The following is a 72,089-nucleotide window of genomic DNA, read 5'->3' as shown; positions in this document are numbered from 1 at the left end:
ACCTGTCCCTGGGTGAACTGTGCTGAAGAAAAACGCTTTCCCCTTCATCCAAAAGAGAAGCATTATGTAACTCCTTCTCACTGATTGCACAGATGCATTCAAAAAGCCCTGTATAATTCATTCATCTTCTCATATGCATAGCTCAGCACTGACATGACATGGCATTTTTGCAAGTGGTCTGGAAGTTACTGTGGTTTAATTGTCTTGGTGGTCAGGCTGAATTTTGAGGTGCCAGAAACCTTAACCTGGTTTCAGATCAGCACAGTGAGCAGTGGTGTTAAGTAGCTATGCTTTTTAAGGTCCTACTCTATTGTTCCATTGCTCTTTTTACTGTCATTAGCTGAATGTTAGCCACTTGGAAATACGTCCACTGTATGCATTTGGACTGCTTTTAAAGCAGCCTAATTCTTGGTGTTTCTGTGTTTACTGTTTACCTTCTAGTGGAGGTACCTTTCCCTGTGCCCCATCACTTTCTGCCATTCTCCTTGGAGCTCCTGGGGCCCTTCAGGGAATCATGGCGCAGGCAGAGTGGGCAGGAGGGAGGGAAGAGCAAATGCCAGGCTGTAGTTACTGTGTGGGTACATCTGTGCTGGGGATTGGCTAGCATACTCTCAGGCAGAGGTTTTGGTCTCTTTTCCCTCTATTAGCCCAAATTCACTTAAGGTCATTACTTCAGTAATACCACTAGTGACAGCATATGCAGAAATGTTTTGCAGACCACTAGCAGCAGAATTGTGGTTCCATACGTTTCAGCTCCTGGCCACTTACTGAATGCGTCTTGCTCTGCTGCAGCTTTACTGCTTTCCAATTGAGACAGATTATTTCTGTGAACAGCAGTCACGCCTTGGATCTGCAGTGCAGACATACCTCTAGTGTGAGAAGCATTAGAGTTGTTAGCATTTCCATGCACTTCATGAATTAACATTACATTCTAGAAGAGCCTCTTGGGATAAAGAGAGAGAGCTTATAAAAGGAAATTGACTTTCATGGCATTTGCCATCCCCACAATGATCCTTCCCATACTCAGAACTGGATCCTCATGAGATGAAAAAGCTTGTATTTTTAAAATAAAAACATACCTGTCTTGCACACACACAAAAAAGTATTTTCTCCTTTTTCTAAAAAATATTCTGTTCTTTTATACTTGCAAGTCTTTTTCTTAACCATGTTTTCTGTTGGTTAATGGCCTAGTGTATAGTATGTTCAATAATTTAAGACTGAGCTAAAAATGGGGTTGGTCTACTTTCTCAGAATACCCTCTGGGAATATGCAAAAGAGAATTGGCGAAGCAGTTGTTTCATGCCACAGCTGTATATTTAACAGCTTTCTGTCCCACTCAAGTAGTATCTGGCATTCTCACAGCTGAGGTAATGGAGGAAGCTGCAACTCTTCTGTGCATCAGTGAGTCCTGGGAGGTGATTAACACAGCAGCCTGGAACTTACCTCCTTCCTTATGTAGACTATGCCTGACGAAAGTGCTCAGCCTTCAACACACACAATCATCTGTTTACTCAGGTCTTGACTAAAAAGTCAACTAATTAATCAATTGATGATGGCCTTGCACACACATCCTTTTTTGACTTTGTGTGCATGAAGGTGAATCCGGTTGATACCACGCTCATTTTTCCTCTCATTTTACAGAGGTTGCTATATGATTTGCCTCGTTTCTGTAACACATCTGGACAGGCTGAAGATAGCAGAGGCATTGTCACAGCAAGCTTCCTCCAGCTGATCACTTCTCCAGTAATAATACTTACACTCCACATCTCATTCGGGGAACCAATAAGTGACTTTAATTTATTTTTTGCCTTCTTGGCACCAGTCTTTTCCTTCAATCTGCTATGGGCTGGCTCAGTGGAAATGACAGAGCAAAACACCCCTAGCAGCACAAACAAGGTGCAAGATGCAGGATGTAAAAGGCAGTGAAGATCAAGAAGACTCTGGGTCTAGCCTGATGTTTACCATGTCAGTGATGTCATGTTCACCTACTTCCTTGACAAGACCTGGGCTGGCATTTCAGCCACTCACATGTGAACACCAGAACAAGAGAAAATGAAGGTCTGGTCTCCTAAACAGCTGGGCAAAGTTGCAAGAGGGCACTTAATCAGTAGATGAGTCAGTTACTGAAAGCAAAATTTTGGGGTGTTGGAGCCCATGACAGATTACACTGAGGTTCTGACTCCTATAGGACCTATATATTCAGTGCCATCTAGAGAATAATGTCAGACCAGCTCAGCTCTTTTGAAGACTCTTCAGCAAACAGCACATACATATACAACATTTTTGTGAGTCAGGCAGCCTTGTGCTATGCAGAAAATAGGCAGAACAGACGCAGTACAGGGGGATGATCTTTGGCAATGTGAGCCCAGTGCACAGTTTCATGGTAGCAATCCAAAATACACAAAGAGCTTCCATAACCCTAAGGTTAAAGAAATACAGAGAAATGCTGAGACATTTTAGTATATTTTCTCCCCAGGTGCTCACATACTCCTTGTAGAATTGCAAGTGGGTAAAATATTTGCAGGTGGAAGGCAGCCTGACCCTTTTCTAAGTTTGCCAATAGAGTACTGGCAGGAAAAGCATTTTGCAGTGCTAAGCAACTGAACTCAGAAGGCCTAGTTCTCTTCCACTAGTAGGTAATGTGATATTATAAATTTTGCTAATTATTTTTTTATTATCGTTGTTAATAAGTAATACTGTAAAGACATGATTGCAGGTGGCGCACACTGCATCTAAGCTTTTAAACTATTACGTATGCCACAGACACTCCATCTCATATATCTTATTCAGCACCTTAGGTTTGCCTGATGATGCATCATTCTATTTTATCTCAGTCTTGTGCTACTTTTTAAAGCTTTAGAAAACTTACAAAGTACTCCTGCATTTCACCAATGGGAACAAATGCAAGAAACCTGTCATAAAATATAGTAAGATTAATAATCACACAAATTTGCCAGAGAGGCAACTGAGAAGTCTCCAAAGATGGCCCAAAGTGAATTTCCTCATGCCACGGGAAGAAAACAACCACCACAGCATGAAAAATCAGAGGTTCACCGAACCCAGCAGCTGAATGGGGCTGCGTGAGGAAGAGTCAGCTCGCAGCAGCATTTTCCCAGTATTCACTCCCAGACTGCAATGTTTTCATGCTCAAGGACTTAACCAGAGATGGTTTTTTTCCCTTCCCATTTAATTAAACCCACTGGGTTTGTCTCCCATGAGCTTTTGCAGTCACACCTTAAACCCATTAAAAAACATCCCATAGCTGTGACCTCCACAGCTTTATTCATAAGACAGGTTGTCCTGGGTTCAGCTGTAACAGTTATTTTTCTCCTTCTTAGCACCTGGTACAGTCTGTGTTTTAGTGTTTTAGCTTTAGTCTGAGAACAATGCTGGTAACACACCGATGTTTTAGTTGCTGCTAAGCAGCGCTTACCCTGATCAAGGACTTCTCAGTTCACCAGCAAATGCTCTGACCACACAACCCAAGTCTTGGAAAGCAAATGCAGGGACTGTGAGAACGAAGACCTTAGGCCCACTGTAGGAGAGGATCAGGTTCGAGACCATCTTAAGAACCTGAACGTGCACAAGTCCATGGGACCTGATGAAATCCATCCACGGGTCCTGAAGGAGCTGGCGAATGAAGTTGCTAAGCCACTGTCCATCATATTCGAAAAATCCTGGCAGTCAGGTGAAGTTCCCGATGACTGGAAGAAGGGTAATATAACCCCCATTTTCAAGAAGGGGAAGGTGGAAGACCCGGGGAACTACAGACCAGTCAGCCTCACCTCTGTGCCTGGCAAAATCTTGGAACAGTTTCTCCTGGAAAACATGCTAAGGCACATGAAAAACAACGAGGTGGTTGGTGACAGCCAACATGGCTTCACTAAGGGGAAATCCTGCCTGACCAATTTGGTGGCCTTCTATGATGGAGCCACGGAACTGATGGACAGCGGCAGAGCAGTTGATGTCATCTACCTGGACTTGTGCAAAGCATTCGACACTGTCCCACATGACATCCTTGTCTCTAAATTGGAGAGACATCAATTTGATAGATGGACCACTCGGTGGATAAAAAACTGGCTCGATGGCCGCACGCAAAGAGTTGTGGTAAATGGCTCGATGTCCAGTTGGAAACCTGTAATGAGTGGTGTCCCTCAGGGATCGGTGTTGGGACCGGTCCTGTTCAACATCTTTGTCGGTGACATGGACAGTGGGATTGAGTGCGCCCTCAGCAAGTTTGCCGATGACACCAAGCTGTGTGGCTCGGTTGATACGCTGGAGGGAAGGGATGCCATCCAGAGGGACCTTGACACGCTTGTGAGGTGGGCCGATGCCAACCTTATGAAGTTTAACCAAGCCAAGTGCAAGGTCCTACATCTGGGTCGGGGCAATCCCAGGCACTGCTACAGACTGGGCAGAGAAGAGATTCAGAGCAGCCCTGCAGAAAAGGACTTGGGGGTGTTGGTTGACGAGAAGCTTAACATGAGCCGGCAGTGTACGCTTGCAGCCCAGAAAGCCAACCGTATCCTGGGCTGCATCAAAAGAAGCGTGACCAGCAGGTCGAAGGAGGTGATCCTGCCCCTCTACTCTGCTCTTGTGAGACCTCACTTGGAGTACTGTGTACAGTTCTGGTGTCCTCAACATAAAAAGGACATGGAGCTGTTGGAGCAAGTCCAGAGGAGGGCCACGAGGATGATAAGAGGGCTGGAGCACCTCCCATATGAAGACAGGCTGAGAAAGTTGGGGCTGTTCAGCCTGGAGAAGAGAAGGCTGCGTGGTGACCTCATAGCAGCCTTCCAGTATCTGAAGGGGGTCTACAAGGATGCTGGGGAGGGACTCTTCCTTAGGGACTGTAGTGGTAGGACAAGGGGTAATGGGTTCAAACTTAAACAGAGGAAGTTTAGATTAGATATAAGGAAGAAGTTCTTTACAGTGAGGGTGGTGAAGCACTGGAATGGGTTGCCCAGGGAGGTTGTGGATGCTCCATCCCTGGCGGTGTTCAAGGCCAGGTTGGACAGAGCCTTGAGCCACATGGTTTAGGGCAAGGTGTCCCTGCCCATGGCAGGGGGGTTGGAACTAGATGATCTTAAGGTCCTTTCCAACCCTTACGATTCTATGATTCTATGATTCTATGATTCTATGATTCTCATGCTCTGCCAGTGAGGAGGGGCACAAGAAGCCAGGAGGAAGCAGAGGCAGGACACCTGACCCAAACTAGCCAGAGGGGTATTCCATACCACAGCAAGTCATGCGCAGTATATAAACTGGGGGGAGTCACACTGAAGGCCCAGATGGCTGCTGAGGTCAGGCTGGGTATCAGTCGGCAGCTGGTGAGCAATTGTATTGTGCATCACTGCTGTTCGTTGGGGTTTTTTTTCCCTTCCTTTTTTGGCTTTATATTCTCTCCCCTTGTTATTTCCCTTATCATTATTATTATTGGTGGTATTAATAGTAGTTTTGTATTATACTTTAGTTATTGGACTGTTCTTATCTCAACCTGTGGGGTTTACATTCTTTTGATTCTCCACCCCATCCCACCGGGAGTGTGGGGGAAGAAAGAAGGAGTGAGCAAGCAGCTGAGTGGTTCTGAGTTACCGGCTGGGTTTGAACCACAACACAGTTGAAAAAAATTCGAAGTGAATTTTTCATGACACAGGTGAAAAAAAATCAGTTTTATGCCGCCTGTTTCATGGCTTCTTTTGACAGAACTAGAACCTGCTTTCACATCATCCACAATGATACAGGCTCTGTTAGAGTGTCCCCACTCACCTCTTTTTCAGGGTGAAGCACTGGATATGCCTTAGTCATTCACGAGCCTAGCAGAAAGAAAGTTTCTCCTTTTCCAACAAGAGGGTAAAATTGAAAATGCTAGGCAAACTCAGTATTTCCTCAGTCTTGCTTTAAAAGGACAAACTCTAGAACGCAGCTTCTTTCTGTAAAGCTTTAGCTAAACAGTGCCAGATGGGATTGCACTTCCTGAGGTGTTAACAAGGACAAGACCTGTCCTCTTCAACAGCAGAGGCCCTGCTGCCTTCAGACAGTAATGATTTAGTCTGTGCTATCGATCTAGAAGTGCCAGTTGCCACATGGGTACAAGCCGTTTTATCCCAGGGATACAAATAACAATCTGAGCACATGGGGAAGAGAGTGCTCTTGGTCTAGAACCAGCTCATTTACAAGCTTAATCTTTAACATTGGCCCAGCTCACAGAGAGCCGCAGTGTATCCTGACACTTAGATGTTGTTCCTTCTTATGCTCTTCTTCAGTGCTCTTAGCTGTTGTAGGATTCAGCTTTGACCTTGTACTGTCACCCAAGGTGATGGCGAGTCTTGCAGTGATGTAGCTGTTAGAAAACATGCACCTTAGTTAACTTACAGTACTGAGTTACCTTGAGTAAAGACAGAACAAATGTGGCCTCTGGGCAAAACTGAGCTCATAAATGTGGCCATTTAAAAGTGCTTCTTTGTCAAATAAATTATCCTCTACAAGCCAGGAAACAAACCAGGCTGCTAATAAAAATTGCTATCAGTATTCAGCTACCCTGCATCTTGTGAGAGAGAATAAACTAGGGCCTTGTGAAAGTCTACAGCTAAACCAGTAAAATTTCAGGCACAAAATCCATAGCACATTCTCCAGAAATTTTAGTAGAAGTACTTTGTGTCTCATAAGAAAATATAGCTGTAATATAAATGTTGACTACAAATTCACTGTGCTTTCTTGATGGGTCTGTACATTTACACATTGCATACTTCTAATATTATTTCTTTGGACAAAGGCGAGGTGAGAGTGAGGCAGTTTTGCTGATGGTGTGCATTTTTGACTTGGTGCATTTGCAGAGGGATGTGTGCACCCATTACTTTTGTTCATACCTCCATTTTTAGGTCTGGAAGCTATAAAGAGTTAAATAAAACTGTGCACTTCATAGTTTGTTATTATGTATCCCACAAAATACTTCATCTAATCCTTTAAGAGATCCCATGTTTTGGAGATGGGAGACAGTATACTGCCCTACCAGGCAGCATTTCAAACACTGCACCATTTCTGCATGTGCAGTGACTGTCCAGATGCATCCATCTTTGATGGCAGGAAGACAATGTGTATAGACCTTGGCATGACCAAAGGGCAGTTTCTTCCCGTGTGAAAGGCCAGCTACTCACTACATGGCTGCTTTGGCGTAGAGCATGGGATGAAGGCCATGCCAAGCTGGAAATCTCTCCTGCACTGGCAGTTTTCTGTTTTCACGTTGTTGAAGGCTGCAACAAGTGTGGGTGTGTACAGAAAGGGTCCACTACAGGGCTTTCTTTGGGGATGGAGCCAGCAGCTGTTGTAGACATCAAGGTTCTTCAGTCGCCAAGGAGATAAGCAGATTAAGGGCGCTAGCGCAGGCTGGAAAGACGTACGGACGTCTTTAAATCCTTTTTTAGGATTTAAAAAGGCCTGAAAGGTTTTCTCAGTGTAGGCGGCTTCCTCTGCCTCGCCTTGAGCGGGAGGCAGCGACAACCACGGCGTTCTACCACCACCCCGTGGGGAGCAGGGAGAAAGCCCGCACCGGGCACCGCCTCCCCAGGCACCGGTCCCGCAGAACCGGGGTTCATCACCCCGCCGGCGGCAAGCATAGCTCCCACTAACATCAGCTGGGCATACACGCTTCCACTCTGAACAACGCGGGTCATATTTAAAAGCGCGTTTCCCATCTCTCTTTCTCGTTTGCAGTAGCTGACGATGCAAATTTTGATTGCTGGTTTGTTTAAATGTACATATTCATAGAAAATATAACTGGCCTTTCGAACTTCACATGGTGAATTGGTCAGGAGCCAGATTTCTGAGATTTTCAGTTATTGAGCGTGGAATTCTGCTACCAGTTTTTCATTCTCTAGCCTCTTCCTGGTCTAAGCTGTAAAAATGGGAAGCTAGTTCAACAGCCACATCTGGAAGCCAACAAATGTGTACTGTATGCCAACATATTTTCACTGGTGGTTAGGGACCTCGTAACAGCTAGGTGGTTCCATTTTTGCCCTAGTAAACCGTGTAAATCAGCGATAAGCTCGGGGCTTCCTTTACACAGCTGCCACAATACTAAGTCTGCACAAAACACTGCCCCTCCACTGAAACGCCTCTATTTGAAAGCAAGAGAGGTAATGCCTTGCCAGTGCAGGCATTGCACTGGTCTGTATGTAAAGCCTGGAAGCCGCAGTAATAAAAGCAATGTATTAGTAGACTTCTCTTGGCTTCTTAAGATGAAGCTAACAAATATACAACTGTCCAGATGTCCTGGCAGCATATGGGGAACATAAGGGAAAAGAAAATGGTCATATCACATCGGATCAAAGGTCTATCCGGTTTAGTGATTTGTTCCAAGTGTAACGAATAGCAGATGCTTCTGGAAGACTATAACAAAGCAAGCATGTACTCCTATTTTTCTGGGTTGCTCACTCATACTTCACACACAGATTTGGGGCTTACTGACCTCTGAACTTGATGGGTTGCATTGGCATTTTGTAGCACTCTGAACTTTAGCTTCTCTTCCCTGAAATGAGTAAACTTTTAATATGCATTGCAGCCTGAGTCAAGGAGTTCCAGTTTGATTGTATCCTGTTTGCTTTGAAGCCCTTAGTTCCTGTTTCCATTTGATGCTCCCTCTGCTGCATTATTAAAAATGACATTAAACAATCTCCTTCTCCAGCCACATATGATGTTACATATTTCTTTTATACTCCTCTTTTCCTTCCCGTTGTGGAGTGAAGCACCTAAGCAAAGAGATTTCCACATAAGGAAACCATCATACCTAGGATCACCCTTGCTGCACTTTGTTTTACTTTTCCTATCTCTCCTTTCTTTAGGTGGGGATGCAACCAGACCAGAAATTTCATTAGGATTGTGATTGGATGAATGAACTGTATGGAACAAATGGAATCCATTCCCTTATGGGGCGGGTGTGCTGGGCTAAAAAATAGGCATCTAAGGGGCAATCCAGTACTCCAGATATTAAACCACATCCTTGGAAAAGTTAAAATGTGGAAGGTGTGAAAGTGGCTTAAAGCTTCCAATTTACGTAAGTATAGAGAAATACAGAATACAGGTGGGCTTTTTACAATGATTTCTATGCTGAAATATGAAGATAAAACACAAAAAAACCCTATTTGGTGGGATGCTATCTTTATGTCTCAAGCCTGGATTGTGTCACCACTTCACATGTAGCAGGTTGGCACACCTATAAAGCTCATTTGTACACACAGGCCCACCACATCCAACAAAAAATAACTATACACAGTGAAACATGCAGGAGTTATTTATTTGTTATACAGATAAGTCCACAGCTTCTTTCTTCTCATGGCATATTTTTGGCTTTAAATGGAACACCATGAATCTGAGATAAGTTTTTCTGTGCACAGATTGAAACCATTTCCCTCTATGTGTTACCTGTTTCCAAAGAGGGTTCTTTGTCTTCTTGGCAAGTACCAAGGCACCTAGCATTATCACACTTTGAAAACTGAAACTACTAGCATAGTTTCACTTACATTTACTCATTTGTGTCCTTTTATTTAATAAAAGAAACACCAGCTAAAACGGCAATACTCTATTCTGTAAAAGTAAACCTCTGCCATGTAGGGAAAAATGGAATTCCCTTGGATTGTAACTTGAGAGGCAGCTTGCTCATCTTACTTTTGGCTTCAGGAACCTGCTTAATATTGTCAATGTGTAAGTGGTGTATTACATAATTGAACGTTTTGAAAGCAATGTGCCACCCCTGCTCTGTTACCATCTGCAAGGGAAGGACCTCATTCCTACAGTTATATGTGCAAAGCTGGGGACTTTAAGGAAGGTTGTTACAAAACATCCAGATAGCAAGACCTCCCTTCTCTCCTCCCCCTTTAGAAACATTTGATATTAGAAAATACTAGCTTTCTCTCTTAAGTCCTATTGAACTATTCCCTGCAGGATTATGCAAAACAGTCCACCAAGAGCTGCCACTCAGAGAAGAAACATTTGAGCTCAGGGTTAATAAGGGAATGTATTTGAAGTAAAGCATTAAAGGCTTGAAGTAGCAGACGTGACTCTTCTAACTATAGGATTTGAGACAGCGTGGAAGAAAACAGGCACCTAACATCACCGGGAAAACAGATAAAAACTAGACAACAGATAAAACCTGCATCATGAAAACATGATCAGAAACCTGCATCAGAAACATGGTACCATCCAGAAAAAGCTATTTCATAGAAGTAGGTTGGAGAGATGAGTTAGACAATAAAACAACTTTAATATCATGTGCAAGGTTAAGACCAGCTCACATCTAATATCCAGAGTCATAATTTCAACTACCAGCAATTTCACAATAAGGATAATAAATTCTTGGTATTCCCATCTTGCAAAAAAGTCAATGTAATTTAAAATTAAAAAATAAGGGTGGAGGAGTGGTTTTGCCAAGCAGATATAGCATCAAAAAAGAACAGAGATATGAATGGAAAACTGATATTCCTGTATATTTTTGGCTCAGAGTCTTTTCACTGAACCCCTTGAATGAAATAAGTTTACTTTTAAGAGACCATGCTGCCAAAGAGCTGTAAGCTCTAGTGCGGCTAAGGGAGCACAAGCAGAGAACAGAAGGCACACACTGTGTGGGGAGAACCAGAAGGTGGTACTTCTGCCAGCATTTGTAACATTTGAGACTGGCTGCTGGCCTGGGAATGGAAATTGATTTTGCAAGCTCTGTGGCGCAGGGAAAAAATGAGTTGAAACTGATCTCTTCTGAAACTGTAAGTTAATCTCTTATGTCCAGGATCAGACTCCTTAAGTCTAAAATGCATCTATCTTAGTCACATGGAAACATGGGGGAATTAATAAAGATGATGTAATGCTTATACAACAATAAAACACATAGGCAGTCAAGGTGTGAGAACTCTGGCCCTCATTCCATTAACTATATAAATGTATTCAATCCAATTGATAAATAAGTTAAATGCATTTACGGTGATAACACTTGCACGCTTAGCCATCTGTGTTGAACAGTGATTTTCAAAGAATGTAACATCTTATACTGATACGGACCACTTTGTGTGAAGGTGCTATCAGTCGAGGCCAGGCATATACTTCCCTTTTTTTGATTCATAATGAATGATGTTAAGAGACTTATTTCTCAAGCTCTGGATAAAAGGAATGTCAAAACAAGATCAGGTATCAGTGCAATTGTGCTATGTGACTTGCCTGCTCCATTTATTATCCAGTGTTTAGAGAAGACTCATAGTATTTGAGGGGGGAAGAGAAAGGGAGACAAAGGAGCATTTAAGTTGTCTGAGTCTACAGCCAAACAAATGTACATCCTGACTGATTTAAAAGGTAATGTAGTTGGGAGCTTTTCACTCAGCACCTGGCAAAAGATAAACCAGAATAAGACATTAAAGAAAGTTCATTATTAACTATTCAAAACTCTGCTCCCTTCTCCACGCTGTATTCCTCCAGGACTTTTTGTGTAATAAATGTCCTAATTTTTGTCTTCAAGGGGCTCCTGAAATGTGATTCTGCTTGTCTGAGACACAAACAGAATCTCCAGGGGCCTGTGAATGGCAGGCTGAACTTTCATATATTATGGGAGCCCCACATTGCTGTATTGCTGTTACTGGCTCTGCAAGACAGTCAACACCAGAGCAGGCTGTTCCGGACAAAAGGAGAAGGCGGCATAAGAAGCTGAGCTGTTAATGCCAGCTAAGACACTCCAGTGCTACATTTGCTGCGTGAGAACTGAGCAAGGCAGAGGTATCTGCTTCAAACGTGGCTGTCTCCAGAATAGCTAGGCACCGACGCCCGGAGCGTTGTTAATACAGCAGTGCTATCTCCACCCATGCAGCCTGGGGGATGCAAGCACGCTGATTACAACGTGCCCCTTTTGGAAAGCCTCATAAAGCAGGTCTGTGCTGCCCAGAGGTATGCAGGCCAGGCTAGACTAAAGTGCAAAGGTTAACAGTTTTGCTGATTAGAGCAGCTGTAATCAAGTTAAGGACCTCGCTTGTTACTCACTTAAGGCTGTGCTTGACTTCAATCACATGCTAGTCAGTGTGTGACTTTCTTCTTATCTCTGCCCGAGGAAGGGTAAAAAGCTCCTGTTACCAGGACTTGTGAATATTTTCCTGCTGTGGGCCATCCGAGTGTTATAGGGCCACCAGACCACGTCTGCCAGAGCACCTTCAGATAACTCTCATTAGATGTCTGCAGGGAAAGTGTCAAGACTAACACAAACATACGCAAAATGGGCTTTCACAGGGGATACGTGATACAGCAGTGGGGAGTGGCCAGGGTGGCTGGAAGGAAGGCTGTTAAAATCTCTAATAAGCAATGGCTTCTTCAGGAAAGACATAGAAGTGCAGTCACAGAATCCTTTGGTGCTATTACAGCCATGAAGCCTAAACTAAGAGTTCGTTTCTTACGTGGAAGTAACAAAAGAAGGAGATATAACACATTGTCCCAGTTATGCCTACCACTGTCAGCTCCTGAAAATCTCACTGTTCATGCAACTAGGACCAAACCGCCAGATATTTTTTATTGCTGATATGGTTACTAATAATGCTTTCAACTTTGAGATTTTTAAAAAGAACAAAAATCTGCTACATTGTCTTCACAATGTCCTGTTTTACTGTCAACTGGATTTTAGTTGAAAAAGTCATATTTTTAAAATAAAAGTAAGGGGGTTAAAATTGTGATTTTGCCGCTATCTTGTATATCACTTCTATTCTGTGCATGCCTTTGTCTTATGCATAGAGAGAATTAAGCTTCCTTTACCTAAGCTTAAACAGAGGCATCCCTGGAAACAAGATCTCACTCTCTCTCTCCAGTTTTAAGACACTCTAAACCCAGAGATTAAAGAGAAATCTTGGATTTAAATGAAAATGGAAACAAACATTTATATACATACACACAGGTAGAGAAATACATGTCTTTGCCCACAAATACATGCTACATGTTAATAAGATAGTAAGATATGTATATTTCACATTGCTTGGAAACTATTATTTCAGTGGCACAATATTCTTTTTTTTCTTTTAGGTACTTTTTAATGATTATTCTCACTCTTTCAAATTTTGCTTTGGCATCAAGGCACTCATGATCTAACCGGCTTTCTGCTATACGAGCAAATAAATTCTTAAAAGACATTTATTCCCACAACAACAGGAATAGTCCATTCATGGCTTATTTACCTATATCATTTCATGCCAATTGCTTAGAACACCAAACGTATTTCACTATACCTAGCTATGTTGTCTTTTGTTCTCAGTGGTGATTTCCTGAGTGAAAGCTGAAACTGACTGAGAGCTGCTCCTTCTTGAAGACACCAGCTTCACATCAGGTGATGACAGCTCTGAAAGATGTACATGAAACCTTGGGAAAGGGAAGATGGAAGTCATCAGGTAACTTTAGCTGGCAGACCTGGAAAGGTAGTAGCACATGTAGAACTTCATCTGTTTCAAACTAGTTTTAGAAAATATCCACAGCAGATCTTGCCTTGCAAGGGACTTTTTTGGTGATCTGCATGTTACTAATGCCTATGATGGTTTTATGATACAGCTTATTCTTCAAGAGCACTGTTCACTGTTGTAATAGGCAATTAGCTTACACTGCCAATAGTATTTAAGCAGACCATCAGTAAAGTAATGACTGTCTAATCAGGAAATTCAAAATACTCCTTTACAAGAATGTTGATCCCTTACGTTATCTTCTTGCAAAGGCCAGCAATGCAAGGGAAACTGGGAAACTAGCTCCAAGTTTTATTGTGATTCTGGTCATTCTAAGAGTAATTTCCTTCTCTTTCAGGAATATAATGAGGCATATATTATGGGAGCAGAAGATTCTGTGTTCTGGTCAATAACATAGGGCACAGAGGTCAATGGCATTCAAGCAAGCCTGCCTGAAAGCCCCTATAAATATACAAAGATGAGTGAGGAAGATTTAGAGACTGGATGTGTTCTGACTGTGCAAGAGGAAAGATAAAATGCTACTCTGTAAAGCGGAACAGAATATTAAGTCCATAAAAACCTCAAAGGCTATACAGTCTCCTCAATGGGGGAAGAATTTTGCCTGCCACGATTTTATTTTGCTGCAAGGACACATAAAAGGGCACTTGAAATTAATGGTTAGAACACAACCGATCCACCAAGGCAAAAGCAAAAGCTTTCTTTTAGCCTCCTATTCTGCCCCCATTTGTCTTTTGTCACCACCTATTTTGAGGCAACACCTTTAGAAGATGCAGTTTGTCACTGACACAGTGATGAAAACTCCCACCATCCCTCCTTTCCAGATGTTTATTGCTTTCTGCTTCCAAATCAAAGTTGGCACAGGCAAGAAATATGCATATTTTCACTCTGCTTAGGAGCTGAAGTACTACTTTGTGAGCTATGAATCCAGTTTAGGTTACTCCCTATATTTCATAAAAACTGTTCCTGTCAGAAAACTCTTTGGGACTCTCTTCTGTAGCAATACAATAAGGCAGGCCATGAAACATCTTGAATAACTCAGCTGTATATGCTAGGAATAAAATATCTCTCTTTTTGCTATACATGGAATAATACTGGATATTTAAAATATTTAAATTTGTATATATAATAATATATATGTTCAAGCAGTGCAATGAAACAGAAATGTTTTGCATGCAAGAAGATGGGTAGCCTCTTTTTTACTTTACAGTGCTTTGGAGCATGCCCAACCCACTTTTCATTCATATATCCTGAAGTACTAGCCAATGCAATAGTTTTGTTGCCATTTTTCACAGCGAAACTGAGTCCAAGAGAGAATTACGAGATGTTCCAAAACCTGACCCATACACAATACACAGAATAGGAAATTGAACTGTGGTTTTCAGGTTCCTAAACAATTTAATCCCACTGGATATTGCCCCATTTTTTGATAATTTCCATTTTCCTGTCAAACCTGTGATCTTTAAAAAAATACTTAAATCAGTACCAGCTCATACGCCAGTTTTGCAATCTTATGAAAAAGCCCTTTTACAATCAATAACAGTCAAAGAAGTATCCAACAAATCTGCTTAGTATCTTTTTTAGGATCCAGCCTTAGCATTGCAAGAAAGTGCACTGCACTGTACTGTATTTTCTATGTTTTTTTCAGGTATCTGGTAAATGTAAAGTTTCTATCATCTTCAGCAATAACAGGAACATGTTCCTACCAGGGAGTGTCTAAAACATTTTATATTTACTAAATCTATTGACTTGTCATTTTTAATTTGCTTCTTTTGTTTATTTTTCAACCCACACAAGGACCAATGCTTGTTGCTTCCTGATCAGCTGCATAACCTTTTAAAATGTTTGGGATTGCTCTCTGACAAGGTAAACCATGGGCTGCAGACAAGCAGGAAGAGTGAGGGAATGGTGGGTGTGAAAGGGCAAACCACAGAATGACAGATGGAGAATGTGAGACATACTTTAAAGAATCCATAGTTTTTAGAATCTTGCTGGGAGACATAGCTGAGAAGTTTCCAAGCAAAGAGGAAGTGTGTTTGCACATGGTACTCATCTGCTCTATGTTAAGACAGTTCTTACAGACCTTGTGTGGGGAAAAATGACTGTTTTGAAGTGGTCAGTTGCTTGGTTTTGGTTTTTGTTTGGGTTGGGGTTTTTTGGGGGGGTTGGGGGTTTTTTGGTTTGGGGGATTGTTTTGTATTTTTGTGGGGTTTTTTTTTCCCCTGGCTCTGTGACTGTGCACAGGGCACAGCGCGAGGCTGTTTGGATACCACTGGCTCCCCATACAACTTTGAACCTACGTTTGGAGCACTGATGGAAGGAAGCTATGTCAAAACTGAAAATATTTGCTATCTTAACAAAATTTCTTGTTTTAAATGAAGGGAAAAGTAGGGATGCAGACCAAGGGAAGGCCTCTTTTTCCAGCCCTGGAGAGTAACAGTTGATGTACATAGTACATATACATCTAACTACAATCAGCAAGCCAGAGGACTTTCTGTTGGCAGGCCATAATGTGTCAGGGGGTTAGAACCAAGAGCAAAAACAAGGAGTCAGAAGGAACAGTAGTGTAAGCAGTAGAGAGATGGATTTTCACATTTGCTACATTTTATGAATAAACTATTTTAGAATAAATGTCCTAGATGCAAATACATGTATCATAAGGAAAATACAGACAGAATGACACAGCACATCTTAGTTCAGTTTCCCTGAGCTTTTGCAATACAAGTTACAGATGTGAATTTGAGATCAATATTTAGGATGTAAAAAAGAACCACATTTTGGAGAAAGCTGAATGCCCTTTCCCCCAGCTACATTTCTTTGACTTAAAGAACCAGAACACCAAAAGCTTTTTTTCAGTAGAGTATGCATTTGTCAGAAACAAACAGGAAGGACAGTAAATTGCAAAGCAATGTTGTGAGAGATTGAACTGAAGTCAGACTCCACTGTCCATTGTCTCAAAAACTGGTATGAGAAGCTGAGGTCCACTATCTTGATGATGTGTGTGAGGAGCTGAGATGGGACTCCACCATCCATTGCCTGAGAGATGAGGGGAAGGAGCTGAGATAAGACTCCACCGTCCATTATCTCAAGGATTGGTGTGAGGAATTGCTGCCCATTATCTCAAGGATTGAAGTTGAAGAGCTGGCTGCAAGACCAGCAAAACTGGATGCATGTGGTCCCCCAGGAATGTGCAGTACGTGATATTAAGAACTGAGGTGCTCTCCCCAACACACAATAAAAGGGGAAAAAGGTAATCACCGTTGTGGCCAGCCACCTCCGATGGCAGCTACAGACCCTGGAGGACACCCACCACCGAAGATGACAACTGCAGACCCTTGGGATGCCACTGGATCCACAGTGGTGACTATCTCTCTCTGCACTCTGACTGCTTGCTTAATTTCTATCTTTTTTCCGATCTGTCCTATCACTATCTTTTTTATAATAATTATCTTTTTATAATTAACAAACTGATCAATTATGGTACTTGATCTTGCTTGTGTCTTAATTTCACTCTGGGGTTCACAGACGAAATATTTCCATCGCTGGGTTTTTCTCCAGTCAGACCCAGACAAAGATCAGAACAATTTTACTTCAAATTTCTCTGAATCAGTGACAATATTTTTTTCTTTTTTAAAAGGAAAGAAGGAAGGAAAGTTTTTCATCAAAAATAAAAATACAGAGAGCAAGGCACAGCAGTATTTCTATGAGCTTGAGTTGTCAGAAAATCATAAAATCATAGAACAGTTTGGGTTGGAAAGGACCAACCCCCCTGCCATGGGCAGGGACATCTCCCACTGGATGAGGTTGTTCAAGGACCTGTCCAACTTGGTCTTAAGCAGTGCCTGATTTCAAGGGGTAGACAGACAGGTAGGTGGAAAGAAACACTCTTGCAGACAATGCGTTATTTTATTATTTATTCTTTTGCATTAACTATCCTGATAGGTGCTAAATTACACCTTAATCTATTTCTTTCAAGTCTGTGAAGTGAGTATATGGGGTGACATGCTAGAAAGCTGGACACAATGGATTTGAGCTCTACGAAATGAAATTTGTTCTCTCCAACCTTGGACCTTCATACAGTGCCAAGGTGGACTTAAGCAATTTTAGAACAGGTTTGCTAGCATAGTTTGACTGGATAACTTGTAATGTCCAGGCTTTATGAATGTTAAGTTCTTCCATGATATTATCACCTGATTATGAAATTTCTCATCTAAAAAATTATGCCTCTTTAAAGGTAGCAGGAGCTTATGTTAGGACATTCACTGCAGATTCTCCTATCTGCAGTGTTGGTGGGTCACTGTAGCTTGTGCTATCCCTTACACAAAATCTATTTGCTAATCTAAAATAAATCTAAATTCTAAAATTAACCTAAATTCTGGAATGAGTCTAAATTAACCCCATGAACAATTTCTGGTGATCCATCCAGCCTACCTGTAAAAAATGTTTTGTCACACCTCCTCAAGTCTAAATTATTTCTGAACCTACTATGAATAATCTGGATGTTGAATAATTAAATGTAAAAATGGCTTTTTGCTTCGACATGCATCTTTCCAATGTTGCTGCATAACAAACTGAAAAATGCAGTTTTCTAGAATGCAACAAAATTATGTCAAGATTTGAGGCTTGGTATTAGGGACATTCTTTCAGGAAATTACTTTTCAGCACTGGAAAAAACATCAAGAAGTGAACAGTTCACCCCCTCTGGGAAATGTGACAGTAAGGTGTGTAACCAAACAGAATGCAGTTTATCAGTCCACTGTAGGACACGTATTTAAAGTGCTCCACGTTGCTTTTTTGTTCATTTGTTTCCCTTTCACTGTAACTCAGCATAATACTCATTTCAAATCAGTGTTTCAAATTCAGAAATAGAAAAAACTAAGTATAATTTCTAATGCAAGTCTGGAAAGAAAGTGAAAGGCAGTCAGCAGTGTCAGTCTGTCTGTGTCTATCTGTAACTGTGGCCCAAGACCTCTAAACACATGGGCATTTTTCCACAACTAGTGAAACTTCATATAAGATGGCATCAGTGATGGACTTTTTTAGCCTGAGCAATATCAACATCAGGATTAGTGGCTGCAAATGTAAGGGACGCCATAAAAATCCCACAGCTCTACACAGCCCTGAACCGACATGCAATTATTGTTCAGGCACCTCATGCTGCATCACAATATCTGAATGCTTCATTATCTGTCTTTGATAAATTATCTCTTGAAGTTGGGCATGAAATCATTTTCATTTAATAGTGCTGGCTCTGAATATTGTAAGCATTGTTGTTAGAATTGATACTAAGCATTGCCATAGCTTTGTATTTTTGAGAAAGTATTTTGTATTCTCTGCTAGAAAAATCCCAGGAGGCTGGAAAATTTCCAAATACTTCACTATGATGACTGTATGCACACCATGCAACCATGCACTTACATATGATGCCTACTTTGTTGATAAACAGATAAAAGCTAAAACAGTCAAGATATTGTCTGTCAGAATAAGCCCAAGCAAATACTTGTGTCGCTGAATTTTTAACAGATGAGAAAATCCAGCCAGGGTGACTTAACAGTTGAGCAAATATAGCGAAGACATTGGGCCTGAGAGACCAGTTCATGGTTTTGGACACAAAACAGCAAAAAGCAGGACCTCACCCAGCTGTGCACCAGGATGCACTAGCAGGGTTAAAACCAGATCTCCACTTGCCCAGCTGATTTTCACGATGGTTTGACCTGGTATAGCATGATAACAAAGCAAAACCTAGTACAAACCTTCCTGTATCAAGACAGATAGGTGTTAGATATCTCAAAAAACCTCTGACTTTAAAAGATGCAAGCACACATGCAAAACAAACTGGCAATGGCATGCTGCACAGAGCACTAACAGGTGCTGCACAGAATGCTAATAGGTGCCTTTGCTGCTGGTTTTTGAAGACTGAACAAACACCAAACGGGGTTTGATGTTCTCCCCAGACCACCGCTGAAGTGAACTGAAACTGGAAACGGTTACATTCTCCTGTGTCATTGTATTTGGACTTCTCTTTTGTTCCCAACTTATTGTGGCTTGCATTTTCTTTCAAAAGTTAGCTATGCAAAGCTACACTTCAGCGACCTTAGCATGAGGTTCTGTGTATGTAGTATAAGAAACTGGGTAGACAAGGTTCCCACTGTTTCCAGGCTCTTCATCGCATTGTGTTGCACAAAAACCCGAGCAAATATTGCCTCCTTTTACCAGCAGAGGACGGTACCTCATCTCCTTAAATGAGACGTGCTGCCATTGCAATCGCTAAGATTCCCCCTGCAAACGAGTGATACTTGCTCTGCTTTCTAGAGGTTCATGAGAAAGAAATGAATCAATATTATCTTGTATCACTTCTGCTGCATTCAGTCACGTACAATTTGGATGTGAGAGAGCTGCTGGACTGCCCATCACCTCGATATCTAGAGCCCCCAAAACTCCCATAGTGCGACTGTGGGATCATGTGTGGTGACACAGGATTTTGGCCCATAAAGTTACTTACTTTATTTATTCGTAGAGAGTTTTTTATATTCCATGAAAGGTGTTCCTTTGTGAATTTAGTTCATGAAGGGATACTAGGTGGTATGGAGGCTGATCTTTCTCTCTCTGTGCAGAGGTGGTATGGACCATAAAGTCTATGGTTTAGGGTCCAGTTCTGAAGATGCACTTGCATGCACCACCATGGGAGCTGAGATCTTGACATCAATAGGACAAATTACATTCATGAAAAGTTACTGGGCAGTATTATGTTGTGCATGTATACATCACTTTTTCCAGCTGTTTTGTTCTCAAATGGTCATTCCCAGCCTGCCATAGCTATGGGGCTCATATTTATGTATTTCATAGAATCATAGAATAAGCTAGGTTGGAAAAGACCTTTAAGATCATCAAGTCCAACCATTACTCTGGGACTGCCAAGTCCCTCACCAAATCATGTCACTGAGGGCCTCATTTGCACAGTTTTTGAACACTTCCAGGGACGATTCCACCACCTCCCCGGGCAGCCTGTTCTAATGCCTGACCACTCTTTTGGTAAAGAAATTTTTCCTAATATCCAATCTAAACCTCCCTCGGTGCAGCTTGAGGCCGTTAACTCATGTCCTTTCTCTTGTTACCTGGGAAAAGCCACCAGCCACCTCCTCGCTCATCCTTCTTTCAGGTAGTGACAGAGAGTGATAAGGTCCTGCCTGAGCCTTCTCTTTCCAGGCTAAACAGATCCCTCAGCCATTCCTCATAAGACTTATTCTCTAGACCATTCACCAGCTTTGTTGCCCTTCTCTGGACCCACTCCAGCACCAAAATGTCTTTCTTGTAGCGAGGGGCCCAGAACTGAACACAGGATTTGAGGTGCAGCCTCACCAGTGCCCAGTACAGAGGGATGATCACTGCCCTGGCTCTGCTGGCCACACTATTGGTGATACAGGCCAGGATGTCATTGGCCTTGTTGGCTGCCTGGGCACAAGCTCACTCATGTTCAGCTCTGTCAATCAGCATCCCCAGGTCTTTTTCCACTGAGCAGCTTTCCAGCCACTCTTCCTCAAGCCTGGAGCGTTGCATGGGGTTGTTATGGCCCAAGTGCAGGACCTGGCAGTGAGTCTAGTTGAACCTCATACCACTGGGCACAGCCCACTGATCCAGCCTGTCCAGATCCAGGTCCTCTGAGACCTGCCCACTAGACCAGGACTGCTGGTAGATGATGGAGAGTGGCTTAGCAAGCTCCTCTGCCAGCTCCTTCAGCACTCTTGGGTTGAACCCATCTGGCCCCATAGACTTGTGTACGCCTAAGTGGAGCAGGGTGTCACTAACCATTTCCTCTTGGATTATGGGGACTTCAGTCAGCTCTCCATCTCTGCCATCCAGCTCAGGGGGCTGAGTACCTTCAGGATGGCTAGTCTGACTAGTAAAGACTGAGGCAACAGCAGCATTCAGTACCTCAGCCTTTTCCTCAAGCTTGGTCACTAGGTTTCCCTTGTATCCAGTAAAGGATGGAGGTTCTCCTTCGCCCTCCTTTAATTGCTAATATATTTGTAAAAATGCTTTTTAGTATCTTTTACTGCAGTGGACAGATTAAGTTCTAGCCATGCCTTCACTTTTCTAATTTTCTCCCTGCATAACCTAACAACATCATTTTACTCCTCATGGGTTGACAGTCCTTTCTTCCACAGGTGATAAATTCTCTTTACCCTCTCCCCCAGATTTTCATGGGCCAGCAAGAGCTCACCAGGCTCTGATGGAACCATGATGCTTTCCTTTTTCCATTTTTCCCTTCTTAGCACATACGTGACCAATGTACTCTCATTCTCACCTGGGAGCTGGCTCAGGCAGAGCTAAAGGTAGGATTCACCTCACATCAGCTGTTCAAAAGTTAGGGTTGTCCTACTTCAGTGAAATTGACACTGGTGTTTTCAAGTGGTAATTCACCCTAATGATAGGAAGCATTTGCACTGTAGAATTCCCTTCTGAAGCTGCTTTCCACTCACTCTCCCTTGAAAATCAAGCCAAGAGTGCTTACTCAGACCAGACATCTCACTTTCAAGCACATAAAATAGGCAGCATTAATTCTACCATAACTGCCTCATCCAACATCTCATAGGAAGTTTGTCATGCCTCAAACAGTTAGCCTGTGGTTTCTTGAGTCCCAGCCCAGAGATTTAATCACTGAGCTACCCCAAACCTTTCTTTAGTAATTGCCTGTTATATACAAATTGCCTTAGACAATCAAGATAAAATTATATAGTACAGGAATATATTACAAACCATGGGCAAGGAAAGCTGCTGAGATAGATGCATTTCAAATAATTTTATAAACCCAGAGCTCCGTCGGATTCTTTCTTTCCACGTTACTATTATCAATGGTACTAGGACTTATTTCTGAATAAAGAATGCAGATTGGGCCTCTGCAATAGCATAAAATGAAATTTGCATTTGTACATACTTTCAGTGTGTTTATAAAAGCTACTGAATTTATCTGCCAGAGTTTCTCTTTACCTATACATCAAATAAAACCAGAAATAATGTTTTTGTTTCCACAGTTTTCATTCACTTCAGTGCTGGTCTGAGAACACCTAAGTCCATACAGGGTCTCTTTAGTCACCGGAAACTAGAAATAAAGGTATCGATTAGTGAGAATTGTAGTGGGGATTTTTGTGACAAACATATTTTTCCACGGGGAATAGGACTGACATCAAAGAGTTTTCATGTAGGAAACTTTGTAGGCATCAAAACACAACTTTTCTGAAGTGGATTCAAACCTAGAAATAAAAAGATGCATGGCACTATTGCCAGTCTCCTTAGCTTGCAATTTCCCTCTAAAAAACAGTTCAGCACAATACCCCATCACAATTTGTTGTGATTTAATTTTATAATATAAGTTATATTAATAATTTATATCAATATATTAATATATTAGTATATTAATTTATATAAATGTATAATGTAATTTTATTTATTTTAATTTTACAATATAATTGCTAATAAACAGAGCTGTAGAATGTGTGGGTTTTGACAACTAGCATTGCAGTTATTAACTATGGAAACTATTTTAATGAGCACAGTTTAAATAATATTAAGTGAGGCAGTCACCATCTTCTTTCTAAAACTCTATGTCATTACAAGTGGTTCGGTAGCTGAGTATAAGCAGAATACTTTCTATGGGGTGTCTAGTACCCTCACTGTAAAACCGTAAAAGGACATGATAGAATTTGTCCCTCTTCTGTAATAAAACCAAATTAAACCAGCCATGGATAGAATCTAAGCATGAACAATCATACCAAAAGGAAAACTGAAGGATGGTGGGTGGTGAGAACAAGTAGAAGTCCAGCTCCTCACATACTTCATGGAACTGAAGTGCCTTATAGACAGTGATATAATGAGAGATGTGGCACCTCATCAGTCACTGTTCAAATTTGGGATGGAGAGACTTCTATATTTCTCACACTGGGACTTTTCAAATAAGCTTTTAGATGAAAAAACCCCACCACATTCCAACCCTGACTGAGCTGCCTGAGATAACTGAGCTGTATTTGTGAAACACACAATTTTCCTACTTGAATCAAGTTAGTGTTGCTGAGGGTGGTACAATGTGAGCTGTGTTCAGCTTGACTAATAAAGGCCAACTAGAAGGCGAAGGGGGCATTTATAGGGTTGATTAAAAAACCACAAAGATACCATCCTCTCTTTAAAACTAAAGCAAGTACCACCTTTGTGTAGTAGAATATCAGGCCACCTAAAAAATGGGGCCATTCCAGGCTTCTTAGCAGTACAGGAAATACTGAAATTTTTTGGTCCTGGAAAGAAAGGCTGGGACATTCCTGCCATGGGAAAGGGAAGGTAAGCACAGGGGAAAGGAGCAAGCGAGAGAGATGAGCTTTTGAAGCTGGGATGACTGATGTAGTTCTTGGGGAAGCTTTTCAAGCACAGCATCTACACCAACCCCAGTGACAAGCACAGCAGCTATTCAAACCCTGACCACAACAGACAACGCAGCTACTCCAGCTCCCCACGTATACCAACCCATGTCTCGGCTATTAACAGAAGGCGCCCTACTGCTCAAGAGAGAAGATATAGGAGGTACACACCACGGGCCACCCTATGGTTTTACCTCTGGGGTCGTGGAGAAGACATGAGAAAGTGGGATGGAAAACCTACCTCAGTTCTTGAGGAATGGGTGTGTGAATTGAAGAGGAGAACAACAGTCAAGAATGATCCTCCCATGAAAGTTGCTGCTCCAGTCTCTGGTGAGCAGTTTCCCGGATGGAGTGTAAGAGCTGATTTTACTCCAACTCCTGTGATAAGGAATACTAATCCCTTTCTACAAGACTTAAGTGGACAACATCCCTATTACTGTTCTGTCCCAAAGGATGAACCTAAGGTAAAGCTAGAAATATCTGTCATATTTACAATCCTTCTAAAGTCTTGCTATTTTGGTTATAGCTCTGTTTCAATGAGCCTGGACCATCTGGCATTAAACATCTGGGATATTTGACCATGTCATGAAAACAAAACTCATGAACTTGCATGTTTTACACATCCAACCTGCTTCCAAGCTCATTAAGTAGCAGTGGATTTTACTGTTAACCTTGAGAAACAGAGATACCTTTTGCTGAGTTTATTTTGTTTTTCTTAAAAATCCAATAGTTTTTAATAACTGGACCTTTTCTTAGGGTTCTCTCATGTCAGGTTCCTCCATCTGCAGTTGCCTGTAAGGAGAAGTCCAGCATTCATGCAGATATTCAAAAGGTAAGATGAACAGGTAAGGTTTATGAAATACCCATAAATAAATAAGCATTGAACTTCTCTACCCTGATTCAGCAAGGTGTTTATATTCAGTTCTGTGCAGGAAAGTTGCATGTTCATAAGGAGAATACGTATCCTTGTACTATAGTCTTAAGTGGTTTTTTGTTTCCTTAATAATGTTACCAAAAGGAAAAACACTGGCCAAAGTTTTATTTTCTTTTGAAGTATATTGCATCATTTCCTCATTGTCAGCTAAGATTCTTGTTCAAAATGAAATTTCTGAGGAAGTTTGTCATCAGCAAAAAGATTACTTTTTTTTAAAAAAAGAATGTAACAATTCAATCTATTTTCAGCATTATTAAGGAGTAAGGATAAAGTTTCCTCTTCTTGATTAGAAGAAGTTAGTAGGGGCAACATGCTAAAATGATGAGAAGTCATTCGGGAAATCAAAATTAGTACAACCTTACACAAAATTTTAAAACAGCGAGGACGTATATCTGTCTTTTGCCTATATGGAAAGATTTTTTACTCAGTGAGACCCCGAATTTTCCCAGATAATCAGACATTAGAAACATTAGCTACAGGAGCCAAAGTTCTGAGGTTCTTTGTGTGCCTTTCTTTCAACATCTAGCAAGGAGCATTGGTCAGCATATTGATGTGGCAGCAGTGTCACAAAAAGCATGCTGAAAGTCAAACAAGAGCCTCAAAAATTATGTGGTCTATCCCTTAGAGCACAAACTCGTAATAATTTTATTTTGCTATAGGTCAGCTCTTCCGTGATATCCAGGTGCACATGTAAAGCATTCGTCTGTGGGGCAGCTTGCCAGCCAACCAGCTTACCTGAGATGAACTGGCCTGCCTTCCGTGCCTGGGAAGAGCTGGTAGGATGCATGTTGATGGAGCTGGGGAAGAAGCAAGCTGTCTCTTCTCTGAAGGAGCTTTCTAAACAGATCAATTCTTCTACTCAGAGATGGACCTCTTTTCTCCAGATCATTTCTTCTCCACTCCATGCTCTGCAACATGGCTGTACTCTCAGCCTGGCACAAAAACCCCCTTGAGCTTGCTTTGCTGTTTACCTATTCATTTGTGGGGAGAACGCTTTTCTTTCAAACCCTACAGGCACATTGCTGATGGCAACAGTTTATGAAAATTGGCCTAGTAATTCTGGCTGGTAATTGTACTTGAGGATAGATGAGTTTGCTTTGCCTGATTTTGAAAAGCTTCTTACAGATGAAGCCTTTGAAAGATGGACTTAGGTTCAAATGTTTCTGAGTTCCTCTGCTTGGACGAATTACAGTAAAAAGGGACAGAAAGAGGGAAGGGAAGAAAAGAAAGAGGGATAAAAGTGATCGAGAAAGAAAGCAGTCAGGGTGAAAAATACAGAAAAGTACTGTCAGAGCTTAAAGAGACATGAAGAGAGGGGCAGATTCTAATGTTAAGCATCGATGGCATAGCCAGGGAGAGATTTTCCCTCACCACTGAGTGGATGAAACCCAGACCTAAGAAGTGCTGTTGTTATTACTGCCACCAATATGCCTCCCTTCCATGAGGCAGACATCATCGTTGTGTGTTGGTATAAAACTCAGTGGAAGAGAGTGGGAGGGAAAAGGTGGGAGCAGAGAAGGGGAATGCAAAGGCATGCTTTACAAACTTATTTATATTGAAAATGACCACTGTAGTCCTAAGCAAAGACAAGTATCTACAAGGAAATTGACAATTTGCAGCCCCTAAGCCCACACCTGTTTTAGACAAAGTAAGTCTACCCTTGAAGTATTCTGAAAAAAGGGTGGCACCTCTAGTTCTCACCAGACTAGCTTCTCCTGCTTCTGCATTCAGAGGCTTTGTCTGCAGTGAGCCTCCATACTGTGCTGCTTCATTACATGCCAACAACCCCTATGTATGTATATGTAATATATGTGTAATCTGTCTACATATGTAATCTGTCTATATGTAATCTAAAGGGGAGCGGAAGAGTTATTTCTAGAGAATAACTTTAGCTCAGAGAAAAAAAATGCTATGAAACAGACATTTCCTGCATGTCATCTAGGAATTACAGTAGTCCTAATAATCTGAGTAACAAGCCTCTGGGAACAGACTTCCCTTTAGAGCTGTGGAGACCAAAAACCTAACTAATCCACATCTGAATCTTCATATATTCATGGAAAAGAAAGGAGTAAGAAACAACAGTTGCAAGGAATTGGCTAAATGGTAGCAAACTTGATGTTTATGGTCTTCAAAATTTAAAAGTGATGCTTTTCGCATTTTTGTTCCCATGAGAAAACTGACAAATAACAAAACATTTGCAAATATTTTTTTAAATTTATCAATAGGTATTTTTTACAAATCTATATAAAATACTACATTAATTCAGCATAGTTCTTCTCTTTTGATAAATCCATGCAAAATGACATGATCTTATGTGTGCATTAGAGCAAGCTTATTTTTGCAAGTAAGAATGCACTCTTATCTGAATTTTCAAGTTTGCCAGACAATACCTCCTGTCTGTAAAATCATTTTATTGCCCTCAGTAATTGCACCAGATTACTTACTGTCAGAGTCCTGTCTGAGGTTTTTCACCATTTTATGCAAGACTCTAAACTCTATTTGGCATAGTGGTGCAACACTGGCTTTTTTCCTCCATACTCTGAATCTTCCCTATTGACTGAGATGTATTACTCTGCATCTTCAGTCGATTAGAAAGCTCCACAGCAACATTCCTTTGAAACTCATGGGAGTAAACCAGTTAGTTCCTGCACAGATACAGTGTTTAACTTCAAAAATTGCTGTTGAATATCCTGTTGGATGAGTGCTGGAAATGGAAAGATTTTATTGTCACTTGAAGATGCAAATACATCATCCAGCTGGTTTCCAAATGCAGAACACAAAATTCCGAATGCAGAACACATAGATTGAGACCTGCGTGTCTCAGTTAACCCGTCCTGCGGGTCTGACATTACACCAACAGCCATAATAAACATCAGTAAAGAAAATCCTGATGTTCTTAAATGACTACCCAACACATCCCAAGTGTTAGAGTTTGCCAGGAGTTCAGAAAGAGATACTTAACCCAGTGTATTTCCACTACTTGCTGTGTTTGCAAGTATATTTCTTCTTCTTGACATAATGGCTATTAGGAAGTGCTTTAAAATAGAGCAGTAATTAGAAAGGAAAGAAGATGTGGATTCACCATTAAAGAGATATCTGTTTACTGATGGCAGTGAAGTTCTGTTAGTGTCCTCCTTCTTTATTATAATAAAACCTATGCCAACCAATTTCTGCCTTTGATAAGGTTCATTGGACAGCAGCTCCTGGAAAAGTTTTTCTAATTTAATTACTTTTCCCTGTTTCTCTTTTTGTCTTTGTAGTTGATTTAGTGCCACACAGCGTCCCAGATGGTCAGTCTGGGAAGCAGACACGGATGTTTTCAAAGACACAATGTTGATTCCCTTTGGACCCAGAATGACCTTCTCCTCCTCCTCCTCCCACTGCCCCTATTCCCACTCATTCACAGATCTTAATCCTCCATAAATACATGTGTTTATATATGGGAAGGAAGGTGGTCCACAACTTGAACCCAACTAAGGACACAGGGAACCATGACTGGCACTGGCAGAACATTGTTTAGCAGAGTCCAGTACCATTGTTTGCAACGTGGATAAAACCAGCTGGCTATGTTATGCTTGACTGAGAACTAGACAAGGGAGAATCAAATGTGAATAGAAGTGGTGTGAGAGGAGATGAAGAAAGAAAGCTGACGTCCTCAAGACAAGGTCTGAGAAAAGTGATTAAAGCCTTCCTGAATATTTTAATCTGTGTCAATAACAACAAAATTCACTACCCCTTTCTGCCCTTGTGCAAAATACAGAAACAAAAGAAACTTAAAAGAAATGACTTGAAGCAGAGGAAATACAGATATTGTATACTGTAAAGCAGTAACTTGCTTGACTGTGCAAAGTTCTGTCTTACAGATGTTTCTTTTAAAACCAGATATACACCACCAGTAAGTCCACCTGCATCATTTTGTCACTCATTCTGACTTGGCTAACTTTAGTACTACATAAACAAATAGGTATCTGCATTTGATTTATGCTCCTGAAGTTGAGAAAAGTGAAATGAAGAGAGAATCAATCTCAAAAACAGACATTTTGCAGCAATATCAAAACTGAAGTGTTGTTAGTTCTGACAGTGTTGTTAATTTTCCTTAAATTCAAACAAAGTCACTGGAACAGGTCCTCTGCATTGAATATTAAGTAAGTGCACAGAGGGGATAAAGGCTGCAGTGCTATCACACTGGCCCAGCCCGTCAGTACACTTACTTAGCATTCAATGCAGAGGACATAGGCAAAGGGACTGGCCGCAGTGGGAGAAGCAGGACCTGGGTGGTAGAAGAAGTCTGCAAAGGAACTAAACTTACTGTGGTGAGCATGGTGTAGGGTGGTAGGATATCAACCCATTGAAAATGAGGGTTCATTAATTCCATCATTTACAGAACAAGTTGCTTTGATTAGCTTAGTTTTGCCCAGACAATCCCTACTGAGAATTTAGTTATACTAGAAAAATTATGACCTACAGTGAAACAATTAAACCTTTTCCTTTTTCAGATACAATACATCAGTCTAGGCCCTTTTCTGTTGCTAGCACAATGTTAGTACATGGAGGGTGACATGCAAATAATGTTGCTCTACATTCAGAAAAGCCTTAAAGAATTTCCTGCAGCCAGTGAAAGATCTATTGTTCTAATACATACCACAAAACATTACTATGCCTCAATGTGATTTAGTATGCTCCTTAACAGAGGCATTTGGCATTTTATCTCATCTGGCAAACTCCCTTGAAATGCAACTACGTCTGCTTTTTTTATTTAGTGTGCCACCCTGTTTAAATAAGACCACAACTGCTCCATCAACTTCTGCGCGCAGCAGATGTCAGGCATGTATCATGCGTACATGTCAACAGTACATACATATCAGTCAGCCCTATTTCAGCTGCTTCCTCCACAGATATCAAACATGCCTCTTCCAAATTTAGCTATCCCATCTGAAAAGTTGTAAAAAACTTTGCTGACCTATAAGCTGCATAGTGGAAACAAACACTGAAACAACATACCTGTCTTCTCCAAATCCTGTGTAAGCAGGACCAGAAAAAAGGCCTCTGCTTGTGTGCAGCAGAAGCAGAGGCAACTGCTAGTAAAGAGCTTCTGTTTTCTAACAGAGGGGCCAGCTTGCAGAAACTTGAAAATATTCATGCAGCAATCGCAGAGGAGGGTCAATTATCAGCACAAAATCCCAATACTCCTCCTTATCAGGCCCCAGTGTAGAGCTGGAGCTCCTCTCTTTCTCCCCATAACTCTTGGCCATGTTGACCTTTTGCTGCTTTCTCCACAGCCCAGTGACAGTTTGTTTGCTTTTGAATTTAAAGTTCCCTTTCCGTTCTTTTTCAGTCCACTGCAGCAATCAGTAACGGGCTTCTAATTGCTCGTTTAGTCAATGAGGAGTAAGGGATGGACTGAAGAAGGCTTTGATAATACTTAAAAGGCCTTGAGATTTTTCTAAAGATGAGCCCAAGCTGAATTCCTAGAGTGACTTTTCACCCCCTGAACACTGGCGAGGTTGATGAACTTTGGCCATCTTTCCTAATCTTCATTTTCAGAGAGCTCTGATTGTCATTGCAGGCAAAAATTAAAATCCCACCTTGCCTGCACACCTAACTCCAGATTAATCCAGGCATGGAGCTGGTGTGGGTCACATTTTACTCAAGGCTGGTAGCTGGGATGCGGAAGAAAGTGGTTTAAAGTAGAATTTTGGTAGTAGCTGCCATGAACCTTCCTGAGAAAAACTTCTTGCAGGACTCAGGATAATATTTTTTATGCCAATAAGGTTCTGTGATAAAATACGGGAGAAATAGGAATGAAATAACCCATCCTGTGTGATTCTCTGGCCAAATGTATTTGCATTTTACTGAAACATCCAAAGACAGTTAAATAGACACTTGGCTGAGCAAATCAAGGCATTTAGTTACCTACAGGCTTATTCAAAGATGCAATTTAGGTATTTTAATAGAGACTGAAATTTTCTATATTTTGAAGGAAAAGGGGCTAAGACATTGCTTGGGTTAAATTTGTGTTTAAGCAAAGTCACAGCAAAACTCTACACCAACCTGTGTTATGCAAGGGAACTGAAGAGACTAGAGCTCAGATCTGAGGAACGGGGCCTGTGAGTCCAACTGAAATCCAGAGTTGGAATCTGATGACATATTCTGTATGTAATGTTTTGGCAGCTCGGAAAGCAGGTATAGAGCCCTCACCAGTGCCCTGGTCACTTGACCCTCTTTCTCTGCCTCTAGAGAATCACAATATACAGCTAGGTGGGACATCACCTCCATTTGCCTTTTCCAGGTCACAGCTGACAGCCTTGCACCTGAGGAAAGAGTCAATCTCACTAAAGCTGCTGGGACCAGAAATAGTTTCCGAATCAGTCAGATTGCTTTGCTTTCCTGGTCTAATTTTAAACCTCTGTATCCCAGATTTTCCATTGAAACAATGTTTAGCAAAAGCCTACATTTCCATGAAGCTATGAAATACGCATCTGGTTTTCAAGGCAGCAGATAATCATTAGGGAAAGCTGATATGAATGCAAAATGAAATTATGTTTTCTAATTGCTCTCAGTGCTCATCTTAACTCTCAAAGGCACTGAAAAGATAGATGTTAATCTTATACTGATTCCCTTGAATTTAGGGGAAAAGTCCCATCAGTCTCAATGCATGCAAGCTAAAATGTGGCATTCTTGCATTCTATCTGTGTTGATGTTCACAGTATGCGATATCCTAAATAGCTCGGGCCTTGTGGGGTCAATGTGCTACTGCTCTGCTTAGCTGGTAGCCCAAAACTGCCACAGATCAAGTTATTTTAAACTACCTAATCATGCACCATCTTTCCTCGTGTCTTGAAATTACATAGCAAGATATATCATGCAAGACCAGGTGGTGTAAATCGGGTTATACAGCCTATATTATAAACACAGGATTTAAAACATTTGTGCTTTCTTTGAAAGATAATTTACGCTTATTTCGTCATTTCCACTCTTCATTTTCAGGCAGAAAAAAAAGCCCTTCAGGCCCCCCAAATCTTTGCCAGTTCCTTTCCAAGAGTGAATTCGTATTTCATGGTCTTGATCTTTGCTGGCGGCAAGCTGAAAACATCTGCTTTTAAATAGTGATTGTCTACCATTTTTGTTTAACAGTAATGGCACTGCTATTCCATGGCCTCAGAAATTACACCTGTAAATGTAATATAATTACATCCGTAAATGTAATGTACTATATATAGTAAATATAGCAACCATGTAGCCTACCACAAGTGACAGAGAGATCCAATTAACTGCAGCAGGTAGTCCAATGTGATTAGAGGTAGTCCTTCGCTGAAGGTAAAAAGAGAAATGAGTAACAATTAAAAGAAGAAGTAAGAAACAAAGACGTTCAGCCAGCTTAGGTACTTACCACTGATCACTATAGACCCAGAGCCTTCAGGAAACACTCTAACATGAGGATATCTGTAACCTGAAAATCAGCCTATATCAGTTTCTGATTTTCATGTGAAATGTCATGATCTGTGTTTGATCGGAACTGTTGACTAGTTAGTTGTCCGTGGTCTGCTTAGGAATGTTTTTTTTTATACATTAAAGACATAGGCAAGAGAATTTGCTAGTAATTACATTCTTGGGCCATTGGTATGTCTTTTTGGGGCAGCCCAGAGATTTATATTAGCTCTGGAAGCCGTGTAGTAGTGATGTAATATATAGGGAGTAACCCACACTGTCTAATGCTTCAAAGAAGAAAAATCGGGGTAAACTACATATTTCATTTTACTGGTAGCAAGCTACAAAAGGCTAAAGGTTGTATGTGAGAAGGATGTGGTCTAAACAGATTAGTATGTCCAGGCAATTACTCATAACAGGAAGGTTCTTAGCTGTCATTGCATTGTATGTAAAATGTTAAACCAGCAAAAATACTGACTGACCCATGTCTGCTCCATGAAAGCTTCCAAACTGAGAAAGGGTGAGCATGAATTCCTGCAGAAACTTACTTCTGTCTGGTAGAGATCACTTACAAAATGCTTTGCTGAGACTTTTTAGAATGGGAGCAAAGCTTTATCCCACCTTGACAGAGGATCTATCAACATGCAGCCGTCCCTAACAGACCTCTTTGTCAATGCAGTTACACTGGTAGACATCTCCAGGGTGTAGGCCTGATGTTCCAAGACTGGTGCCAGGATATCTTTATATCCCATACTTGACAAGAGGAAATAAAAATCCCTAAGAATGTTTTTGGCATGCTTGTCTTGTCTTGTTTATGACATCTGAGGCAAAGGGTTTCTCCTTCAAAGGTTTAATCCTAAAGGCATTAGTCACATATAGTTCCACAGACTGACTAAAGCTCTAAGGAGTCAGAGATAAGCCACTCCCAGCTGGAGCCTCTGAACTCCAGAATGATAAATAGAAGTGAATAAAACTGAGTCAAAACAGATCATGTACAGATAATATGGCTATTTCCACATTTTTGCAGAACTATATGTCTACTTAAAGGCTGTAATTTAAAAGGGAGAAAAAGGAGAGAGAAAATCTGAGCTGCCAACAGCTGTTGTTTCAGAAGCAATAAAAGTGGGTGAGAAATCTGTATGAGTACATCATTCTGTCTGGCACTCGGGTATTGCAATAGCTGAGCTGGCCCAACACTACAATTAACGGGAGGCGTGAAGGGAAAGAAGTGGTGCTGGAAAAGAACCTTCTTCATAAATTTGACCTGAGGCTCAGTGTTCAACAGTCAGGAACAACTCAGCTCTCAATATCACCTTTGCTTGGATCATCACACATCCTCTCATTCTCTACCTCCGTGCATGGGTTTATTATAAACTATTCTTGTCCTGGTGACACCTGCACTATCCTCTACTGTTTTCCATTTTTCACTCCTCTCCTCCTTCAGTCTCGTCTGCCTCAATTTCCTCTTTAGCTATATCAGTCAGAGGAACTGCATGTCACTTACCCTCACACTGCATGCAAAGCAATCTCCTGTAATTGTATCTTCTCTCTAGAGAGTTGTGTTGATTGGGTTGTGATTCTATCTATCTCAGCTGCCATTCTGCTTTGTCATTTTCTGTAAGGAGCTTATCTAGGAGCTTATCTGAGTCAACTGCAAGCTAAGTCTATTTAATTTAGCCCACAATTAACATAGCTATGGTGGCTAATATTAAAGTATTTATAGCACTTTTTTTGGACATATTTTATTAGGACCACAAGTTTTTTCTTATTTCTCACGTTAAACATAATACAGAGGACTACACCATATGTTTACTCTCCTATATACTAGGTGGCAGAGGCTACGCTGGAGGTAGACAGAAATCGCTTTGGAGCATAACCCGTTCCTGGGTAGCATTCTGTCCTAAAATTCATCAGTGAAAAAGAGGGGTTCCTTTTTCTCTCTTAACACATATATACATGCATGCATTTCCTATCTTCTGAAACTAGAGACTCTCATTGTCTACTGATACCTTTAATCCTTCTGGGATCCTACTAAAGTGCCTACTTTTCGTGATATCTTGCTGCAGTGAGTAACACAAGCTAATTATACCTTATCAGTGTGGGTGGAAAAAAAGCCTTCCTTTTTCAAGGATTGAATTGTTCTATCAGCACAGACATTGCACAGATACCTGCCTCTTTCGTAAGCACAGAAAAAGAAATAGAAGATGTTTTATGCTCTGGTTTCTCTCTGCTACTCTCTTGTACACATACAGGTGTAACAGGAATACTGTAACAGTCATAACAGCCAGAAACTCTTTCACGCTTAGATGCAGTTGTTCCATTGACTGCAGTGAAAACACATTTGGTTTTAATTAAACTCAGTGGCAATTTGTCACCATTGAACAAGAGCACGGAATGTTTTTTCTTGAGCCAGAATGTCCCACAAAGATGAGTTATTTCATGCCTGTAAGCCCTGGAGAAAGACTTCAATACAAAGCTTAAATCAACTGCTTGTTTAAACCAGGCCCTATGGGGACATGTAACAAAATGTGCTTGCCCCGGTCCTCCATGCAATGTAAAAGCAGCGGAAAACTGTAGGGGGTCAATCAGCTGTCAGGCAGTGCCCACTTCATTTTCTAAACAGAGAAATAAGATTTATATTGACATAGGAAAATTAACATTGCTGCAGTGTTGACACTGTCAGAGACAAACCCACTTTACAGTACAGTCCTGCCCCTCCTGATGAAACAAGCTAGAGGTTCATGTATAGTAGATTAATTTCACTCCTTGCCTGCTATGACTTGTTCAAAATTTCTGGAAGTCAATGGGAGATTTTTCCATCAATTTCCAGCTGGCTTGTGGTCAAACCTGCGGTATTCAACATGTGCTACACCAAAGCACATGCTAGAGTGGCTATCTCTGTCCAAAGCTGTGCGAGGAAGCTACATATTTAGTCTACTTATTACACAGGAGGTTATGGTCACCTTCTCTCACAGTTACATATGTCATGTCATCTCTCTTTGCCTCAGTTTTCTTTGTTAGATGGTGATGACTATCTTTTTGGTGATGTACTTCATCACATGCAGGTGGAAAAATCTGTTTAGGCATGAACTGTAATCAACATTAGCCTGATGAATTCATCCAGAAAGAGAATCTGCTATACTAAAGGATTGCTTATATACCAGCACAGTCAGTGCCTGTACTGGGTGAAGTGGGTACAGATCTGGTCTAGCGTTACCAGTCAGAGAGAACATATGCTGAGGAGCCATACACAAATATGGTCCTGGGGAATCTTCTGAACTGGTTCTATGTGAATCAGCTGCAGTACTGGAGGAGTCACTGCATGAGAGTATCAGAGCTGGTGCCTGTCTCCACCAGTATGGGACAGAACAGCCCTGAAGTTATGTGTGCTCCCAACTTGTTTGCCTCACCCTGCTTTTGGATAATCCACTTAATGAAAGAGTGGGTAAGGACAAGTCTTCACAAAGGCTATGAATAGATGAGCCGTGGAAGGCCAACCCTGGATTATCATAGCAGCAAAGCTGCAGTGCAGTCCAGTGGCTGTGATCACGTTTGTTATGAGGGAAATGTTTGTACATGTTTATGTAGTCATTGCAGTTGCCTTAACCAGTTTCTAAGAAGCATGAGCAAGACTATCAAGAGCTAAAAACATGAGCCAACATCTAGCTAGAACCAGTGTTCAAAGCTATACATGGAATCACAGGAAAGGGAGAAGATCAGGAGACTAGTGACTACAAAAATATAGCCTAGACCAATATCTTGACACACTTCACACTTTCCCTAATCTGTCTTTTTCTACCTCCTAACCTTTGTACCTCTCCTTGCTTCTCATGGTCTAGTGCTTCTCCTCAACAACAGCCAATTTTGGATAACCTTTGCCTGCCGCTGCCCTGCAGTGTGCCCCTTAGAAAAGGCAGTGATCAGAGAGATGGCAAAGGGAGCACAGTCTGCCAGAGGATGACTTCTACAGTGCAGGGAGATTCTTGGAGCAAAAAGGCAGAGTATCAGTGGTTGTCTGGCCCTGCATTGATACAACTGTCCATGAACAAGTAATCCTGTGGTAAAAAACTGGGGGATCTGCCTTAGGAGGTCTCTTGCTGAGCCTTGTGTTGCTGTGAAACAACTCCAGATCTTGTTTAGTAGCCTTTTCAGAGCTCAGTACAAACAATTTCTATCGGGACTGATACACTTAATTTTTCAATTTACTTTTTAAAACACTCAGCTTAATTTTCTTGAAAAGCTGGTTTCCCAGTTGTCTTAATTTCTGCCAAGAACAACTTCACTGAAATTCTAAGCATCCCAAGAAACGCCTGTGAAGTATATGCTGGAGATCGTTGGCAAGGTCTTCCTCTGAGTGAAGTCAGTGGTAAACAGCTCCAGTACAATCACTGCTCTGGTGATGTCAATAAATATTCTATATCCTCTCTTGGTTGCATCAAAGCCAGGACTGAGTTCAATGCTTGTCTGAGCTACCATAGGCTCCAAGTAAGGAGGTTCTTCACAGAAAATGCTGAGAGAAAACAATATTATAGATGTTACAACAGTGACCACAACAATAATTGGATGAAAGCAGCTCCCCACTGAGGAGAAAACGCTCATCTTACACTCTAAAGCAGGTGAAATATCCATCAGTTGGAAAAAGGTCAATTGACTGGCATTTATACTTGCAAGTAAAAATGCCACAGTGTACGTGATTCTGAAACTCTGAAAAGGAAGACACATCAATGTAAGGCAGAGATTAGGGCCTCAGAAACTGATTTGATAACTTTGATGGTGCTACAGCAAAAAAAAAAGTCAAATAAAGCATCGTTGGGTAGCACAGATAAAGGCATTAAGCATAATTTTGTCTGGTTTTATTTTTCTCCCTTTTTCCTTTCTTTGAATTCTATTACCTCTCTAGAGGATGTCTCTATGGGAGCAGAAGGGGTACAATGAAAGTGGGGTGGGCTGGTGGTAAGTAATAATAATCAAAAAGGATAAAAATTAGCAGCATTTGTTGTTTCAAATTATAATTACATGGTTACTCTTCAGACATTGTACCTGTCACTTAGGAATGGGCACAATGAGGCTATTCTGGTTCACTTTATTTAAAATTATTAGAAGGATTTCACATAGTACAGGCTTGACCAGAAACATAGACCAGAAACATCAAGACAAAACAGTTAGTTTAATCTGTAAGCAGAGTAAAACAGTCAGTGAAAACAATATAACTACAAACAACACTGCACAACACTATTCTTCAAGAAATGCCACAGATGATGGTACACGGATAAAAAAGAGGCACAGACATGTTTTACAGTTAGATTCAAATGAGACATAGAGGAGACATCAATAGAGAGCTAGTATGACAAATTGAAGAAGATCTGAAGGTAATACCATTCAAGTGACAGGATTACCGTGGGTTATTTGATATTACATATCTGCTTGGGTTTCTTTTTTTTTATTATTATTAACTTTTTTTTATTGCTTTTCTGCTTCTATTTGCATTGGTTTGTCATAGTGATTAAGGTAAGCACTAAAGGAATGAGTCATTATGTGAAGCTACTCTCCTTCAGTTACAGTGACCAAAGGATTCAGTGTTTCCCATTCACTGCATGAATTAGTTCTACAAAGAGCGAAACTCGGGCTAACGTAAATCAAGATTTGCCCATACTCTGCTGAGCAAAGAATTCAGTAACTTTGTTCTACACAGGGCTGCAATCCCAGCCAATGATGGCAAAGCTGAACTTACACCTTCTAAGAGAGCCGTCAGGCATGGAGATTGTTTCAGTTTTTTTGATCGATCTCCCTAAACTGCTTTCACACACTGTTCTTTTTATCAGAAAAGCAGTAACACATCATACTTGCATGTCATACAGAGCTGCACAGAGTGCAAAGGCTACACATATTTCTCTAAGTCACTGGAGACTGTGGAAGTGGAGCAGAAAATGCAGATGCAGAAGCTGAAAAAGCAGAGTAAGAATGGCAGGGATCACACACAAACATACCAGTGGTGAATGTTTCTTTACGGTGTAAGTTTGCCTTTTGTCTCCAACAATGAGGGCAGATGTTCTACATAAGAATACCAGCAAATGGAAAGGCCACTTTAGTTCCACCAAATGACGTTACTAAGATAACACAATATTACACTATTTGTGCTTGTGATCCTGTAATTGATTAATTGTCTTGATGGTATTTGCTGTAACATGCACTGGGAGTTTCCCTGCAACCTTAGTAAACCTCACTGTACAATTAGCACTGCTTGCTTTTATTGCCAGTTTTTAAGTGCTTCCATCAAAAATACATCTCAGGCTGCTCTGATACATTAGGTAGACACTTTTCTTTCAGCAATACAGGTCATGTGCCAATAGGGTTCACTTCTAGTGACTTGTGAACACAGACACTGTTAACAGTAAGAGTTGAAATGCCTCACTTTCATGTATTTCACTCTTCAATAATGAATTCAGGCATCTGCAAACAAAAACTCATATTCACCTCTTGATTTTAATCACTCGCAGGAGGACAACAACTACAATGTCTGAACTCTTCTATATTCTTAAAAAGCACGAAGTAGTGTGAAGAGTCTGCCTTGCTGCATTATGCTGGGCATCCAGGTACAAGACACTTGCCTTCCTTGGACAAAGCCATAGAATAGAACGATCTGGGTTGAAAGGGACCTTAAAGATCATCTAGTTCCAACCCCCCTGCTGTGGGCAGGAACACCTTCCACTAGACCAGGTTGCTCAAAGCCCCATCCAACCTGGCCTGGAACACTTCCTGGGATGAGGCAGCCACAACTTCCTTGGGCAACCTATTCCAGTGTTTCACCACCCTCATAGTGAAGAATTTCTTCCTAATGTCTAACCTAAATCTATCTTCTTTCAGTTTAAAACCATTCCCCCTTGTCCTGTCACTACATGCTCTTGTAAAAAGTCCCTTTCCAGATTTCTTATAGGCCTCCTTCAGGTATTGGAAGGCTGCTATAAAGCCTCCCTGGAGGCTTCTCTTCTCTAGGCTAAACAAGCCCAACTCTCACAGCCTCTCTTCATAGCAGATGTGTTCCAGCCCTCTGATCATCTTCGTGGCTTCCTCTGCGCTTGTTTAGGCAGCTCCATGTCCCTCTTGTTTTGCGGGCCCAGAGCGGGGTGTAGTACTGCAGATGGGGTCTTATGAGAGCGAAGTAGAGGGGGAGAATCACCTCAACTGTCACTATTAAAGTCTGTCTCTCCTACAGAGGATAAATGGAACAGTGATGCAAATAATTTGTTTCCATAGTATCTATTTTATTTACCAAAAGCATTTCAGTGCAGAGTTCCACAGATTCCCTTCCTGTTACACATTTCTACTAAAACACTGGTCTAAGGTCATAGTGAGCTGTTCACAGAAGTACATTAAATGGTTTAAAACTAAAAATTTGAAAAAATGTATTGTAAAGCAATAAAACACTGAACTCTGGCAACAGCCCAGTGGTTTAAAACACTTTGAAACAGCTGTTCTAGAGACACAAAGAAAGTCTATGGTATCAAGTCTGAACAAAGATACTAGAGTATTGTGTTTCATGTGCAGGAAAAGATAACACTGCCATTACCAAAGATATGTGGAAATAGCAAGAATCTGTATCACAATCTTCTAGTGATTTCCATTGTAGCTACTTGTTCATTGTCTGGTGCTACAAAACAAGTGATTAGTCTTCTTGTAAGAGTACAGTTTTCTATGCTCCCAGGCCTTCAGCAGTCCACCTGCTGGACTGTATATGAGGAGAGACTGGCAGGACTTCTGATATTATTGAATCCAACCACCCTGCAAGAAAGAAAAGTGGGTTCAAGGCTTTAGCTTTCTGACTACCTCTGTAGGTTGCTGGGGACCCCAGGAAAGTTGGGACAGCAAATCAATATGGAATCCCACTATAGGTCTTCTTATGGGAAAAGGTTTTTCTTCAAGAACATCCTCTACATGTGCATGATTTACATTACCTGAATTTTCACTCAACCAACACAGAATACTAATTAAAAGAAGGAATGAAGAAACTTAGGAAAATGCAAGAACTTCCTCATTCTTTGAAAGCTTCCTCAACACAGCCTGATTTTCTGTTACAACTTCTTAGTGGAAACAGGGAAGTGATTTTCGATCCCTTGTTGGTTTCACACACCTAACAATATTTTGGGAAAGCTTATGGACTCTGCAAAACTGATCTGACTTCATGTTCTTTAGTTTCCTTTGTTACCCTTTGCAGATCCTGCAAATAGAAAAAAAATGATAGTGGAGAGGGTGCTTAGCAGTTCTGAAAAACTGATGCTTTTAGTTTTGACTGAGTCTGCCTGAGTCTTTGAATTGGTTCTGCGTAAGTCATGGCCAATGTGAGCTGTGACTTAAATATCTTCTAGTTCATAGAATTTTGCTGTAGTCTTTGAGGAAGAGAATCTGGTAAAGGGTCTAGAGAACAAGTCCTCTGAGAAAGTGGCTGAGGGAACTGGGGGTGTTTAGTCTGGAGAAAAGGAGGCTGAGAGGAGACCTTATCACTCTCTACAACTACCTGTAAGGAGGTTGTAGCAAGGTGAGTGTCAGTCTCTTCTCCCAGGTAACAAGTGATAGGATGAGAAGAAATGGCCTCAAGTTGTGCCAGGAGAGGTTAAAAATGAATATTAGGAAAAAATTCTACATTGACAGTGTTCTCAGGCATTGGAACTGGCTTCCCAGGGAAGTAGTTGAATGACCACACCTGGAGATATTTAAAAGCCATGTAGATGTGGCGCTTAGTGACATTGTTTGGTGGTGGACTTTGCAATGCTAGTTAACAGCTGGACTCGATCTCAAAGGTCTTTTCCAACCTAAATGATTCTATGCTTGTATGTTAAAAGCCATCTCTTTACCTGCAAAGCACATGCTTTGTTAAACACAGTTTTGTCACATTTTATTCTGTGCTTCAGCTGGGAAATTCTAGCCCCTGTACAACTGCGTGTCGTTTTCCCTTACATGGTGCACTGCATGGCAGCACACAAGTGGCAATTGTGCCTGTGTGGTAAAAGGAGATCTCTGACTCTGGCTATGCTACTACAGCTTGCTCCTGCACTGGGCCTAAGTACAGGTAGTGAGATTAGGATAAAAGCTCCCCAGATGATGACTAGCTGTTTTGTAGACTCTTTGCACCGCTCGACTGGCAGAACACAATAGAAAACCTGGCTTTACATAAAGGACGGTAAATAGAAACAGAAAAACTTGACATGCGAACAATGTGGCTCAGTTAAAATTCTGTGAATAATTGTAGCTTCTGGATTGCATTAACTGCTGTACACTGGACAGAAGCTTAAAGTCATGGACTGTTTTTCATTTCTTATTGTGACAGAAAGCATGCCATTATTTTCTTACCTCTTAAACAGCAGGAGTAGAAAGAGAAATACACCTTTTTTGACTGCACTGAACTTGCATCTCTGAAGTGAATACTGATTTGTACACTGAATGAAATGAATGAACATGTAAACAATCCTTACTACTTTCCTCCAGGATCAGTAGGAAATAAACCTCAATTTCAGGAGGAAAAAATCTAGGTCTTAAATAAACAAATAAAACCACTAAAATCTAGAAGAATCCTGTGTGAGAGAAGACAATGCAATTTTTTTTCTTATTATTTTAGCGCCTATAGGAGTGATATAAATTTGCTGTGATATAAATATTGACAGAAGTGTTTCTTTAATGAAAAACTCAGAGTAAAATGCGTTTAGTTTTACAGAGTTCCTTTGTAATTTCTCAACCCGTGTTGCTGCAAATTTTCAGCCCAAGCATTAGCTCAAAAAAAAAAGAGAAACCAAATCCCCAAAAACATGTAAGCACAGGAAATTGCTCTTATGAAGAATTGCTCCTATGAAATGGCTGTTATGAAGAGCAATTTAGTAAATTCTGCTCTTCGTTTTTGTTTCAGGTTTTTGGGGGTTTGGTTTCTCCTTTTTTTTTTTTTTTTTTTTTTTGTGCTAATGCTTGCTTATTCAGCAAGACCGGAGGAGAAGGAAGATAAGCCCTTTTTCCTTATGTTTGCCAACACAGTTCCAAGAGGTAGGAACTGGCATTCCTGCTCTTGGCCATGGAATTGCAGCTCACACAAACCTAAACTGAGGACAACCTCAGTCATTTTGCAGGTAGGCATTGGCTGAGTTGCTTCCAAGATACATGATAGACAAACACCAAAAGTGAAGGCAAGAGAACAAATTTAAATGGTGGGTTTGAGGGATTAAATTGCTTTTTGAGTGATAGTTTTTCTTAAAAAAAAAAAGATTAATTTTTTCTTTTAATATCCTCAGATTCAAAATCTTTCAATAGACTGACTTTTTCATATGTAATTGTGGATTGGGCTAGCTGAAATATGCTTACATGCACCTCTGCAAGAAGTTCTCTTACGCTTTGCATGGTAGAAAATGAAAACAAAGATTGCTCAGCTAAAAAACAAAAAGAGAGTTCTTGCTGCACTTATCTTGTCTGTGGCTAGAGACCAGACAACTAGTCCTTTCAACTCCTGCCATCTTTCTCTTGCTTGGTTCTCACATGATAAGGACATTAGTGCTAATTTTAAAGGGCACTTGAACACATCTCTGGAGAATATCCTGGAGGAAGGTGCAAGTACGAGTTGTGCCTTAAAACATCCATTTGAGATTACTAATGGTGTTTCCCCTCCCTTTTCCCCTCCACAGGAGAAAAGGCATGAAGAGTTAGAGAAGAGCACCAGCTCTGCTTTCTCATATACCTGTATAAAACAGGCATTAGTGCTGAAGTAACTGAAGTTAAACAACTATATAAAATAATTGCACCTGAAATCTGTACTCAGTTTTAAGCAGCTTCTGAGGATATGTAGGCAGTGCAGTGCAAACCTCAACAACTACACTTGGAGATCAGTTCAGTGTACACAAGTGTGGGCATTTTCCATCCAGTGTACACTGGCTGAGAATAACACAGCAACTGAATGGAAAACCAACATTCACAGTTGTATATAGCTTTCTCCCAAGCTCTTTGAGCCCATTTCTGTGTATTTCTCGCACTGGGTCCAGATGTTCAAAAATAAATAAAAGCTGTAGTTCTGTACGCTGTCCTTCACCCATCACTCCACACTATTATGAAGAGCTGGATTTTAAAAATGGAACGATACAGTTCCAAAGAATGAACAAATGTTCAAATCCTCCTCTTCCTTTTACTGCCATCAGTTAGGCAACTAGCAAGCATGCAGTAAATAGTTGGAGACAGTTTTTAATGATGTCAGTGAATTCTTGATTTCTGCCTAAAGCTGTAAAATAGCCTCCAAACTTTCCCCCATTTTCCTCCAACCTGAAACGTTAGCAATGAATTACTGCCCTAGAAGCCATAAAGCAGATGCACAGGAGCCAGGAAATGGTGTATAATCCACTATATGTATATGTAGCTGAAGTGAAAGGAAAAGAGACACAAAGTCAGAACTTTGTGGACTACAGAATTGTGGACTACAATGTCAAAACATACAAACACTTTTTTTTTTTTCTTTTTTTTTTTCTTTATTTTTTAATAGTTAAACCCAAGCATGATAGTACATTATTTCTTTCCTGCAATGGAGTTCTACCAAGTTCTATCAAAATGTTGAAACTTAAGAATTGCTCTTTGTTGTTTCAACAATATGTCTGGCCCCATGCGGGAAGGCAAGCAACATAGCAGGAGCTAAGGAGCTGCATTTCTTTTATCTATAAATTTAATTAAATACATGAGTCTGGGAGATATGAAGTGCTGTTATTGATACTTTTTATATTTAGTAATAACTACACCTAATTACAATGTGCCAAGGCTGGAACAGTACTGTAGCAGGTGTTACAGAAACCAAGAGAAAAAAAGACTTGATTTTACACTGTAGTTGCAGCTTTTCTGACGTCAGCATTATTATTTGTGGCATCCTCCAAAGTCAGCAAGACAATAATCACATACAGAGAGTTTCAGCTGGTTTACCAGCAAAATAACAAGAGGCTGAAACAGTATTTTTTCTGTCTAGCAGCAAAAAACCCCCCAACCAGATCTTTCAGTAGTACATGAGATTGCCTAGTCTTGCCACAGGAAAGTTCAGCTTAAAGCTGAAAAGTTCTTAGCCATGCACACCTTCTCAATTTCAACATTAAAGACATACTTGTGTCCCTGGACTTACTGTAAATAGGGGGGAAATACCACATATGGAAATACCAGTGCATACTACTGACTGCACTGAGAGAAGTCTTAATTACATCTCTTCTGAGATACGGAGAATACATTGCTGTGGTCTTGAAAGAGCAGCCTGTGAAGCTGATATGATCTTTCAGAGAAGACCTGTGTCTAGCATAGTACGATGTCAGCATGAGTACCTTGGCAACTGATACTCTGGGTGCTATAGCAGGATGTTTTTGTGCTGTTCCAGCACACTCCTGTCAGGTCTTGAAAGCAGGATGCCCCAACATTTATGGTATAGATATGCACAGAATTGTTCGTGCATGCTGATGGTATGAGCTTGCATGCATGTGCATTCACAAAAATGTGCATTCACATAGACTTCAGTAGGATACTTCTTGTCACTAGTATAAAGTGTATCTGTTCAACATTACTACCTAAAATGGACTGTGACCCTTCCAAGGAAATTATTATGGAAAACATCTTTTAAAATACCAAGGGCTTCTTACCTAAGAGCACTGTAGGAAAGAAGTTAAAAAAAAAACAAACCCAAGCAAAACCTGTTTAAACAGACCATATGACAAGTTGTAGTGCCACATTGTAGTGCCACAGACAGTTTGGACACCGTTGCTTTCTGCCCTGTTCCATTTCCAATTCAAACGCAACTAAATTCTTGAATAATATGTCTCAGTGATTTACTTTTCCGTCAGGGTGTGTCTCAGCACCCATCTTACTACCTACGTCGTATTTTGAGGCCACTTTGTCTCTGAATTCATCCAGCTTCAGGACTCTTTGGGAATTCTTCCCTAGGAAGATTCTTGATGCAAGAGAGCAATACATAAAATATCCTCATACTGCAAAATCATTGAGGACATCAGATATGTCTTTCCAAGAAAGTTATGGAAACACCTTTTTTCATTGCTTTAAAGGCCACAGGAAGCCCATCAGTCCTGTGTAGCTCACCCCTTAAGAAAAGCCACAGTGAGCTCCCATTACAGTAAGAATACACTGTACTGCACCTCAAAGATACCAGGAAAGCCATGACCAAAAATAAGACCATCTAAAGCTCTAAGCAGATACATCCAACCAAACCATAAATTTATGCAAGACTCTGTCTGTGCGCAGCACTTTGCTGTCAACTGACGTATGCGATATGACACACTGGAGCACCTTCGCAGTACCTGGGAGAAGCAGAGACAGAGTTGGTTGATAAATATACACAGGCCAGAAATCCTTCTGCAAATTAACACATCACCCACTGGAGACCAGAAGAGAAAGGAAAAACAATGCCTTAGCACAGGTAGCCTTGACAACAACTGCTTTGGCTTTGGAGGCTTTTGTTTAATGGTGCAAGCAAGAAAGGAGGTAAGGGAGCTTCAGTGTTTCTCAGGCTGCTCTTCCCAGCTGCGTAGAACTGCAGGTGAAGGTGAGGGAGGAATAAACCTGGGGCATGTATTCTTGAAGAAAAGGGAAACAAATAAACCTGTGTACGGTAAGAAATAAACTATGAATCACAGTTGGAAATACTGTGCTGTTCTGAGGAAAAAAAGAAAAAGAAAATCTTCCAACTCTGGTTTCAGAGCTGCAGGTGCTGACAGCTCTAAAAAAGACTACCTGCTTTTTGGTGCATTTTTATGAGAAAGGCTTTTTCTGGGGAGTGAATAAGGAGTTTTGCAAGACAAGAAGGAAAAAGTACCTAAAAAGAGGAAAAAAGCAAATCAAGATGTCTGTTTGAAGTGCATGCATATTTCTTCTGAAGTATTCAACTTCTAAACAGCTGACAGGCTTGCTGTGACTCTTGACCCTTCCAACCATTCTTCACTCAACAATCCTATACTTCAGAAAAGCACAGTTTGAAGGAATTCTGTCAACTTATATATATTTTCCTTTCTTCTCAGAGAAAGAGGTATCATTTGTGCCTCTAGTGATATTTTGAAAACAGTTAGCTCTTGGCTTTTGAACAAATAATTTTGAGAGTGCCAGAGATTGTAACCCCACAGAGAGAGGTTAAATAAAATTCATAAAAGTCTTTATTCTCTGTCAAGAACACATACACACCTTACAAAACACATAACACAGGATAAAAAAGCAAAGGGAGGAAGGAGGGTGGTATCAATTCAGAAATAAACCTTAACTATAGAAAGAGAAAGCCTGTTGGATTTATTCCAACAAAGCTGAGTCTGGTATAACAATACAATCTGTGTTTCAGAAAAGTACATTTCTGGTTAGTGTAAGATGTCAGAATGAAGGATATAGGCCTACACCTAAGTGGTACAGGATGCAACAGACCACATATATAAATCTTAGAGGCATAGTAACTGCAGGGGCACAAACATTTTTTACATATCTCAGACCTGGATTTGACCCTAAGGAAAGGATGTACCACTAAATCAATATTTAAGAAAGAAGAGCAGCACAAGGGCACAAGGACTATACTTTCTTAAAAAAATCATCATGGTAATTAATTCAAGATAGCATTGGGAGACTTGCAGAAATTATTTACAAATGCCACCCCCATAGTGAAGACCGAGGCCCACACCTTTCGTGTGGATAGCTTGCATTCATGGTGTACTTCTGAAGTCAAGAAGGGATGCTCACATGATGCCTCGTAACATAAGGGAGGCAAGATCTGTAGGGAGAGATAGTGTTTTTCTTTAGCCAGATGATGAATCTGGTATTTCAATTTTTTCAGGCACATGTCATTTCTTATCTGTCCAAGTGAATAATCATTTGCAAGACAAGATTCTAATAACATGCCAGATAGCTTCAACAGGGTTAAAAGATATTGACAATAATCAGATTAAGAATTCACAATGTCCAGATGTGAATTTAAGAACAACATGAAAAAAAAAACCAAAACATTAAGGAGCATATGACCTGAACAAATACAGGAAGAAGACTGACAAATACGTAATGTAACTACAAAGGCATATTAAGATACCTGGCAAGTAAACAGAAAGAACACCCAAAGGGAGAAGATTGTTATCTGAAAGGGACAATTGCTGATGACATTCCCCAAAAGGCAGACTTTCAAGCCACTAAGATGTTAGTATTTCATTCTGGTTTACCTGTGTGGATTCTGCTAAACTGAAAGATTTCAAAGTTAAACTGATTCTGCAGAGCCCCTCTACTGTAGGTTTGGACAGAGTTTTCCTTTATAAATCACCTTGGAATCACTTCTATGCCGGCATCTGTAGAGTAGGCATCTGATTTTTTTCTTTGCAAGTTTCTTGGAGAAATAGAGCAGAAGGGGTTTTGGATTCAAAGACAGCATATGAGAACAAAAGGGAAAATAGGATTCAAATTTTGCTCTTTTCTCTTGAGGAATATAAGGTTACTCTGATGCAATTTTGAGCTGCCTTGTCTTGGTTCATCTAAGTGTACTATGAATAAAGAGATTACTTTTACATGCCAGAAATAGTAGAATGATTTTGCTTCTTTACTTTCCTTTTGGCAACCAGTCCCTAACTAAGCGATCTCACAAAGGAAGTTTTGAGTATTTTTGAAAATGATCTAATTGAATTAACTTTGGCTCAGCATCCCACATAATACCAAAAGAGACCAATATAATTCCAAAAAGGTCCAGATGGAACAGTGAAAAAGGAGCTATGAATTTTACTGAAGAAGGATAAAATTTCTACGTGGAGCCCAACTAATAAAAACCTTTCTGTTTATTCACCACAGTGAGGATTACATGATTTCATAGGCATATGGATAGCAACGTGGAAATATTCAGCACAGTAGCAGTGTCCAGATAAAACAGATTTGACAGACAAAGACATCACTCAAATGTAATTAGTTATTCTGGAGATCAGATGACAGCAACATTTCAGTATGTACATGCTGTACCTCAAAAGCACGATTGCATGCTGATGCTGTACTAAGGTCATGCATTCTTCTTGATAATGGTCTAGATAAACACTCTGCTTTGTCTGCTCCATAGCTGCTAGTAGAAATAACCTTTTCAGAATGCTCTAAACCCAGAAGCTTTTCACCACCCTCAGAAGAGTTTTATTTTATGTAAATGAAATAGCAAAATCATCCTGGCAAACAATATACTTTTTAATTTATCTATACCTATAGGCAGACTGGCACAGTGTCCAAATTCTACACCTGTTTTGCTTTCCTCCAGGGGAACTGGTGTCCGCTCCTTAAAAACTGCACTATAAAATCTATAGCTAAGTGGGAATGCTAACTGAGACAAAGGATTAAGGCCATCAGCAGATAAGAAATCACGAAGTGCCATAAAACATCACAGAAACACAGGCATATAATTTGATTATTATTTTATGCAGTCTTTGATGTGGAGACTTTATGTTTTACCCTACTTTTCAATGGGAAAAAAATACGCACATCTTGTTACTACTTTCATAAAAGAATCTTTTTGTGGTGTCAGATAATGACAGCACTTGAAGTGATCATGCCTGAGCTGAAATGGGTTTACTGCCTCCTGTGCTTGGGTTTTGTGACCTTTGACTTGCCTGCTTTTCTTTTGTTTAAGCTGGCCTCTGTAATGGGATGCATTTTCTACCCTGAAAGGATAGGCTTGTGTTCAAAAGAGTGTGCAGCCATTTAGACTCTGCCCCAGTTACTTTGTCCTGAAAGAATCCATCCCACAGAAGGACTGCTGCCCCCTCAGCAGTCTGCTTGCATTATGTTTGGAGTGACTCATGCTTTAATAGTACATCCAATAGCCCAGGTCAGGACAGGTGGGCTATCACAGTTCAGTATTTTCTTAAAGAAAGTCCCAAAGTGCTATTGAATGCAGATCTGTATTATTATTAACATTATTAATGACCTTCCTTTTTACAGTAGATGGTTACCTGTTGTACCTACCACAATTGCTCACACAAAGCTGTGACAGTCATAGCAATTAACATTGACTAGCTCAATCCCTATGGTTTAATCAGTAATGAGAATAAATCTCAGTGATAGTTGTGCTGTAGCCTTAATGATCTAAAAAAACATGCAAACCAAGGTTTTTAGATAAGTATTTTTTTTAGGCTAATAGTATCACTGAAAAAAAGTAATTTTCCAGCTTGTAACCCTCAAAATTTTCCCTCAGACTGTGCTCTAGAACTGTCTATTTTTTTGTCTAATAACCATGGATGTTATTCATTCTAATAAAACATATCCCCACCAGCCACAAAGTTTGTCTTGTAAAAAGCTTCTGTGCAATATTCTTGCCTATGAAACTCCCTTGATGCTTCTAAGCACTCTGAAACCAGAAAGATCACTGGAGTCCCTTTTGACTTTCTGCTAAAATAATGCATTCTGCCATAGCAAGGTATGTTTTACAGACCAAAGGTAGCATCTTCTATTGGACTGACTGATATAGCTGAGAAAGAATACCAACTACAGATAAGTTCTTTGGCTCATAGAGGTTGCTCAGGGTGCCTATCTTCATAAATCAGATAAAACATGATCCTTTCACTTGGGAAAATTATTCTGAATGCAGAGGTATAACCAGCATCACTTCCCTCTATCTATCTATCTAAGCTACCACCTTCCCTCTACAGTGCTTGTACTGACTACATCAATGCATTATTGTTGGTTTTGTACTTAACTCTCAAAGGTAATTTTGTTTGGAATTTCCATACTACTTCCATACTATTGTACAGCCACATAGTTTGCATTTTATTTATATGCACCCTCAGACTTATTTCTGGACATCTCACAAGTATTTACGTTACAGCAATCCAAAGGATCGGGAAAGTAATTTTAGTATTCCCCTAGTCACAGAAGCAGAGTCAGAGAGATTCAGTAATACGTCCCAAGTCACAAAATAAATTGATGAGAGAGATGAAAACAAACCCTATTTTCTCTTGGCTGGCTCTTCAAGTCCCTAGAGACATGTCATTAAGGCTGCTTTGCAATCAAAGGTATTATTGCACTAGGAGTAGAAACACACAGATTCACTTTAAGGTGGTTAAGATACCTAAGAACACCAGCATGAACTTTAGCAAAGGCAGTGCAAGTCAACTGCAGACTATGAGTGGTTATTTATATTGCTAGCTTGCACTGAAGTCTTTGGTGCTGTACAATCCACACTGCTTATAGAAAAACAAACAAAGCTAGGCCTGTGAGGGCTGAAATTATCCTTCTCGCTGCAGTTATATGTAGCTGCAGTCCAGTTCTGCAGGTTTGATGTGTACCTTACAAACAGAGCTTGAGCCAATTTCTCCTGCAAATCTAAAACTTATTGTGCATCCACCTCTCACAGTAAAAAGACTGAATAATTAATGTAGCTTTTTCAAGGGCTGTTGGTTTTTCATGCTCACTGTTCCTGTCACATAGTAATCAGCATTACAGCAACTAACTATGGGGGTAGCTATGAATGGCTGCTGTTTATTACCAAAGGCACTCTATGGTAAATCCACACAGTGAACAGCTATCTGTCATATGGGCTGAGAATGCACCAATTGCTTTGAAATCTGTCTTGGTAGCATTGCATGTAAAAGAATTTGTAAAGAACACAACTGCTTGAAGGGATCATTTGCCAGGAAGTTCCTGTATGAAGAAAGCCCTGGGCAAAAAAGTCACACTCAGTATTTACAAGAGGAAAAGAGTCAGACTGGCCTGAACTGAATGCACTGGACTTGCTCACTTCTCTGACAATGTTCATTTGCATTTACACCACGCATTTTCTCAGTGAGTTTTCTCTGGAGCTGCAGCTGAGTGCTGCAGCCAGGAACACATTCAAGGAGAAAGGCTGCAGGCTTCTTTTTGTCAGCACTGAAAGCACCACTGACAACATAATTCAGGTTTCAGCACACATCCTTCCACTGCCTTGCACTTCACTCTTCATCAGGAAGCATAACCCCAAAAAGGGATGGGTGTTGGAGATATTTTCCTTTTGTATATTCATCCATTGACAACATCAAGCCCTTTAACGGATACTCAGAGCTGGTTGGCTTTGCCTTTGAACTAACTGCTGGCATGCCAAAGGATTTGTTAGATGGTGATTTAGAGTTTTTCCCTTGGAGACCCTGTGTACCGCTCCTAATTGGAATACAAATGCTTGACCTCTCTTGCTTCTCAAGTGTTCCTGGTTTGTAGAGATGGGGAAGGAAAGAAGAAAGAAAGGAAGGAGGCTTAGGTGGTGGCAGAAGGGAAGTGTGATCAAGAATCAGATATCTTTTCATTTTATCCCGCTGGTCATCTTGCATATTTTTATCTGCTCCAGCAGTGTGAAGGGTGAGAGTCACCATTAGCATGTAGATTCTAAAGGAAACTCTAAAGTCAGATCAGGCTTGCTAATGTTAGTGAAACTTTGGCTAAGTGATTTGAGTATAGGGAGGAAACATCCTAAAAAGCCGTTTCTTCCTGATTTCACAGCTTTCAACCAATGGCAGCTTTAACACTGTACCTACCAATGCCTTCATGTAGCACCCTCAGCATCAACCTAGGCAGGCCCAGAAAATGCAGTACAGCGATTCAGAACTGTAGCTAATGACTCATAAGCAAAAGAGGATGTTATAGGGGGAGTAAGCCAGAGGCTGCCACCAAATAGCTATTGTTAATTTACTTAAAGATAAAAATTTCAGTCAGGAGGCATAGAGCATAAATAATGACCCTTCTGGGAAATGACAACAGAAAGAATATGGTGAAAACTTACTGGTTTTTACCAGAAAACTTTGCTCTAGGCTGCTCTTGGTATTATTCCTTCTCTAATGTAGGATTACAGATCCATTAACAGCAAATTTGTACTCATTCAAGTCTCCTGATGTCTAGGAATAATTTTAAGTGTAATTTGGGAATATGTTGATGGCTTTATGATAGCACGATAGACATTCAAATTATTATTAAATTCATACTTGCAGAGATTTGTGAAGAAAAAGGAATAATATTCTGCAGAAGATGATGCTTGTAATTGTTCCTTTAGCGATTACTCCTTTAGGAGCATCTTGCTGTGCACTAAGGGATCAAATAAATTGGTGCTCACTAATTTGACTCTATTGAGAACTGAATATTGAGTAGCTCAGACTATCATTATGTCCCCTTTGATTGGGAGGGTTTTTGTTCACACATGGTAATGGGTGGTTGTATTCATTAAGGAGAGTGACACTGTTTAAGTATTTGCTGTGATATGGAAGTAATTTCTTTTTTTCTCAGTTACCTGTTAACCCTGTTACAATGATTATCCAGTCTGATATTCTTGATAACGAGTGAACACATCCAATCACCCTTCTCGTAGGAATGGTGTTAAAATGGGAAGCAAAACCTCAGCTTTATTAAAATGTCAGGGTTGTGAGTGCTCACGAGGCTGACGCTTATGCCCAGAAGCCTGAGATCTTTAAAGTGAGAGCTTCATCCACAAGGCTCCCTTTGGTTCAGGAGGAGATGTGCTGTGTCTGTTACTCTTTCAACAGAGGTTTTCTCTGAACATCTGATGCCATGATCTTTTGGGGGAATGGGGAGGAAAAGTGATTTCTGCCCAGAAGCAGCAGTCTGGCCATCAGCCCTTCCTTTCCCCCTATATCCCCAAGACAAGGTAAGAGCAAGAGCAGGGGAAGTGACCGCATAAGCCTCAGAGATGCATTCAGCTGAGGCAGGCTTGCGCCAGTCCCTGGTGTGGGGCAGGGTGCTCAGCACTGCCTGCTTCCCTGTCACCTTCTAACACAACCACCTTAATGTCTACTGCAACCCAGCCTCCAAATCTGACATGCCCTTCCTGAGACAAAGCAGAAGGTCTTTCTCTCTCATCCCCAAGATTTGCCACCAGAATAATCTGCCCACACATTCTGGAAGTCAGCTGAGCTCCTAAACATAGAATCATAGAATCATAGAATGGTTAGGATTGGAAAGGACCTTAAGATCATCTATTTCCAACCCCACTGCCATGGGCAGGGACACCTTGCTTTAGACCATGTTGCTCAACGGTCTGTCCAACCTGGCCTTGAACATTGCCAGGGATGGGGCATTTATCACTTCTTTGGGCAACCTGTTCCAGTGCCTCACCACCCTCACAGTAAAGAACTTCTTCGCTGTATCTAACCTGAACTTCCCCTATTTCAGGTTAAACCCATTACCCCTTGTCCTATCGCTACAGTCACTAATGAAGAGTCCCTCTCTAGCATCCTTGTAGGCCCCCTTCAGATACTGGAAGGCTGCTATGAGGTCTCCATGCAGCCTTCTCTTCTCCAGGCTGAACAACCCCAGCTCTCTCAGCCTGTCTTCCTACGGGAGGTGCTCCAGCCCTCGTATCATCCTTGTGGCCCTCCTCTGGACGTGCTCCAACAGCTCCTTATCCTTTTTATGCTGAGGACACCAGAACTGTACACAATACTCCAAGTGGGGTCTCACGAGAGCAGAGTAGAGGGACAGGATCACCTCCTTCGACCTGCTGGTCACACTCCTGTTGATGCAGCCCAGGATACAGTTGGCTTTCTGGGCTACAAGTGCATACTGAAGCTGGCTCATGTTCAGTTTCTCATCAACCAACACCCCCAAGTCCTTCTCCGCAGGGCAGCTCTGAATCTCTTCTCTGCCCAGCCTGTAGCTGTGCCTGGAATTGCCCTGACCCAGGTGTAGGATCTTGCCCTTGGCTTGGTTAAACTTCATAAGGTTGGCATCAGCCCAGCTCACAAGCGTGTCAAGGTCCCTCTGGATGGCATCCCTTCCCTCCAGCGTATCAACCGAACCACACAGCTTGGTGTCGTCGGCAAACTTGCTGAGGGCGCACTCAATCCCACTGTCCATGTCGCCGGCAAAGATGTTGAACAGGACAGGTCCCAACACTGATCCCTGAGGGACACCACTTGTTACCAGTCTCGAGGCTGCCTGTTACTGCTAGCATTTGTCTTCTCCACCTCTGTCTTCATATCCCTCCTTTGAATGCAAAATCCTTGGGGCAATTACAGCCTGCCCAGCTTGTTTGAAATGTGTTGTTTACTGCACAGCATCATGAACAACCTATGCAAGTAGGCTGAGGGAAAACATGGACTTACTATCCTATTTATCTATGTTGATTTTTATTTTGTTTGTATTTTTGTATTATTCACTTCAACTGAAATTTTATAGGTGCCAGATGCCTCCCAGATTGAGAGCCAGCAGACATCCTTGGGAAGCTTCCAGCCTTACTTCTCCAAGCATGTCTCCTGCACTGTACATCGGGAATTCTTTTAACAAGTTTTTTTCTAGTGCATAGGCCACAGATAGACTGGAGGAAGCATACGGGTAACAAACCTCTCTCTCCTAAGACTGCCAGTAACAGATCTGAGTTTGTTCCAAACAGTAGCTCATCTTCGTGCTATTACTTTTAATGTCCCTCCCTTCATATGGAGCTGTGAATACAGAGGTAGCATTTCTCAGTGGAGCCTGCTTCACTGGCAACTGAAAATCATCTTGCTGTTTCTATGAAAATGGATTTAATTACATTATTATAATTTGTTATCAGTACAAGGTCTCAGCAGAAAAGCCTCACGCTTCCTTAAGCTCCACTACAACAGCAAAGCTGCTCTTCTAAGCCTACATTACAGAGGATAGGAATTTCACGTGTCTAGACTGCACTGTGCAAGAATTCCACAAGTGGAGAGTGCCATAATACAAATACCCATCAACAGTGCAATAAACTAGCTTTGAAGTATGGGTCTGACCAAGCAACAAAATACAGTAATTTTCGTCCAAAGTATAGAGACTGGAAATGTAATCACTTTCCCACTGAAACTGAACACAGAGAAAACACTTATGTGTTAATAGGACAATTTGGTCAGGAATGCATCATTAGTGTTGTTACCAATATTGTAGGTTCAACAAAATCAGACTGTCAGGGTTCTTGGTAGGAGCTATGATGTACTTCCTCACTGGCAGAAGAGTATATATACAATCTCAGCTCTACTTATGGTTTTAAACAATCAAGAAAGTTTGTGAAAATCCAGGTGCCTCAGCCATTCGAAGTTTTATTTAGGTATCAAAAAAAGTGATCTGACTTTTAAAGGTGCTGATCAAAGCACCTCCAACTGCAGCCAACTAGTGGCACATATAATTTAAGGGCACATCCTGACCACACACAAACATAAAAATGCAGTTGGCCAGATTGTGAGCTTGCACATAAGCTTTATACCATTGAGAGACCAACCTAATATTTCAAGAGATTTTGCTGTAACTGTGTATGGGTTTAGGCGGATGTGAGGCTCTGCCTGCTTTTTTGCATGCCCACTTTCAAGCACAAGACAAGTCCATTATGCAGAGGAGCTGTTTGTCCATTTTTCAACATTGGCTTTGTTTTTAGGCAGTTTAAAAGTTTCAGGCCTCCAGCACCCTGAATATAAATTGGTATTAGTGTTTTAATGCACATGGTGTAAGCATTGTCATCCAGTGAGCTGAAAACATCATCAAGAAGAAAAAGAAAGAATTTTTGTGTGATCTAAAAGTACCATGTCATGCACAGAACTTGCACTGGACATTCCAAAAGCACAGGCAAATAGGACACTTCAGAGGAATCGCTTCACCAGTCATCAGAGAAACTGGAACACTGCAGATGTCTTCCTAAAGCAAACCTCTCTGTGTGTGGCCTTTTATCGTTTATCTGCAGAACAGAGACATGGATAAACTTCAGAGATGTTATTTCAGTAGTTACCTTTGGAAAACAGTTTCTAAAACCAAAAAAGAAACATATAGTTCTGAAAATACATTCCAGTATGGATGGTCAACGTGGGTAAATTCTACTTCTTTATTTTTCCCCACAAGGGACTTCTGAGAAAAAAAGACTTTAATACCCAAATTGGGTTTTGCAACTCATAGCTTCTCCTACATTTCAAAGTCTTTTTCAGCTAAGTGAACAGGCTATAAGGGAAAGGAATTATTTCACTTACACTTTTTCTGCATCCTCATGTGGACATCTACCTGTACCACTTCAAGCAAAGACAACATAGAAATTGTCCACCTACCCTGCAGAGCCTCTTAGCTGAAAACTCCTAGCAGTTTTTGTGTCATAACATTCTAATAAAAAATCAGAAGGAAAGGGCACTATCTATCTCGCAACATGATCTTTTCTTCAAATTCCAAATATAAACTGTATGTGGCTTCTATTGCTTCCTCTTCCTTTGCATGCTCTACAGATATTGCATCTCTAGAAATACTCCTCTCAAAATAGTCACTCTGGTTTGATCCTCTCCCCTCCCCTCCCCCCCCCCCCCCCCCCCCCCCCCGAAATGTGTTTTTAATATTTATCTAATTTTTTTTCCTGGAGTTTAAAGGGAAGCATTAAAGATGACCTAACATAATGACTGCATCTTTTGTAAACATACAAAAGATAGGAAGAAGTGTTGGAAAATAACAGTGCAGGCTGGAACACAAATAAAAATATTATTAAAACCATTATTAAAATACAATTACCACCATCAAGGAAAAGCAATTATGTTTAAAACCAAATTCTGTTCAAACACTGTTAAAATTTTATGAATTTATTATAATATCCTCAGACTGACACACACCTCAGACTGACATCCTCAGACTGACACACGCACAGCAAAAGTGTTTTTCCAAACCTTTTCTGTCTGTTAATCAATATTGCTCCAAAAATAAGGAGAAAGTAGAAGGAAATGGGATTACTGGAAAAGATATGGAAATGGTCATGCTGACTATTAGAATCTGGACCATGGTAGAAGACAGGAACTGTTTTAGGGAGAAGAGTTTCCACTCCAGATTATCAAGACAGACTAAGTGGGGAAAAAAACATATTAAGAATGGTTTAGAGGATGACAATTTTGTTCTGTGTAAGTCACCAATTTTCAAAAGCTATTTTTCTTAATTGGCACAAACATAAAACTTTTCCAAAACTTTTGTGAAATACAGTGGTAAAGAAAGCTGCATTTTCAGCTAGAAAATATCGTGTTTGTTTCAGGTCCTTCTGCCTCTTTTTCTCTGATCAGAAAGAACCAACAACACCAGCATCTCAAAACTCTGTTGAACATTTGATTGTAAATGATGGGTTTGCACTATGTAAAATGTTTGTGCTTTAAAAAATTACCTTCTTAGAAAAACAGTAATACACTGTCAAGAATACAGTCTGCAACCTGTTTACAGAATGGACATGAGGAACAGAGAAGGCAAATGACTGTTCAGGGTCACAGAGAAAGTCTTTTAGACCCAAATCTCCAAACAATACAGTGCTTCAGTTACAAGAACATTCTCCCATTGTCCCCAAAACTGATGAAGGTGCTGGAAGCTCACATCATTTTACTCAAAAGCTGCCAAATAATGTAAGAATTATCACTTGCTGTTAAAGTGTTTCAGATCTCTCTTGAAGAAATGTATTATATATGCTCCACAAGATTATTTATTGCTAACAAGAGGGTCAGCACCAAAACTGCCCATCATCAAAACGCCTCTGTGAGTGTGAGGAAAGTTTTCACTCTATGTGTATTTCCTGAGGGTAGAAGGACATAAGGGTAGAACTTGACCTCAGCAGTTGTAATAGATGGGAAACTTGAAACACTAATATTTTCTTACCAGGTTGTCTAATGACAAATAGCTGCTGAGACGGCCTGATTTTAAAGTGTGCTGACTTCCTAGGATGAGAAATACCAAGTGCCCAGATACAAGTATCTTTAATTCTTCATCTGCCTGGCTCTTGAGGAAAAGTCTAGTAAGATTTTTCCAAAGAAGAATAACCGAGAACTTTTTCAGCCAGCTAACCTGGAGTAACAAACGATCTTCTTCTGTCTCACATGAACATGGTGGACTTCACCCAGTACAAGGGTCAGGGTGCAGAAGGCAAACCCTCAGTTAAGGGCTGCACCTCAGTCCCATGTGGGGCTGCGCTATGATATTTCTGCCTGTCAACTGGCCAAGGGCAATGGGCTTGTGAAAAAATAGCCCTTACAGTTGAGCCTGCATGAAAGAGGTGGAGAGGTGAAGCAGCCATCTATGGGCAGAAATGCCTCTTCTCCAAAGGAAACAATAGCTGTCTGTTGCCATCCCAGCATCCCAGGCCATGTCCACAGCACTGCACCAGCAATTGCCAGCTCACTGAATGAAGTCTGGCCCAGTGACACACGGAAACTCACACTCAAATTAAGGATTTGATAATTGACAAAGTTCCTCAACTGAACAGAAGTCCCAGATTCTAAGTGCTAGTCCCCTTCTCTCTGTTCCCCAGACATGGTCACTCTCCCTTACCCATTTCAGCTGTGCCAGTTTAGCCATCCCTGGTTTTCAAGAGCAAAGGACAAACATTGCTAATTAAACTCCCTAGAAGTTAGTTTGCTAAGTAGCAAGGCCTCTTTCCTTGTCCCTAAGAGACCATCTTTGTTTCAAAGGGCAAACAAGTTAAGAGATTCCTCACTGTCTGCAGGAAATGCACTAAATCCTGTTGGCGCAGATTAGAGCTGATGCTGGTGAAATATTGGCAGCACATCAGTCCCTGATACTGCTGAAAGCTCTGTTTTCCATCTTAACCATGCAAATGGTCAACTCATGAAGAGGCAAGTCTAATTTTGTCAGCTCTAGGCTTACTATATTGTGTTAATTTTAACTGCCTACTAGATGAAAGACATCTAACTACCTCTACTCTTTTTGTGCCTTGCAACCTACCTGCATATAATTCTTGCCAATGAGGTTTTGTGAAAAGCAATATAATTCTCTGTAACAGTCCCTTCCACTATGCTTTCCACCAGTCCACCATGAGAGCAGTCCACAACTATTCCTCCTAACTTATGAAGTCCTCTCCCATCTAAAATCTTGCTGTTTAAACTCAATTAGATCTCCCTCTGAAATCACAGTTGGTTTTACTGAACAAAAATTATGGACTTTTGCCCAGGTTTACAAAATCATTAATGTTTTATATCTGACTTAATTATAGGGAGGGGATGGTGTTTTAAATCACCCATTATGTTGGCATCTGCTCCAAAACATTTACCTGTTTGAAACATGTATGGTTTATGTTTCTGTGTACTAAAGAATCTGTTCAGCAGCTGGGACTGCTGGCATTTTGTGAAACTGGGTTAATGCAGTCAGCTACAAAAAAAAAAAAAAAAAAAAAAGAGATTCTAAACTAGTTCATGGGAACTTATTTTAGATTAAAAGAAAACAAAGCAATAGCTTTAAAAAAGGGGAAAGAAAAAAAAAAAGGCAGAAGATTGTTTTTGTATGCAGGAAAACCTCATGCTATTTTCTTTACTTTCCATGAAACACATGATGAACACGTCATTTGAGCTTTTTTATCTCCTGTCAGCTCTGTAGAAGACCAGACCTAGGAAAGAAATCCAGGCCACCAGGCAGAACACCGTTTTGATCACACAAACCTGATTAAAAGTAGAAAAGCAGATCAGGAGCAGATGAAGACTTCATTTTTGAGCCTTGCTTGTCTTCCCTGGCCCAGCAGGACTCACTATTGCCACCAATTCACATGGACCCATGTTTATGCCTCTGAAATGGTGTATCACAAACTTTCCTAGATTAGGAAGAAATGGCTGGGTTGAAGCAGGAGAGAGGACAGCTGTAGGCCATCTTTCTGCACTGATTTTCATGGCAATTCCAGATAGCAGTTTCAGCTCTATTTTGCAAACTGCTTTGCAAAATAGTCTACTGCTTTGCAAAATAGTCTACTATTGCTGCAACAAAAATCATGTTGATGGGAGCATTATTGTTAATTTCAGCCATGAAGCAACAGTCACTGTAAGGCACAGGTTCTTCCTCATCCCTCATGCAGCCTAGAGCAACATTAAGCAAAAAGCAAGGCTGTATTTGCCAAAGGAATTCACTCATAATGTGAAGTGCAATGAATTGTCTTCTGAAATCCATGATGGAAATCACTCTGGCTTTGCAATCTAGTTTGCCAAAATTGTAAAGGAAGCATTGTGACTGTGGTTGCCAGAGAAGGGTGTTGTGTGTGTATATACCTGACACACACACACCCGTGTGTAGAGGGAAAGATGCTAGCTTTGTGCCACCTTATACTGTTTACCTTTGCAGGGACTCATACTGGATAACAGGCAGCAGAAAGGGAAACAACAGCTTTCTAAAGAACTAAATGCATTGATGAAGATGAACAGATGCACACAGCAGATTTCACTAACTCTGATAGGAAAGTGCATAATGCTGAGTTACCAGCTGCACTACAAAAGTTACTCTCCCTTGGTCTTTACCTAGGAGAAAAGACGAGGTATTTCTCAACCCAAACTCATTAAAACGATTGCTTGCAAGTTCAAGGAAGCTGTTGTTGCAAAAGCACTGCCTTCAGGTAAGTTCCCAGTGCTTATGGCGTTAATATTATTCCAAACCTTTAAAAACACAGCAGAAACGACACTAATGCAAGACTGGAGCTTGTTGGTTTCCTTCTCTTCAGTGACCAGCAGTTCTGATGCAGACTGCCAGTACTGCTCTTTGAAGAAACTGGGGTAAGGCAAGAGATGACATTACAACACTGACACACATGCCTGCTGACATGTAATAGATTCAGCTTCTTTGATGTCAACCGAGGTTTGATAGAACCCAACTTAGCTGGTCAAATAGTCACCATGTGTATACAAGATAAATGTGCATTTTTCAGGGGGGAGGGGGCCTGCTCTCTTCTAAAATTCCGAGCCAGTTTTCCTAATTAAGGAAACCTACATTTTTCTTTCAAGTAAATATTACAGTTTCTCTGTGATTTGTAAAACAATATTAATATTGCATTATGCTATTCTTCATGTAGCAGATTAAATGAGTCCTGACATAAAGCTTTCTGCAGAGAAGTTTCAATTTTAATAGCTACTAAAATGCACTTTACAAGTGTTAGAATCCCTGACCCTCCTCCCCCCAAGTCTTGCATTGCATTTTCTCAAAAGTAGTGAAGTGGGTCTTTTCCCATCCAAATTGCATGTAATGAAAGAGAGGCAATTGCGCTTTCACAAGAAACTGAACACACTGTTAATACAAGCACCTACGCTTTTGAAATGCCTCCTACTTGGCAGACAGACTGCTACTTTTGCTGAGCATAATGTCAATACTGAAAATCTGAAGTATTTCCAAGAGGTGGTCTAAAGAGTCACTAATACACAGGAATGGACACTAAGATATTTTTCCCATATTCGACAGAATCAAGAGAGAGCCAGTAACTCAAACCTGTCATGAATGGCTATTGACATACTGTGGCTAAGGAACTGGTTCCAGGTTTTGATGCCAGCTGTCGTTTACTCAGGCATTAATTCCTCAGCCCTGTGTGTTTATTTTTTAAGGTTGGGGGGGTCATTATTGTCTCCAGCATGAGCCTGTAACAGACATATACATAGCAAGACCTGTGAAACACAGCCAACACTCTATCAAGGTGCCCATCTCTAGAAAGAATCCCAAGTCACTGGGCTTTGGTGAATGCTAAGCAGCCCTGTCTGATGCTGCTACAACTAAGCAAAACAGTTTGCCATGGATGACATGCAGTTAGCATGACATTTTGTAGTGTCACAACCATTTTAAGGTCTGATGTTGCCAGACACTAACACATAAAGTGACAGTCATTCAGCAACCTGAAATGAATAAAAAAATTATTATTGCTTGCCGATACGTGAAAAGGAGCTGATCACATTAGTTGGGTAAAGGAAGAAACTGAAAGGTGGGATTTTGTAAAAGTGATTTTTTTAGCTAGTTAAATTTAATGACACTATTAAAACTGTCTGGACTCAAGGGTGCCATGAAGTATTCATATCACTTTAATCTTAGTTCTGTTTTGGTAGCTAGAAAATGGTGAAATGTAATCCAGTTATATTTATTATTTTTATTTTATTTCAAATTTGAAGTTATTACATTTTAATATTGTGGGAAGTATATATCTAAGGTGCTGTTCAAACTGTTTCTTTTCAGTGAAATGACATCAAGCAAAGCTGGTTTTTTCTACACCAAAATACACATCAAAATGATAACCACCTCTCTTTAAATAACTTTCATTAAGGATTACTTTTCATTTCACACCTGAACTTAAAGATTTACAATATGAAATAGCATTTTCACACTAAAGATTTGTTAGATACTTCAGTTGAAAGAGCTTCATTAAGTTGAAAAAGTAACATACAATTTTCCCTTGCACTTAAAGTATAAAATTGTCCCAGTTCCATTCAGTGGATGGGAATAGACAGCATACCTAGGCCAATGCCTAGGTCTGTCTGTATTTATGAAGCAGTCAGTCTTTATTCAGGAAAGGACAGTTGTAATAGTATGGCTACCCACCGTCAGGACACTGATTTCATCTATTCATGCCACACCAGTAGAATCCAACACAGTGTTTTGAAATCATTTTGTGTCTCACCAACCACATTTATTTGACATTCACAAGTGGCCTTTCAGGACAGCTGCAAGGCAGATTTCAGGTTTTTTAAGCTATCCTTCCTCTAATTGAATTTGGCCTTACTAGAGGAGAAAAAAGTAAAGGCAGAAAACCAATCTTTCTTGGTGCTTCTGCCCGCAAGGTACAACATGTTTTTAGAATTTAGAATAAGGAAAAGCATGCTGGATTGAATCCAGTTGCTTCAGTTATAAAGGGAATATCCATTCCCAAAATAGCTTTCATGGTTGTTGCTTGCCAATTGACACAAATTAAGAGCAGATTGTTTTTCATTCGATTTCTTCTTTTCTCAGGTCTCTAATTTCATATTCATGTTATAGATTCCCCATCTTATTCCCCACCTCCCTCACTTCTTTCCATACCACTATAAAAAGGAGCATTTTCTACCTTCAGTGCTCAGAAGCTTGATTCAAAGCTTGAGTATGACTAATGGAAAATAATGTTTACAAATTAAATTGAGTGAAGAAAGGTTTGGAAAGGAGTTTCAGCATGCATACTTATGTTTGTTCTGATGTGGCTTTGTGTGATTGTTAGGGAATACTTAGTTAATTCTATAGAAAATAAAAATGTGACTTTCTGTAGCTTTCTGTTTACTAGGAAAAAAAGAAAGTTTAATCTCATAAAAATATTCACCTTCCACAATTAACAGCAAGTATGAAAATGAAAATACTTGGTAAATCTGCAAAGAGCAGGGGATTTAATGAATAGGTGAAATTAACATACCTCTGAGTAAGACAATTTTTTTTTTAAATCAGGCACCAGGTCTGGAAATAAAACTGGTTTTGATCTATCTTCTGTTCTCTATAAAATCAATACAAATTCATCACTTTGATAGCTACTTCAGCTCACATGCCAGGAGGCCTTCCTTTTCATTGCTTTCGTTCTGACAATCAGAGAGGTATGTGGACTGTGAGCAGGCATAGATTTACAGAGGAAGGAACACATGATGGGAAGTTCAGGACAGTTGATGTGAGAGGATGAAGAAGCCATTGTAATCACTCACGTGTTACTTAATATTTTTTAACAGCAACTATTCCACTCTGTACTCAAGCACCTTCCATTGTAAGTCAACCAGGTGTTCAACGTGAAAAATAGAAAAAGAGCACATATACTAGAACTTGCAGTAGAGGATCTTTAAAAGCCTTGCATGCATTTTTGTACAGCAGCTTGTAAAAGAACAGTCTAATTCCTTTATTTCTCTATCACTTGGCAGTTTAAACAAAACATATAAATAAGATTGTTAATGTGCAGTGGTAGTAAACAGTCCAAACTTGCTCTAGGACAAAGAAACACTGCAGGCCTATTTCGGTTGATGGGCAACTTAAAAAGGTAGTCTGAAATCACACATATATAACAAAATACATGCATCAAGGTAACAATCTGTTATTTTCCAAAGCATTGTTAAAAATAAAGGATGAGGGGGGAACATTGCAGGCTTAGATTACACATCAGTGGAAAGAAATTCTAACTGAATTTCAGTAAGCTTAGCATACCACTGAGGAATGGTTTAAAATGTTTTGGAACTGTTTAGGAATGAATACTACAGATCTTCGCAGGATGTTAAGTTAGCATAAGCTACAGTGTCTGGAACCTGCTGTAAAGAAACCTACAGCAGTTTCATAACCATGACCAGACACAGCTTGTATTTTATAGGCAATTAGTTACAGCTTAGTGTGACAAGTATACTTCTGTCTCTAGATGAAGCCGCCAGCTTCTTCAATTTTATTTTCCTCATTACAATTGATGAAGAAATAAGAGAAGGATTAAAATACAAAGGGGCAAGCTAGGTACAATTGCCATGTCTGTGCCATGCAGGGTTGAAAGCTCTCACTGGACTGTCTTCTATCATATAAGGTATTTGCATGTGCCTAGAGTGTCATTTATTCCTCATTCCTTTATGTAAATTAATGCAGTTGTTTGGTTTGTGAACAGCATGCTGTTAGTTTTCACAGTAGATTGCAGCTTGAAAGAGTGTTATGTTCAGAAATACTTTATCACAACAGGAGTATTCTCTGGAGCTATGCCCACAGCTAAAATACCGATATGAGGAAGAAAGGGCCTTTATGACAATGTTTAGCGCAGGGTCAATTTTGTTCCAGAAAAGACCCTAGCAGGGGTACTTATATTAGAATTCAGCTTTTGTTGAACACCACCTTCATAAAATTGGCCTATCTCTGCATATTAATAAAGTATTTTGTTTCCATAGACTCCTTATTAAAGGAGAAGCAACTGATCGTGCATTATTTCTATTCTCCTCCCACCTCTCCTATTACGTATTCCCAGACTATTAAGTCTGTGGTTAAGTAACATTATCATAAACTTTCCAGGGGAAAGACTACAGTACAAACAGACTCCTGAGAGAAAGAAAGGTGTCCTGACTAATGGCTAGGCTTACACACTGTGTCCTGCAACTCCTTCCATATTCAGGACACCTCACCAGCTGCTGAAAACCCGTTTGCACAAGAGGCAGTCTTGGGGTCAGAAAGGAGTCTGCAAAGCAAGTGTCATGGCACATTTGGCAGGGATAGTGCTAGGGTAAGAAGAGGCAATGTAAGACTACTACGAATGAATAGATTTAAAAATACTGAACAGCACATGAAAAAGCTTACATTGGTTTTCTCAGATATTTGTGCAATCTACTGAGATAACTGTATGCTAAAACATCTCATAAACCACAGGTTTAACAGCTATAATCTTGTATAAGAACCAGATTTTAATTAAGTGTGGCTCCTTTCTAAGACGAAAAACGAGAAATCTTTTCTTATGCCTATATCTGCCTTCAGCTATGACTTTCCATGTACTAGTAATATGCAATAGTTGAACAGACATTGTCCAACTCCAGAAACAGAAAGGATATAAACTTATCAAGGTGGTTCTTTACGTAAGCTAATCAGTAGTAGGCCTAATGAGCCCAGGCAAATGTAATTCAGTTTTCATGCTGTTAGGACCCACGCAAGCATGTCTGAAGCTCGTGGCTGCACCAGCTCCCTTGAAGCCCTACTGTGCTCTGCTCCACTGTGGGGTACATAGCTGTTGTCTGCGAACATTCTCCAACTCACCTATGTGTTGTAAACTGTTGGGGATGGTGGAGGGATAGGGTTGCTTCTCCTTTTGTGTCTCAGTGGAATCGAATTTAGAACCCTTAAAATCTTTGATGAATTGTGTCTTGCAGGATTACAGTAAATAACTGCATAATGGCATAATAGCAAACACATTTATGTTGTAGAGGCAATATTTTTGTAGTTGTAGAAAGAATCTGGAAAGCAAACTATGAAAATGAAAGGGTGCATTTGTACTAAAAAACTAATTCAAAAGTTATAGCTATCCAGTCTAACAAGTAATAGACAAAAAATGCATAATTAATGTGTCCAATAAAAAATAAATCCCTTCCTCTCCCCATCATTCAATGGTAATAATACTTTAAATAGTTTAAAACAATGTTAATGCTCACTTGTGGTAAGGAAGGAGAGAACAAGGAGAATAGTAGTTATTTCATTCCCCCAAACTCCTTGTTATGCAAAGAACTGAGCTCCAAAATTCCCAAATGGGTTTTCCCTGTGATGGAGAGTTTGCACGTGCTTGATGGTCCTCCTGAGGCAGCTCTCCTGGTAAGACAGTTCTTCTCACAGCCGCACACAAGAGTGGCTGCTTCTGCTACAGCAGCAACCAGGGCAGTGAATGGACTTGTGTAAAAATTCTATCACATTCAGGCTTTGCTCTGCTTCTTCTGGGTTGTCACTGCCCAGGTTAGTTCTGGCCTTGGATTGATCAAAACAGGTGCTGGTCACACACAACAGGTCCACAAAGGACCCACAACCCAGGTAAATACAGGCTAAGGGACAGAGATAAGTTATTGTTTTCTGAAGGGGAAAGAGGAATATGAGGTCTGGGGCAGAGCTGTAAGGTGAAGGAAGGCCTCCAGCACTGAGCCCTGACCCCAGTCACCACCTCTACCACCCAGTACATCTGAAAGCTTCCAATTCAAACCATAGCTGTGAGTGTACTGTGTGCTGCCAGCTTTTTGGAAGCCAAAGCATCTGACTGCTATCAGCACAGAAAACACAAACCCCACCACCTTTTCTTAGGTGGACCTGTCCAAGGTAGGTATTTCCTCTGATGAGCATGAAAACATAAAACTGCAGTTTGAGAGCATTTACGCCCTGTCTATAATGCCACTTTTCAAGCGGAGTGGGTTTGGGGTGTGCTGAGGCAATAGACAGAGAAACTGACTTCTTTGGAGAAGTGTGGTCTGGGAGTGAAGTTGGCAACTCCAGGCCAGTTACAGTGTATGCTGTTCACAAACACTTCACTGGTGAGGGCTAGACATGTGGCAGACAGCAAAACATACCAAAAGCAGCAGGGAAAAGAAAACCAGAATGACAGGATTAGATCTGTGGAGAGCCTTTGATTTTCTTGAGGCTACATACAGTTTTGCAGCTTAACTATGCTACCTGTAGAAACATGCCTCTTCATGTAGTCATCTACTTATCATGAATAAAACTTAAGACTCCCTAAATTTCAGCTTAACAATGCATCAAACACACAGCTTTGTTGTGGTCATAAGTAACAATATAGTCTGCCAAAAGTAGAAAAACAGGTAAGCTCACACGGTAATGTTCCTAATGTGAAGAGTAGAATGGAAGTAACTGAGAATTTGTCTATATTAAACACAGGCAAATTCTGTTCATCTGTGCTTGTCGTCCGTTATGCTTATGACTCCATACCAGAAACCTATTATATTCCAGAAAAATTAAAAAAGAAAGAAAAAATGTCAAAACAACCACACTGGATGAATGCCAATGCGCAGAGTTACAGACATGCAAAACCATTTTTTTCTGAATTTCTTTCCTTTCTATGTGGAGCCCTCATGGCACTGCTGGGAACTCAGTTCAGTAGTGTGCTTTGTACTTCACTGGCTAGGATTTTCTGTGCCTATGTTATTAATGGTAAGTAGCCAGTAAATGTGTAAATCATTGCACATCGAGATAATACAGAACATTACCCACTGTGGTATTATAAATCTCTAAAATTGATTCTTAAACTAGCAGAGATATAGTCTGGGGTTGCTTGTTCAGGCTTAATTTGACTTATCAGCTATGATACCATCTGTATTTGAAGAGAAACAGCTGTATTTTCAGCTACAAAAGCTGATTTGAGCACTTTATAAAAGAGAGCAGTTGAATCAACACAGATACAATCTCTTTCATACTCTTTAACTGTCCCAGCTGAAAAATGTTCCAAAGCAAATAAAAGAAGAAAAATCAAGCAATAATACAAGTGTAGCATTTCATTGAATGGAAAATGTTTTGTTTCTGAAACCAGTGAGGCCCCTCTCCATCCCCGTGGCAGGAAAACTTTATCCAGGCATGCAAGTGATGTGGGCTCCAAGAGGTCTTCTAAAGAAACATACTATTCCCTGTGTCTGTGCACTGCTCCTGTCTACCCAGACCCCCTGGGGCACAGGCTGGGAGCCCACCAAAGCACAGTGGCTCGGTCCCTTCAGAAGAGGCTGGCACGTGCGCGTGTCCACTGGGGCTCACCTGGTGAGTGACTGCTTCCTGCCTGGCTGTCCATCCACATGAATAGGAGCAGGTAGCACCCAGGTGCTTCGCCTTGTGACAGCCTTCCCTGGCTCCAGGGACTTGGCTGTCACCATTAGACTCTCTTGAATGCAGATTTGTTTATTTCAGACTGGGTTTTTTTTGGGAAAAGCTATTAGTTTGTGTTTTCCAGAGAGAACTGCTCTTTCAACTCGATGCATTTGACTGAAAATTACATACCGCTACCCTTTAGAGAGGGCAATAAAAATCCAGGCCTGGAAGAGGCAATTTTGCTTGCTGCCATTTTGGTATTTTGCCCACTGGAGACTGGGAGTCCCTGAGGTGGAGTCTCAGACATGCCTGAGGCTATCTCCACTCCTGGAGGCTGTGCTGCGCTTTTCAGGGAATGGCTTGCAGGATTCCTGCACTGCAGCAGAGGGAGACAAGAAGTGACTGGCTTTGCAGTTAAAAGCCATCTGGTGTTCAGGAGGCTGCAAGTGCAACCACCCTAGCAACTCCAACATGCTTGTCCTCTGGCCAAGAGATCTGTCACAAGCTTAATGTAAGGAATATTAAATAAATAAATAAAATTAATTTTATTGCTGTCTCCAGTCTAGTGAACCTCGGCCAAAACTAGTCATGGTATCAAAAAGAGAAGCAAGTTTAAATGATGCCTGAACACAGGCTTGGAAATCACAGCCTGTCCCACACCACTATCTACCAAATAAAGTGTAGGCACTTGGAAAACGTTGACGAGATAAATCCTCTTTATTACTGTAGTCCAGCTTCATTCTTACTACCTTTGCCTGTGCTGAAGGGAAATGAAGGAGATGATGATTAATTCCCTGTGAAGAGCTGAGATCTTTGGGTAAAGCCCTCCAGGTAGCTAGCCAGCAGCTTCTCAAAGCTTTGCATGAGGTGCTGACTTACAGCACAAGTGACCTGAATCCATCTTTCCATAAAACATGCTGGAATAATGCAAACCCTCTATGGGCCTTTTCCAAACTTGGACAATGTTTCAGTGCAGCCATCTATGTCACTCCACCTCACTACAGGACGGAGCCAAAACAGGGGTGATGAGGAACGTTTTTGCCTTCTGAAGACACCTTTCATCAAACAGGGAATGCAACAGACACACTGTGAAAGCTTTTCCTCCAAACAGCTTCATAGAATGAACACATCCAGCTCCCCAGGGAATTAAAACTTTCAGTAATATTTCTATGTCTTTCATTATGTGGAACAGAAATCCTAAACAATGAAGTGTCAAAACAAGACAAGTAAGGCAATCTGTTTGCTCGAGTAGGGACAGGCAGAACAGAGCCTTCTGTGCCATGAATGTCATGAAACTAAGTGTAACAGCATAGCCTGAGACCTTGCTTCTCTGCACATCTTTCCTCTCACAGTGTTTACCTGGCCTGCCTAAAAAAAGCCCCAAGTTTAAATTTTTATGTTTTGTTTTCCTTTTCAAATACAATAATCAGAATTCTTTCTCCAAGGATAATGGAGGTGATATAGCAGCATGATGCCATTAAAGGCAGTGTGTGTTTGCAGGTTGGAGACCTTAGAGAGTGTAGTTTCCACATCCAGTCACAGGGCTCAAGAGGAATTATATGAAATATACTAGCAATGCCAGGCAATGTCTTTACTGAGCATTTTAATGCAGCATCCTCATTTTAATGAGGCACATGGGAGAATCCTTATTTTGCAAACTTGACATATTATTCAGCTTACAACATGAGATACACACCCACAGCCTTTAAACTCAGATAAGAAGTAGAGGCTGGCTGGAGAACACCATGTAAATACACTGCTTAGCTGGAAATCCAGAATTGTTAATAAGAAAACAAACTGTCTTTATGTTTATATTGTATCTCTTTCATGTAATGCACAGCAGAGCATTATAAAGGAAATAAGAATATCAATCGTAGCTTTGTTTATACAAGCAATGTAAGACAGAAATCTACCTTCCATGCAAACGCTCCAACCAGAGAGTCTTGTGAGCTAGTCCAGTAGAAAGTGGTTTCTAGCAACACCTTTCTACTAAGTCCAGTAGAAAGTGGTTTCTAGTAGCACCTCTCACAGCTACAACATAGAAATTAAAACGAGGTGAATTGAAGTGCACAGATAATTGGAAAATATACACATGGTTACAAGAAATGGATTTGAATCGGAAAGGAAGGCTTCTTGGCTTTTGACTAAAGCATTTTTGAATCTGTGTTACTATGGAGAAAGCATAATGAAGCATGATGAAGAGAAATTGCAATGGCTCGTTGCACAGCTGCTTCTCTTTCCTGCTACCTGCTGGAAGAACAGAAGTGAGATCTCACTCCACTCCTGACAGACCAGTCATCATCTCAGCAGGGAAATTATCATGGGCAGTTGAGCACTCCTACTACCTAGAAAGCCAGTGTCATAAGATGGCCCCTTAAGTGATGAGACAAACTACCGTCTGCTCTGGGTAAAAGGGTGCAGGACAGGAAGAAAACATGAGTGGCTGCAAGGCAAAGATTATAAGGAAAGTATTTTGTGCATTTGGTAGCTGTGGCACTTGGAGTCACGATGTCAAGAAATGTTTTCTCAGCTAAAATCCAATACTTGGACACTGATATCCCTAGCAGGAGCCAGTACACCAGGCAGAATGGCAATGATAACCAGTGTGTTGTTGAGGTGGAAGGGCACACAGGGAGAAGATCAGCTGCCAGGCAAAGGATTTTCCTTCTCCACTGGTTGGTCACCTGTCAGGAAGTCACTAATCATCAATGCATTCGAGAGACTTGCTGGATTGTTTGTGCCCTGTTGGGTTGTTTCTCCAGCAGTTGCCATGCTGGCTGAAGTCCTCTATGAGGAATGTGTGGCTTCTTGCAGGCTACTGAGACAGCCTCATCTACTTACGCTTCCTGGTCAGGCAATCTGCAGCAGATGCCCATTACAATGTAGCTCACATGTTGGTGTGCTCACTGATCCTGACCCACAAGCTCTCAGCTGGCTCACTGACCACCCCAAGAGAGAGCTCCATCCATTCCCACCACTGTATCACAGAAAGGGCTCACATAAACTCCCCCTCCTTACCTTCCTGGCTCGTTCTCTAAAAAGCCTGTACTCCCTCATGGCAGCACTTCAGTCATGTGGACTGCTCCAACCACATCTCTATGATCTCCGTGAGACACAGATAGACCTCTAATTCCACCTGTGTGTCCCCCAGGCTGTGGGGGGACAGGCACTTCTGACAGGCATCCAGTTGTGCTGGTTTCTCAGAAAGGATACGGTAGCTTTCCTCACAGTGTCATGGCATTTAGACTGGAAACCTTAATGTGCAAGGTTTTTGCTGATACAGCACAGGCTGTCAGGCAGAGTCATTACAATCAGATTATTAACATTTTCCAGTTTAGTAATGGAATATTAGTATGGACCTCTCTAGCAGATGCATATATATATGCACACACCTATAAAAACAAAAAACAAAAAAAACCCCACACATTAGCCAGAAATATCAATTCATAATAATGACAGGCAGGCAGCACACTAACAAAAAGCTAAGTTAGCTGCCTCTAGTAAGATTCAATATGTCTGCCTGAACAATAAATTATTGTTGCTTTAGTGGGTATTTGTGAGAAATGCACTGCCATTTATTTCCCCACATGTAATAATTTTGGTTATTTGTTATGGTTTCATGCTATGAGAATAGTTGTTCTGAAATACCCAACTGATGCATCTTATAAATCCCCAATGAAACTAATGGTGCATACAAGAAATAAATCTACTTTTGTGTTTGCACAAGGAATCATTTCATTTGATTTGTTGTTTTTTTGCTTTCCGGGAGATGGCTGAACACCTGCCTGCTGATGGGAAGTGGTGAATGAACTCCTTATTTTACTTTGCTTGTGCACATGGCTTTTGCTTTACCTATTAAATTGTCTTTATCTCAACTCATGAGTTTTCTCA

This window comes from Strigops habroptila, chromosome Z (genome assembly GCF_004027225.2).
Source record: "Strigops habroptila isolate Jane chromosome Z, bStrHab1.2.pri, whole genome shotgun sequence".
NCBI classification, from domain to species: Eukaryota; Metazoa; Chordata; class Aves; order Psittaciformes; family Psittacidae; genus Strigops; species Strigops habroptila.
Note: the sequence above shows the minus strand (reverse complement) of the source record.